Source organism: Prunus persica, chromosome G4 (assembly GCF_000346465.2).
Source record: "Prunus persica cultivar Lovell chromosome G4, Prunus_persica_NCBIv2, whole genome shotgun sequence".
NCBI lineage: Eukaryota > Viridiplantae > Streptophyta > Magnoliopsida > Rosales > Rosaceae > Prunus > Prunus persica.
Window position 1 is genome coordinate 19,489,910 of NC_034012.1, and position 63,006 is coordinate 19,552,915.

The following is a 63,006-nucleotide window of genomic DNA, read 5'->3' on the forward strand; positions in this document are numbered from 1 at the left end:
TGTGCCCTTATGGGTTTGTGTGTTGTGTTGTAGTGTTCATGTCATTCCCGTCTTCGTGCATCAGCCGAATTTGTGCCTCTACTGTGTTTCGCTGTGTGTACTCTGCCGTGATCTGTTGAGTTTCCGCTGCAATCATGGGTGATAACTCCATTGTTGATGATGTTACTGTTGCTTCTGCAAATTTGTGTGTTTCTGACTCTATTCTAGGTATTGTCTCCAATACTTGGATAATTGACACTGGTGCTACTGATCATATGACTTAAGATGCTAAATTTTTTTGATGAGTTATCTAGTAACACCTGTGACCTATACATAACTAGTTCTAATGACTTGCCCTCTCCAACTACCTGGCGAGGGCACAACCTCTCTCATTCGTGCTATGTCCTTGTCTTGTGCATTACTTGTTCCCAATATCCATTGTAACTTGTTATCTGTTGGTCGATTTCTTAATACACTTAATGCTTCTGCTACTTTCTATCCTACACATTGCTCTTTTCAGGATCTTAAGACTCACGAGACAATTGGGTATGGTAAACGGATATGAGGGTTATATCATTTGACATTGCCTGCCGGACTAGTTCGTGATCGTGTCATTAACATTGTTCAAAGTTGTAGTGTCAAAGACAAACAAAAAATTTGGTTATGGCATCGTTGCTTGGGACACCTGTTGTTTGGCTACCCTAAGTGTCTGTTTCCATCTTTATTCCGCTATTGTGATGAGTCCAATTTTAAGTGTAAGACATATATTTTGGCCAAGAGCCATCGCACTATGTTTCCTTTAAGTGACAGTAAAGCTGCCAAGCCTTTTGATTTAGTGCATTCTGATGTGTGGGGTCTAGTTCGCGCTACTTTGAATGGTTTTTGTTGGTTCGTTACATTTATTGATAATTGTACTCGACTCATTTGGGTTTTCTTGCTAAAAATAAACATGATGTTGCTTCCATCTTTCCAAAGTTTTGTACTGTGGTGTCTACTCAGTTTCAGGCTCGGGTCAAAGTATTTCGGATCGATAATGGAGGAGAATATGTGAATAATACTTTGGTGTGCTTCTTTCGTGCTCAAGGTATTATTCACCAAACGACAACCTATTTTGCCTCTCAGCAAAATGGTGTGTCTGAAAGGAAGAACCGACAATTGCTTGAAGTTGCACGCTCACTCATATTGAGTATGTCTATTCTTCATCATCTTTGGGGGCATGCTGTTCTGTCTGTTGCCTATTTGATTAATCATACTCCTAATCTGGTTCTTGATTTCAAGATACGTATGATGTGTTTGGTGACCATGTTTCCCCTGTCTCCGTCTCCAAGTTGCCTCCTAAAGTTTTTGGGTGTGTTGCCTATGTTCATGTCTACTTTTATCAACGGAGTAAACTTGATTCTTGTGCTCTGCGTTGTGTCTTTATTGGCTACTCTTCTACTCAAAAGGGCTATAAGTGTTTGGGCCAAAACTCTGCATGCTAGCCCATTTTTGTTGAGAGGCCCACAAACAAAACATTTGGGCTTTTATCTACAAGAATCAGAAGCAAAAAACCAAGATACTAAAAAGCCTAGACCTTTTTAGCAGATTACAAATATAGCCATGATCTAAAGAAATAAAATACCATTATTAACAATTAAAAAACTGATACACAGTTTTGGATAAAAGCCCAACTTCTGAGAAATTCTCACCACTTGGTCTCTATCCCAAAAAGGCAAAACAACATATCTTTTTCTCAAGAAAGCCCCCACGTGATTTAACTTTGGAAAAATCAAAATTTTGAAATGTCACAGAAGAGTTGATAAGGAGTTAATGAAAGCATGTCTTACAAGATGACTTCTCCATTTTTGCAGCTAAAGAAAGAAGATCAAATCTCCTTTTTATATACAGAGAAACTCTGCACCAAAGCAGGTGGCATTTCCAAGAGATAAGCAGACTATGTTTTCAAGAGATAGGAAGCAAGGGAGTTGTTCATCAGGAAAAGTAAACTAACCATCATGGCCGATTGTGTTTTTTCTCTTTACAAGGAACAAACAGAGAACAAAGAGAGTTAGTTTTCTTTTAGAAAAAGCAAGAAAAAGACCTCTATGAAAGCTGATTGTTGATGGTTCTTCTTTGCCAAAATAATAACTTCCTTTTTTGTGGGATTTAAAAAGAAAGATCTTTTGAATGATCTGCCGCCCATTATTAAAAGATTAAAAAATCTCACTCTAGCATTTCCTATAAATGCAAGAGGAGGTGAACAGATCAAGAGACAGCCAAAAAATCAATCAAGACAAAAACTCTCAAAGTCACAACTGACAAACTCAAAAAGATCAATTGATCTAAAAAGCTATCAGACCCTAGAGCAACCAAAGCTCTTTGATCCATAAGAAACAAATCAGCTAGAGTTCAAATCTCTGGTTTCAGTTCTATTCAGGGAAACAGTTTTACAAAGCGAGATTTCTCTCCTTACAAATTTGGTTCAGCTTGAAGCCATGTCAAGCAGAGTCCGGGTTTTTACAAATATGAAAACCTCAACAAATTTACAGAAAGCCTTGGTCAAGCAAAATAGGCACCATAGCGCAGCTCCAGCTCAGAGACCATCAATCTAACCACTTTTGTCCTTTTTAGACTAAAGAGGCCTTAATTCTGCCCATTCAACAAGCCTTCCATGGCTCGAAATAAATTAAAGGTCTGCCAAACTCAAACGTCGATATCGATTTCCAGTTGAAACTCATCAGTTGAAGGTGTTGATGATCTAATCCAACATAGACACATCCAATACAGCCTAGTTTAGAGGTAGCTACTCAGACAGAAATCGAAGTCCAACGTTATGTTGTCTTTTTCGGAGTTGCCATTTCGCTTTTTTGAGTCCTGTAATAGGCAGTTCTGCCTAAAACAGTTTGTCTTCTTTTTATCTATTCTGGTTAGAACTACCAATTTTGTACTGTGAAAAATTGTGAAGTCCTCACCAGTCTGAGGCAAGAAAAGAACTTACTTGGGAGATATTCGTCATCCAAATTCACAATTGCTTGTTTAAGAATCAGTAACTTGGGGCGCAAGTTATCTATTTTTTAGAAGTTTCCTAGGGTTTCAAACTGCTAGCAGTGGCACGCTCACCCACAAAAGAAAGTTGACTTATTGACCACCAATGGTTGTCAAGCCAATGGGGAACTTTACCCTACCATCACAGGATTAAAATCAAAACGGGTGAATAATTTGGCACGCCCGCTGGGACTTCTCAGTATACGTATGTAGACAAAGAAATTTTGGCGAATTAAATTCCACTAAATAAGAAAATAATTAGGGTTTGGTGGATTAAATTGTGGGCCCCATAATTCGCCCATGTGGCGTGTGACTCATCAAAGTCGGATTAGTTGTCAAAAAATGACATGTGGCGACATCCGACGGAGTGCATCAAACAGTTCAAGATGAAGACAAAATGAAGGGAAAAAATCTTTTGTGATTGACTTTGATTTAAATCAAATATTAATCAGGTCAATCAATTGAAGATAATCTGGTTAAATTGCCAGATTATGGGAATTGATTTAAATCAAATCAAAATCCCACAAAACAAGGTTTTAAATAGGAAAAGTTATTTAGGTCAAGCATCCTACAAAAGCCTATAAATAGGAGGCCTCAAGACGAAAGAAGGGCGCAGAAAAAAACCTAGCACTCAGAAGAAACAGAAAACTCTCTGCATTCTTCACCCTACTTTGGAAGAGCCACCAAGCACAAGAAATACGTGCCGGTTCCTTCACCATAGAAAAATCCCAAACACCAAACAAGCTTCGTGCTATCCGTTTGATCAAGATCAAGTCTCTACGACCCTTGTATCAAACACAAATTTTCTTTAAACACTTTGGAGATCAAATTAGAGGATTCAATACAAAGATTGTAACCCTAAATTTCATTAATACAATATTATTTTGTACACGTGTTCTTGTCTCATTTGTCGCAGGAAATTCGTGTTTACAACGTACTCCTAGAAGACATCTCTTGGTGTTTGAATATTGGAAGCACTAGCCAGAATCCAAGCTTTGCTATGGAAAGAAATCAAGCACCTCTCCAGCAAGGACATGAATCAGAGGAAAGTGACGCTAGGCATTCAGCCCATGGCAGCACCAGGAGTAGACGTTCCAGATTTGGTTCTAGAAGAATGAACAAGATACAGGATGCTGTACTCCGACAAGAGGCTGCAGCACAAAGGAGCAATGATACTCTAAATAACATGACAGCCATGATGCAGTGGCAAGTCAACAGGCAATTCAGAAAGGATCGTGAGGCTGCTATTGCAAGAATTCCAAACCCAGATATTGTGGTCCAGCAGCTAGGAAAGATCCTCACCGATAAACAGAACAAAAGTGTATATATATATATAATATGACTACTACCAAACTTGTACCGGGGAAACAATCCAATCGGGGAATTCTTTGACTAGACCACATGGAAGAATCCTCAATTGACCATGTGGCTAGGGAACGAGCCGTCCAACAGGGGGACTAGCTCACCAGCATATACAATAGAATCCTCAATACTCGTACGTCTGTGACAAGTCCTACGCGTGCAGACTAACCCCGCTAAGGGTCTACAAAACACCCTGTCAAGGGTGCCCCGGTTCCGACATATCCAAGTGTCCCAAAAGTTTCCAAGTATCCAATCCATGTATTCCAAAACAAGGGAGGTACAAAGGGTAGTGCTAATAGCACTTCAAACTGACATAAACCACAACCCAACTCACATTCCATAATCCCTTTCCCACAACCCAACTCCCAGCAGGAAATTCGTGTTTACAAATTTGGCATGCCCAGTGGGACCATCTCTGCCTCTCATCTCTTTTTTCAGTTCCAAAATCAACCAACACGCCAAAAACGATGGCCTCTAAGAAGATTCAAACCATTCCTGCAACGAAAGGGAAAAGCGTGAGTGCCTCTTTCTCAAGCGGAGATTCTGCTGAGGTCATCACCCGGAGCAAGGCCAAGGTGATATCCGCAACTCAACATGTTACTTCCATACTGACTCAAGCTAAGGCGAAAGATGTTCACCGAAGGTGCGAACCGGTTATCAATTTGGCCTCATTGGGGCAAAAGAAGAATACCTCTCGAGCTGATGAGAGAAACTCTTGGAGTGAAGGAAGGAGTTTTTCAGGTTCGAAGAATTCAAGAGAACACTCACTCTCGCCTGTTTCAGACCTCGACTCGAGCACAAGCTCATACCATGGATCCCCGCCTGACGACCAACAGAAGAAGATTACCTCGGCGTCTGTAGGTGAGTCTTATTCTATGGCTATGCAGGTCATGGTGACGGGAGCTATGTCTATTGAAGAACAGCTAGCCCATATGAGCTAAGCGGTCACAAAACTGACTAAGATGGTCGAAGAGAAAGATGCGCAGATTGCTTCTCTCATTAACAAGTGGGAAGCGCATCAGGATAAGGAGCCTGGTCAAGACGCACACAAGAAAGGACCACATCATGAGGCTGAATCCAGCGAGAAAGGATTGGGTCATGAAACAGAGTCAGGTGAGAAGTCGCACGGAAAAGTTGACGCCGCCTCGGTGGGTTCTTTGTCAATCCAACAACTTCAGGACATGATCGCGAACACCATCAGGGTTCAATACAGAGCGCCTTCCCGAGACACACTCATGTATTCTAAGCCATACACCAGGAGGATAGACAACTTGCGAATGCCAACAGGATATCAACCTCCCAAATTCCAACAATTCGATGGAAAGGGCAACCCAAAACAACATGTTGCATACTTCGTCGAAACATGCAACAATGCCGGGATAGAGGGTGACCATCTGGTGAAACAATTTGTTCGTTCCTTGAAAGGAAATGCATTTGATTGATATATAGACTTGGAGTCCGAATCCCTTGACAGTTGGGATATGATGGAGCGAGAATTCTTGAATAGATTATATAGCACTCGTCACACTGTGAGTATGATGAACTCACAAATACCAAGCAATGGAAAGATGAACCTGTCGTCGATTACATCAATCAGTGGCGCTCGTTAAGCTTGGATTGCAAAGATAGGCTTTTGGAGTTATCGGCGGTTGAGATATGCATTCAAGGGATGCATTGGGGGTTACTTTACATTCTAAAAGGAATTAAACCCCGCATGTTTGAGGAGCTAGCCACTCGTGCCCATGATATGGAGTTGAGCATAGCTAGTTACGGAGGAAAGCATGAGCCCGCCATGGAGCAAAGAAAGGAGAAGCCTACCAAGGAAGCAATGACAATAAATACTGTCCCCGTCAAAATCTCCACCCGAGATAAGAAGAAAGAAGTCAAAAGGATGGAGCCATCTCGAGAGGTGGATAGACGTCGACGCACTTTGAAGGAGTTAGAGGAAAAAACGTACCCCTTCCCTGACTCCAATGTCGCAGGTATGCTCGAGGACTTGCTTGAAAAGAAGGTGATCGAATTGCCAGAATGTAAGCGGCCTGAGGAGATGAACCGAGTCAACGACCCTAAGTTTTGTAGATACCACTGAATTGTCAGCCATCCGGTAGAGAAGTGTTTCATGCTGAAGGAGCTAATTATGAACTTAGCCCGGCATGGAATGATTGAGTTAGATGTTGAAGAAATCGCAGATGCGAATGTCGCCACAATTGTGTTTGGATCCTTCGACCCAGTGCCGTTGCTCGCATTGCCAAAAAGATCGAAGTTTCAAGCAACAAGAGACAAACACTAGGTGACTAATCTGTGTACAAAAGAGGTGGTGAGCGAACCAAAAAATCGAGGAGCTGATGGCTTTGTTGGTGACTCATCTTTCAATGACAATGAAGGATGGACCCTCGTTACTCGGCGGAAGTCTCGTACAAAGCATGTTCCTCAACGATAAAATACTCAATCAAAGAGGGAACGACGAAAGAGGAGTTCGCACAAACGCTCTAAAAGTAAAACCAGAATAATGATGAGGAGAGATTCTGACCAAGAAGGTGGACCACTAACCCAAGAACCACGAATTCCAATTACACTAGGAGAATACTTTCCCAAAGTGTTCTTCGTAAGAGGACCAACGGAGACTGTTCATATGACAACTTGCTATCAAGTAGATGACGGAGATGTCTCGGAAGGAAGATCTGAAACTCATGAAGAGCAAAAGGTCTTGACACAAATAGAGGATTCACTATCGCACTTCAATATTGAGGAAGCGGTGGAACTTCCTGAAGCAATACGCGTAACATTGGTAAAAGCACTGATGGATCTTGATATTCATCCAACTAAAATAAGAGAGGCCGAAAAATTAAAACTTGAGTCTCAAGACCGTGCCATTTGTTGCGCGACATGTGCTTCCATCACATTCACCGATGAAGATCTTTTGTTAGGGTCCAAACCACACAACCGTCCGCTTTTCGTGTCCGGGTATGTGCGAGAATAGAAACTTAGTCTCATGCTCGTGGATGGAGGTTCAGCAGTAAACATAATGCTTAAGTCCACAATGATAAAGTTAGGCATCACCATAGACGAATTGTCTCGAAGTCGTCTCATGATTCAAGGCTTCAATCAAGGGGGGCAAAGAGCCATGGGCTTGATCAGAATGGAGCTCGTGATAGGTGACTTAAAGTCAAACACCCTATTTCACATGATTGATGCTAAGACTTCCTACAATCTTCTCTTAGGAAGGTCGTGGGTACATGAAAATGGGATAGTGCCTTCAACTTTACATCAATGTTTCAAATTTTACAGAGGTGGAGTGAAGAAAATCCTGGGTGATGTCAAACCATTTACCAAAGCCCGAAGCCGAATCCTATTTCGCCGACGCCAAGTTCTACATCGATGAAGACGTGGCATCTGAAGTTATTCCGGTTGAGGTTCATTCAACTGGCAAGGCCATACCAAGAAAAGATGAGCAGTCAAAGTGTCTTTCCACTGAAGAAAATGGCGATAACAAGTCAAAAAGCACTGCCTTCGGACAAATGGGATCACCACCGATAGATTCACAGAAGGTATCTATTCCTGTTCTTCGTTATGTCTCATCATCCCGAAGGAAGGAAGGCCAATCCCCATTTGGAGAAGAAGTGAAACCGAGGAAGTTAGGGGAAAGTGACATGAAGTTCTTGAAAGAGTCAACAACCATGCCTTTACCCAAGTTGAGCAATTCAGATGTGTCGAAATCTTCAGTACTAGGGTTTGTCCAACCATTACAAGATGTAACAAGACGTGAATATCTTTCGGTCAAAAGAACTAAAGAAGGTTTTGATCATAATGCTTATAAGCTCATGTCAAAGGCATGTTATGCCTTTGGCTTGTCTTCCTCGCTGGGGGAGCTCAATCTAGATGTCACAGGAGAAAGGACACATGGCCTTAGCGAAACCCAAAAGAAGTTGAAGGAGCAGGGTTACAGAATCGACTCAGCTAGAGCAGGCCTAGGTTTTACTCCTGTCGCACCTGTCAAGATCTCTGCTAGAAGAAAAGAAAATAAGGCAGAAGCTCAACACATTAGTGTCGAAGTGGTTGAGGAGGAAGAAGAACCAAAGGCTATTAAGAGAGCCTCAGTGTTCGACCGTTTAGCCAAGCCTACCCAGCGGACCTCAGTTTTTAGCCGCATCAAAGAATCGACATCACAACCTTCTGTGTTCAAAAGGATATCTAGACATAAGAATCAAAGGGGAATTCAATCAGCTTCGCGCAGATTGGCGCTAGAAAGACTCGGAGTTCCAAGCCAATCGTCTAAAGAGAAAAGCCAGTGAGAGTTGGAAAGTGGAGTTCATGTTGATTCGATGGAAGATAACGAATCCGAAGCTTTATCCCATCACGTATGAAACATCACTCAACACTAGACGTAACTTCAGGTAACCAACTCAAAGTGAAACGACGAACAATCATACAAACTCGGAAAATTTTGAGTCAACAAAATGAAAGTGACGATGAAGAAGTAGAGATTCTAGCTGTTCATCACGTTACGATTAAAGAACTCGATGAAGAGGAACCTTTCGAGGATGAGGTTCATGATGCTCCTGCTGCATTAGAAGATGGGGGCCAAGCGACTGTTGATGAATTAAAAGAGCTCAACTTGGGCACAAATGAAGACCCAAGACCTATCTTCGTTAGTGTACTTTTGAATCCTAGCGAAGAGGAATCATATCATCAGCTGTTACTTGAGTATAAAGATGTCTTTGCTTGGACGTATAAGGAGATGCCAGGCCTTGATCCAAAAGTTGCGGTCCATCACCTTGCAATCAAACTTGGAACGTGTCCAATCAAACAAACTCAACGTTGCTTCCGTCCGGAGCTCCTAAGTCAAATCGAAGCCGAAGTTGACAAGTTGATCGCCGCCGGATTTATTAGGGAGGTAAAATACCTGACGTGGATAGCGAACATTGTTCCGGTGAAGAAGAAAATCACTGGACAAATTCGTATTTGTGTTGACTTCCGAGACTTAAACGAGGCTTGCCTAAAGGATGACTTTCCATTGCCCATAATTGAGCTCATGGTCGTTGCAACCATAGGGCACGAAATCTTATCTTTCATGGATGGTTCATTTGGATACAATCAAATAAGAATGTCGCCAAAGGATGAAGAACTCACAGCCTTCCGTACTCCAAAAGGAATTTACTGTTACAAGGTGATGCCATTTGGCCTCAAGAATGCAGGTGCGTGCTATCAACGTGCAATGCAAAAGATCTTTAGTGACATGCTTCACAAGAATGTCGAGTGCTACGTTGATGACCTGGTGATCAAGTCAAAAAGAAGAGAAGATCACTTGAAAGACTTGAGAACGGTGTTTAACAGATTGAGGAAGTACCAACTCAAGATGAACCCTTTGAAGTGTGCTTTCGGCGCCACGTCAGGTAAATTCCTTGCTTTCATCGTTAAACATCGAGGCATCGAAGTAGATCAGACTAAGATTAAAGCCATCCGAGATATGCCCGAGCCAAAAAATTTACGTGAGTTGAAAAGTTTACAAGGATGCCTCGCGTTTATTCGGCGATTCATCTCAAACTTAGCAGGGAGGTGTCAGCCATTTAGTCGCCTTATGAAAAAGGATGTTCCATTTGTTTGGGATGAAGCTTGTCACAATGCCTTTGAAAGCATAAAGAAGTACCTATCGAGTTCACCATTGTTAGGAGCTCCTATTCCAGGCAAACCACTCATATTGTACATTGCGGCTCAAGAAAGATCAATTGGAGCCCTTTTAGCGCAAGAGAATGAGTCACACAAAGAGAAAGCACTCTACTATCTAAGCCGAACGCTTACTGGTCCCGAACTAAACACATGCCTATAGAAAAGACATGTCTTGCACTTATTTTTGCTATCCAAAAGTTAAGGCACTACATGCAAGCGTTCACGGTTCATCTAATTGCACGAGTTGACCTGGTGAGGTACGTTATGTCAAAACCAGTCTTGACAGGGCGTTTGGCCAAATGGGCATTACTTCTCAATCAATACGAAATCATCTACACTCCAGCAAAGGCAATTAAGGGGCAAGCTGTTGCAGATTTCCTAGCCGATCATCCAATTCCAACAGATTGGGAAATTTCATATGACTTACCCGATGAACAAGTCTTCTTCGCTGACATTTCTCCTGCTTGGATGATGTTCTTTGATGGATTGGCTCGTAAAGATGGGGCGGGGGCTGGCGTAGTCTTCGTATCACCTGAGAGACACGTATTGCCCTATTCATTCTCTCTAAGTGAAATCTGCTTGAACAACGTTGCAGAATACCAAGCTTTGATCATGGGCTTACAAATGGCCGTGGAGATAAAGATATCGAGTTTAGAAGTATATGGTGACTCCATGTTAGTGATCACTATGAAGTTAGGAAGGATGATCTAATTCCATACCACCAAATGGCCACGCAATTACTAGAAAGGTTTGACTTCGTGACGCTGGAGCATGTGCCAAGAAAAGACAACCAAATGGCAGATGCCTTAGCCAATCTTGCCGCTACTTGGCATTGACAAAAGATGAAGTGGTGAATCTTCTGGTTTGCCAATGTTGGGTCGTTCCATTAACACTTGGGGCATCGCAAGAAGGAGTCACAATTATCTCGGTATTATCCATTGACGTTGACGACTAGAGGCAGGCAGCCTTTAATTGATTATCTTGAGCATGGGAAACTGCCAGATGATTCGAGACATCGATCAGAGGTACGGCGTTGGGCACCTCAATTCATTTATTACAAAGAGATTCTATACCGTCGTTCATTCGAAGGCCTATTTCTAAGATGCTTGGGCGAAGAAGATGCATCCAAAGCAATGGAGGAGGCTCACTTGGGTATTTGCGGAGCTCATCAATCAGGGCCAAAGCTACATTTCCAAATAAAGAGGATGGGCTACTATTGGCCGACTATGGTCAAGGATTGCATGGATTATGTGAAGAAATGCCAAGCATGTCAATTCCATGCCAACTTTATACATCAGCAGCCGGAGTTGCTACATCCTACAATTACTTCATGGCCATTTGATGCGTGAGGTCTTGATGTGGTGAGAGCAATAGCACCCAAATCTTCTGATGGTCATTCTTACATCCTGGCAGCCACCGACTACTTTTCAAAATGGGCAGAGGCTGTACCCCTAAAAGAAGTAAAGAAAGAAAATGTAGTGAGCTTTATCAAAGTGAACATTATTAATCAGTATGGTGTGCCACGTTACATCATCACAGATAATCGGTATGGTGTGCCACGTTACATTATTAACCGGTTGGTGGATAAATTGTGTGAAGACTTTGGTTTCAAACAACGCAACTCTTCAATGTACAATGCCCCAGCCAACGGCCTTGCGGACGCATTCAACAAAACTCTTTGCAACCTGTTGAAGAAAGTTGTTGGAAGAACCAAGAAAGATTGGCATGAAAGGATAAATGAAGCATTGTGGGCTTATAGGACGACATACCGGACACCTACTCAGGCTACACCATACTCACTCGTGTATGGCGTGGAAGCAGTCTTGCCTCTAGAAAGTCAAATTCCATCATTGAGGATGGCCGTACAAGAGGGATTGACTGATGAAGAGAATGCAAAGCTACGTCTCCAAGAGTTAGAAGCACTAGACGAAAAGAGACTCGAAGCGCAACAACGCTTAGAGTGTTATCAAGCTCGGTTTTCGAATGCTCTTAACAAGAAAGTTCGCCCCAGATCTTTTCAGGTGGGAGATCTCGTCCTCGCATTATGTAGACCTATCATCACAACACACAAAATCGGAAGTAAGTTTACTTCGAAATGGGATGGGCCCTATGTAGTACAAGAAGTATACACAAGTGGCGTTTACAAGATTGTAGCGGAGGACGGTTTAAGAATTGGCCCTATCAACAGAAAGTTCTTGAAACGATACTATGCATGAAGTGACTACCAGTTCCTGGCCCGCATGAGCTTAAACTGCGTACGGCACCAAAAAAAAAGAAAAAAAAAGAAAAAGGCTCGTTGGATTGAAAACCCGAAAGGGCGGTTCAAGCAAAAGTTAGAGCACAAGAAAGTCCGTGGAACTAAAAACCCGAAAGGGCGGTTCAAGCAAAAATTAGGACAAAAAAAAAATTCCCTTGAACTACGTGATGACTTGATCCCTTCTCACCGAGGGTACGTAGGCAGCTTGGACAAATAATTCAAGTTTAGTCACATCAAAATAAAAACAAAGGGTTTCCCCCATCAATCCGAACCACTCGAAAAAAAAAATTAATGAAATAAGAAAATGCTTTTATATCATTATGAAAGTTAACAAGTAAACATCAACACTTTGACAAGTTCAAAGAGAAATATAAATAAAGCAAAGAAAGTTTACAACAATAGAATTTGCTATTCCCAAGACAAATCCTTGAAGCCGTTACGCAGTCTCCAAAAGGAAACTCGTAATGTATCTAAAGTCTCGGCATCTGCAGCTGATAGTACAAGAGCTCCTTCAACCACAATCTTATCCTCTCTCAAGCGGGTGACCTCACCATGATGATAAGAAAGTTGTGCATCACTCTCTAAAAGTGATTCGTTTAGTTGACGCAATCTTAACTCTAATTGTTCTTGTTCCCTCTTCAACTCCTCCATAAGCGTATTGGCAGATTGAATAGACTCAAGTATAGAAGACTGATGAACTTCTTCAGCTTGTTGCAGAGCCAAGGCAATAGAAAGTGAAGAGTCAACTGCGGCTAAACGATCGCTCTGAGCCTCAGGAGACAGCTTTTGGGAGTAAGTAGAGTGTGCAGAATGATAGTCAACTGCAGTCACCATAAGTGCATCTATCATAGCTCGTAAAGATGAGACGTTCGCCCCTACATTGTCAAGAGTAGTCATCAACTTGCCAAGCTCATCTTTGAAAGAGGGAAGCCTTTCTAATGAAGCCTTCAAGATTATGCTTTTTACTTGGTTTCCTAAAACGGAGATTACTTTGCGAAGGGTTTTGTCTGCAACACCTAATTTGGGCTCCCCACATGACATTTCAGAAGTTGATGCATAATTAGCCGGCTTTAATAAATGTTGCTGTGCAAGTGAACCTACATTGACCGACGAGTAATGGTTAAGCAAGTAGAATCAAAGATTTCTAAATACGGAGCGTGATAAAGATTGGCATTGTACCTCTTAGGCTAACACCTGAACCACTTATCGGGCGCAAAGCATCATTTTCCTCTTCGATAGGCAAATGATTAAATGGTACAAGCTTGGACACAGTAGGGACTTGATGCACTACTTCTCCCTAAAATATAATTAATTAATTAATTAATTAATATATCTATGTATAAAAAAGGGAGGCTCAAGGCGAAATAAAATACATACCTCATTCATTAGAACCGGTTGTGAAACAGCGGGCACATCACAAAAAAAGTATCATCAAGTGGGTATGCTGCGTCGAAATCGCAATAGAGAGGTCCGACACTTGTCTTCTTATGCCTAAAGTTGACTTCACTATCTTCATTGCTACTTATATGCCCTCGCTTCAAATTGCGAATTCATCGACCGAGGGGAATGAAATCTTCTTGAGAATCTGCTACGCTTTCTGTTTCTCCTTTATCATTAGGGACTCGAGTTGGAGGAACATCAACTGGAGGTGGGTGTTGAACTCGAGGTGCGGGAGTAGTAGAACTACCTTCAACTTCTAGATGAACTTGGAGCGCTCTACCACGAGTGAGTTTATCATGAACTAAAACTTCGTTGCCTTGAGACTTAAGAGATTTTGGCTGAGAAAGCGATGACGACTTGCCTACAGTTGAGATTGTCTTTGATTTCGTCGATTCAAAGCGATACACCTTCAACCACCAAATAACATAATCGGATGTGATCTCAAACTCCCGGATATTGTCCTTAGTGGGTAGGGTTATTGTAGATGCATTGCCAATCTTCAAGCATGATTTCCAATGTGAATACACTGATAGCACAGTCCCATTCCGGAAGTCATCTTTAAGTTCTCCTAGCACATGCTGTACATAACAAAATTGTGTACTGAACCAGTGCGGGCTATAAGGTTGGATGACTCGGTAGTTTTCCTGCCGTAGAGAAACGAATCCCGAACGAAGGCATATCAAATATGTAAAGTCTTCTTTAGAAATATAATCTTCATCAGTCAGTTGTTTGCATTCTGAAAATACTCTTGCCAGACGACTCATTTTCAGTTTACCACAAGTCCGAAACAAAGCTCGAGCTGTTGAATCTTCAAAAAATTTTGCCGAAAGTCTTCCCGAGAACCTTGCCATGATAGGAATGGACTTCTCGGAAGATGATGTAAAGTGTGTGTCTAAGTATTCTCCCAACCATCCATACACATAATGGAAAGGTAGAACAGTTGTGCAATTTTCTGGATCATCTGCACTAGAAATATTGTTCAGCCTCGTGTAAATGCTGGCCAATACCGGAACTGCTAGGCCAAATGATACACCGTACGCCATTTGACTGGCAACTTTGAAAACGCCTGGTCTGATCAAAGTGACGTCATCTTTGGGAAATACAAATTTGCACAACCAGCAAGCAAGGAATGCAGCCAAGTAGGATATTTCCATGCTTTCATTAGTTATACCCAAATCTTCAAAAACCCCTTTCTCTTCCTCAGTACGTTTCAGTGCCATCGGAATGATACCAGATGGATCAGAGTCCTCCTTTGGCTTTTGTGACTTGTTCCATATGGTCTTCCTTGAAGGCTTTTTATACTTGAATGGCCCTCGATACCAGTACTTTATCCAAGCAGTCATTCTCACTCTAGATTTTCCTTTAGAATCCCGTAAAATCTTGTGATACACCAAGAATAAGTAGCGACAAATATGTGGGATATAAGACACGCCTTTATGATCCTTCCTGTTGAGACTCTCAGTAGTTGCAATAACTTCATCATAAAATCAACCTGTAATAGGGAGACCGCCAATTTCATGAAGATCCCAAAGGGAAATAGACATCTCTCCTTGCGACATATGAAGAGTATTTGTTGACATATGAAGAGTATTTGTTGCAGGACACCAGTACTCGCAAAAGGCTCGAATGACTGGAGCATGTTGATCATAGCTAAATAATGAGGCAAACACTGCATTATATAGGCCGGTGCTTTTAAGAACCTGAGTATTTCTACTTAGCACATCTTCAAGCCACTCCCAATAATACTCGGTAAATGTAGATTCACCAGCCGTCGAGAGAGCAGAACTCCAATTCACTGTTCCATTATGGATTCGATCGCTAAGAAGTTCGAACGCCTTTGATGAACCGGTATCCGTATGATGCGAGGACTTTAACTGTAAAACAATGGAGTGAAGGTCCCTATCTGTAGACTTGGATTTTTTGAAGCTGCTCAGTTGAGAAAACACCTCTTGAGACCAAGACGGAATATGAAGAGAATTGTCCACCTCGGATACTTCCGAAGTTAGGAGAGGCGCAACTATAAGCAATGTGGTACCTTCGTCTATGTTATCACTTTCATCCTCAAGAATAGTGATGGTGCCTTTTTTGAAACACTTGAAGAATGTCATCTTTATAAGACGAACGACATGAAACAATATTCAATATCAGAATGGTGACTTCATACTTAAAATTAAAAAATTAAAAATTAAAAAATTAAAAAAATTAAAAAAAAGAAAGAAAGAGGCTTACTTGTACGAGTTTGAAGAGCCAGATAAAGGTGGAATGTCTCGAGAAACAATCTTCACTTGTCTTCCACCTACGTAAAGCCTCAGCACTTGAGCAGGTTATCACCAAGTCAGAGAGATGGATCAAACCCAAGCAGTATAGGACGTCTACATTCTTCACTCGTCCTCCATTTATGTAAAGCCTAAGCGCTTGAGCGGGTTATCACCAAGTCGGAGAGATGGATCAAACCCAAGCAGTATAGGACGTCTACGTTCTTCACTCGTCCTCCATTTACGTAAAGCCTAAGCGCTTGAGCGGGCTATCACCAAGTCGGAGAGATGGATCAAATCGAAGTAGTCTAGGACGTCTACGTTCTTCACTCGTCCTACACTTACGTAAAGCCTAAGCGCTTGAGCGGGTTATCACCAAGTCGGAGAGGTGGATCAAACCCAATCGGTATAGGACGTCTACGTTCTTCACTTGTCCTCCATTTACGTAAAGCCTAAGCGCTTGAGTGGGTTATCACCAAGTCGGAGAGATGGATCAAACCCAAGCGGTATAGGACGTCTACGTTCTTCACTCATCCTCCACGTACGTAAAGCCTAAGCGCTTGAGCGGGTTATCACCAAGTCTGAGAGATGGATCAAACCCAAGGGGTATAAGACGTCCACATTCTTCACTTTCTTTCAAAGTACTTGTTACAAAATATATATATATATATATGTATGTATGAATAGTAAATATTTATATATATAACTTTTTTTAAATAATTAAAAAAATAAAAAAAAATAAAAAAGGAACTGCTTGGACCAGCCCAGTCAGCCCACTTCTCCAAGCCCAAACCTGCAAGCTCCGGCCCTGCTAGCACAGCACACAGCCCAGCTCGCGTCTCAACCTGCTCTAAGCCCAGGCATTTGCCACGTCACGCCAAGACCCAGCCCTTCCTCTCCTAGCGCAAGCCTGCTTCACACACAAGGCCCAGCGCCTTCCAACCACAGCTCAGGCCCACCTCGCGCACCAAGCCTAACGCCTCCATGTTTCACTTTGACCCCAGCGCCTCCCTGCCTCAACTTCAAGCTCAACACACGCAGGCTTGAACCTGCCAACCCTTCCACCTTCCAATCTTGCTTCCACAACAACCAAAAAAAAAAAAAAAAAAAGCTGATGCAAGAGCATGATGAAACAAAGAGTGGTTTCAATCTTACCAACTAGTTTCTTCATAGACCAAGAGGCAAATTCTTGTGGCTGTGAAATTAAAAAAAACACAAAACAAAAAGAAAAGAAATGTCAATTTTCTTCTTTTCGTCCAACGGCCGCAAGCAAGCACATACATATATGAGAGATGAATAAAAAATGCCAAGTCTCCCCACGTTGGTTACTGAAAATTCAAAATGGTGCGAGCCTCAGATTCGTGGACCTTCTTGCCGACAAGAGAAGTTCTTGTTGATCTATTTAGTTAATCTAAATACCCATAAGTACAACGCAATTTAAAGAGGCCAAAAGCCATCAAAGCTCCTAGTGGTGCTAGGGTTTCTTGTTCCTCGTTTAGGAAAATATTGGATTTTGTATCTTGCTTCACAAGATCTTACCAATATTGGATATTATTAAGCTTAATAATATCAACCAAAAAAAAAAAAAAAAAGGAAACCAACGTGGGAAATAAAAAGTCAACGTTGGAAATAGGGTTCATTGGATATTATTAAGTTTAATAATATCACCAAAACAAAAAAAACAAAAAAAACAAAAAAAAAGGAAGAGAAAGGAACACTTCAAGCTGCACCTCCTACATGTGACAAAGCACATATCTACAGTGCATCATAAAGTGAGGGCAATTTGTAGACAAATAAATTTTGGCTAAATTCCACTAAATAAAAAAATAATTAGGGTTTAGTGGATTAAATTGTGGGCCTCATAATTCGCCCATGTGGCGTGTGACTCATCAAAGTCGGATTAGTTGTCAAAAAATGACACGTGGCGACATCCGACGAAGTGCATCAAACGGTTCAAGATGAAGACAAAATTAAGGGAAAGAATCTTTTGTGATTGACTTTGATTTAAATCAAATATTAATCAGGACAATCAATTGAAGATAATCTGGTTAAAGTGCCAGATTATGGGAATTGATTTAAATCAAATCAAAATCCCACAAAACAAGGTTTTAAATAAGGAAAGTTATTTAGGTCAAGCATCCTACAAAAGCCTATAAATAGGAGGCCTCAAGACGAAAGAAGGGCGCAGAAAAAAACCTAGCACTCAGAAGAAACAGAAAACTCTCTGCATTCTTCACCCTACTTTGGAAGAGCCACCAAGCACAACAAATACGTGCCGGTTCCTTCACCACAGAAAAATCCCAAACACCAAACAAGCTTCGTGCTATCCGTTTGATCAAGATCAAGTCTCTACGACCCTTGTATCAAACAAAAATTTTCTTTAAACACTTTGGAGATCAAATTAGAGGATTCAGTACAAAGATTGTAACCCTAAATTTCATTAATACAATATTATTTTGTACATGTGTTCTTGTCTCATTTGTCGCAGGAAATTCGTGTTTACAACGTACTCCTAGAAGCCATCTCTTGGTGTTTGAATATTGGAAGCACTAGCCAGAATCCAAGCTTTGCTATGGAAAGAAATTAAGCACCTCTCCAGCAAGGACATGAATCAGAGGAAAGTGACGCTAGGCATTCAGCCCATGGCAGCACCAGGAGTAGACGTTCCAGATTTGGTTCTAGAAGAATGAACAAGATACAGGATGCTGTACTCTGACAAGAGGCTGCAGCACAAAGGAGCAAGGATACTCTAAATAACATGACAGCCATGATGCAGTGGCAAGTCAACAGGCAATTCAGAAAGGATCGTGAGGCTGCTATTGCAAGAATTCCAAACCCAGATATTGTGGTCCAGTAGCTAGGAAGGATCCTCACCGATAAACAGAACAAAAGTGTATATATATATATATATATAATATGACTACTACCAAACTTGTACCGGGGAAACAATCCAATCGGGGAATTCTTTGACTAGACCACATGGAAGAATCCTCAATTGACCATGTGGCTAGGGAACGAGCCGTCCAACAGGGGGACTAGCTCACCAGCATATACAACAGAATCCTCAATACTCGTACGTCTGTGACAAGTCCTACGCGTGCAGACTAACCCCGCTAAGGGTCTACAAAACACCCTGTCAAGGGTGCCCCGGTTCCGACATATCCAAGTATCCCAAAAGTTTCCAAGTATCCAATCCATGTATTCCAAAACAAGGGAGGTACAAAGGGTAGTGCTAATAGCACTTCAAACTGACATAAACCACAACCCAACTCACATTCCATAATCCCTTTCCCACAAACCCATGTACCTCACACATATCCAAGCGCAGATAGAAATTCTCGAAAATAGCATATATCAACTCAAGATAATCAAAATATACCAATATCCAAATATATTTCAAATACTTTCATAAACATATCACGTTTCAACAATTAATTATATAATAAGCTCAATAATCAAATAAATCATTATGCATAGCTTCCTATCATGAAAATAATGTTTATTATTTAAAAATAAAGTCCACTCACAGATAATCCAATGCTGCTTGACCCTGAGAGGGTCCCGCCCGTTGGGTATGCTGGGCCGGAATACCTATTTAAGAATACAAGGCTAAATTAAAATAGAATACTTCGAAAGAGACTTTAAAATAAAACCCTAGTTTTCCCGAGATTCCAAGTGTGTGAACGACGAATGAGAAGTTCCTAAGGTCCAACTACGTGTTTCGAATGGTGGAATAACCTTGGAAGACGCTCGGTCAACCGAGTGGTCAAACTTTCCAAACTTGGTCAACCAGGCCCGCGGGGCCCACGACCTTCGATTTCGGATCCAAAAGTTCTTACGGGTTCGACAAGGTTTACTAAACATGTCTTGCAAGTTTGGTCCAAATCGAGCAATTGGATCGCTCGCGATCACATGATCGGACGGTCACCGTTTTACACAAACTTTAAGTCATTGAATCAAAGCATCCGGGACTTCGATTCATGATCCGCAAATTCCTACACGATCCTAGAGGTACCTAGATCAACATATTTGGAACGGAGTCGATCCAACAGTCTGAACATATCGAACCTGGATAACGCCTAATATGTGTAAATACGATCGATAGTCAAACGATAACCAAATCCAAATCCAAGCATATCATCATGCTCAAGACGACATGGGAAACATTCTAGCTTATAAAACCAACCTTGACATCCCATCGACGCTCTGCCACCGTCGGAGGTTGTCTAGAGAAATTTTTCGGTGATCGAAAAACTCTAAACTGCCAACCAATAATCATACTAACAGATCAAGCACATCAAGGGAAGTAAGTTTATCCCTCTACTCGAAGATCAATTTAGCCATCAAAGCCCTCGAATGAAATGTTTTCTCGTCGAAAAACCTAGAAATTTCTAGGTTTGGATTCGATGGTTTCGGGTTGAAATCACGTCGGGTCTTTGAGGGAAATTACAAAGGTGAGGTAGGGGAGTGTTTTGGAACCCACTTGGTGGTCGGTGGTGGTTGTGGTTGGCCGAAAAAACCATCGAAAGTCATAGCTTTGACAGTGCTACTTTTGAGCTTGGTTTTCGTTCAAAATTTTGGTTTAACCCCTTGGAATCAAAGCTGAAAATTGGTATGGATGTGAAGAGGAGAGAGAGTTGAAAAAAAGGGACCAATTTCTTGGCCGGAGACAGCCGGATGTGGCCGAAATCGCCTTCAGAAGTCGTCGAGGTCGTCAGGGTCTTGGCGACTAAACAGAGGAGAGAGAGAAAGTGAGAGAGAGAGAGAGAGAGAGAGAGAGATCTGAGTTTTAAAAATCCAATTTCAAAATATTTACAGTTGTGCCATTGGACTTCCGTTGATCGTAACTTCTTCGTTACAACTCCGATTCAAGCCCACTATGTGTCTACGAACTCGTATCGACGCGATCTACGTCATGGTGCCATTCAATTCCCCAAAATCTATTGAATTAAAAAGTGACCAAAATAACCTTGTCTTTGATGGCAAAATTGTAATTTCATAATTAAATAAATTATATAGATTAAATAAATGGTTAAAAGTTAGGTCGGGATGTTACATGTATGGATGAGTTTGATGCAATACACCCCTCTGCCCTGCCAGTGCCCCAATCTACTTGTGATAGTGAATCAAGTGAGGTAATTTCTAATGATCTATCAGTGTTAACTTATCAGTTACACCCACAAACCACTCATGGGAAAATTAAAGTACAATATTCTCTTGATATACATGCCATGTCTAAATATCTCATTAGCCATTATGTGTCAACTCATTGTTTATCTAAGTCATATGCATCATATTTGTGTCAGTTATCTAGTGCATGTGTGCACACTAAGTTGCATGATGCTCTTTCTGACCCCAAATGAGTGGATGCCATGAATGTTGAAATGGAAGCTTTGAATAAGAATGAAACTAGGGATTTAGTCCCTTTACCAAGAGGGAAGAAAGATGTTGGGTGCAGATGAGTGTTTACTTTGAAGCATAAGACAGATGGTTCTATTGACTGTTATAAGGCTAGATTGGTAGCAAAGGATTATACTCAGACCTATGGAGTGGATTACTTGAAGACCTTTGCTCCAGTAGTAAAGTTCAATATGATTGTGACTGGAGATGATTAGGCAGAAATGCAAAATCTTTAGAAGTATTTAGCTTCCGAGTTTGAGATGAAGTCATTGGGTGACTTGAAGTACTTTCTTAGGATTGAAGTTGCCAGATCTAAGCATGATATCTTTTTGTCCCAAAGGAAGTATGTTTTGGATTTACTTGCAGAGACTGGAATGTTGGATTGTAAACCAATTGATCCTCCCAATGAACAAAATCATAAGTTAGGGTTATATCCTGATCAAGTCCCTACTGACAAGGAGCGTTATTAACGGCTTGTGGGGAAATTGATTTATTTAGCTCATGCATGTAATGATATAGCATATGCAGTGAGTGTAGTGAATCAGTTTATGCATTCTCCTAGTGAAGATCATATGGGTGCTGTGATGCGTATTTTGAGGTATCTGAAAGTAACTCCTGGAACAAAGTTAATATTCTCCAAGTATGGTCATATGGATGTGGAAGGGTATACAAATGCCGATTGGGCTGGTTTAGTCACTAATAGACATTCTACGTCTGAGTATTTCACATTTTTTAGTTACCATCTTGTTACTTCGAGGAGTAAAAAGTAAATAGTGGTGTCTCGATCTAGTGCCGAAGCCGAGTATCGTGGGATGGCTCAAGGTGTGTGCGAGTTACTATGGTTGAGGAGATTGTTGGGAGATCTTGGGTTTGAGCCCCAGAAACCCATGGATTTGTATTGTGACAATAAAGATGAAATTGTAATTGCTCATAACCCTGTACAACATGATCGTACAAAGCATTTGGAGGTTGATTGATATTTTATTAAAGAGATGTTGGATGCTGAGATTATTTCTTTTCCATTCTTATCATCCGAGTATCAGCTAGCAGATGTTCTTATGAAAGTTGTGTCTACTACTGTCTTTCTCAACTCGCTTGACAAGTTGGGCGTGCATGACATCTTTGTTCCAACTTGAGGGGGAGCGTTGGCAAGATCCTAGTTTGATTAGGAGATTTATTTCTAGAATAGAATTTTATTTCTTTCTCTTTTGTACAAATCTTGTGCAATTAGGAGTTTATTTGTTTTCTTGTATAACCCTACTAGGGTTTACACACTTGTATTATAAATACATCCTTTTGGAGAATGAAAATATATCAGAAAATATTTAACCCCATATTGTTTGACTAAAACATGTGTAAAGATTTTTAAAGCCCACGAAATCCAGGGCTAAGCATGTGTTTAAAGTCCATGAATTGCAGTCCGGTTTCCTCCTCTCTTTTTTTAATTTTTTTTTTGCTTGGCCCAAAATGACGTCGTTTTGGCTAGGCGTGCGCTACACAGCACAACAAACAGACTTTGGCTGAGTTATTTTGCCAGTCCATTGATGTTGGAGGCCCTATACAAAGAGAAATATTAAGACCCTATTTTTTTAAATGAATGAAACAAAAATTCACAATTCACAATTCAAAAATAGAATTGAAAATTTTCCATACTTAAGAGTTAGAACCCAATCAATTATATGCCTTTTGAAAAACTGAAAAATAATAATCATAATAATCATAATAATAAGACTTTTAAAAAAAATATTGTACTGCACACAAAATCCACGTTCAATTTAAAATAGCAAAACCCAATAACATGAGTAATGAGGTGACATGAGAGGTAGGGATGCGCCACAATCTGAAACTTTTTTTAAAATTGTTTTTATTTAGTTGCAATTGAATAGGATTAGAATATGTCAAAAAGTAGCAAAACACCCCGTTTCAATTTTAAATCAAACTAAGTCATAAACGAGGCCTTTTAATATGAGAGAGAAACCTAAAAGAAACTTCAGCACGCTGTTGTCTTCTTCCTCGCGCAGTTACGAGTTTGCAACTCTAAAAGTTTCAAGATTTTCCCTGCCGTGTCTTCTTCCTTTGGAGGCCCCTGATTTTTGGGGGCCCTGTGCAGTTGCACAATCTGCATAGGCTATGGACCGGTTGGAGTTCACCATCACCAACTGAGCAGAAGGACAATTTGAAGCACCTACACCTCCTTGCGCCTTAATAGGTCCGCCACTGAGTACAAACTATTACTTTGATATAATCATATATTAGAGGTAGTAAAAAACCCGTATAAACCCACGATTATCAAATGGATTATAAAGCAGTGGGTGGCTTTCATCCACTAGTTCTTTTGGTACATGTAGGACACAATTGTTGTATTTAAACAGCCCAAGTGAGTATCTTATCTTGTCCCCATAATGCTTTACTCGATGGAAGCATGCTTTCACTATATCATTGCTCCATGCCTAATAAACACAAGTCAAACAAGTTATCATTAAATTAACTTAAGATAACAACTTATTTGCCAGTATTTCATTTGTTTCAGCACTACTAACAAAAATCAATGAGCATTGGATGGTGTCCACTAAAGGGATTTTTATTGACAATGGTGTCCACAAAAAGAGTTTATACTGATTGTGGGTGCAAATATTTTCGTCTCCAATTACAGCACGCCACCTGGAAAAAAAAGAAAAGAATATCCCTTAAATTAGTTAATTGAATCAATTTATTTGGCCAATTAATTAATAGGGATAATATCTTATGTAACAACTTGATCCTAAATCAATTTTATTTATTAATTTATTCAAGTAAAAGACAATTTTACCCCCGTATGAATTTGGGAATTTCAATTGTACCGTTGCTTAGAGCACGTCGAGATGAGTCCGTAGACACGTAGTTGGCTCAAATCCGAGTTGTATTGAGAAAGATACGATTAAAACAGTAATTTTGCCAAACTGGATTTTTAAAATCCAGATTTCTCTCTCTCTCTCTCTCTCTCTCTCTCTCTCTCTCTCTCTCTCTCCATTGTGAAAACCCTCACTCCCCGACTATTTTGTAGAGCCGTGCAGTCTGGAGGTCACCATCGCCACCACCGACCGTCATCTGGGATGGCACCGGTCCCAAAAGGACCGCCACATCCTCCTCCTTCCGTTCCACCCCACCTCTGACGCTGGCGCATGGGCAAGGTTGTGAGGCCACATTTTGCCCTGATGTGATCCTCGTGTTGCCACGAGTGCGTAGTTATGCTCGGATATGAATTTGGATATCGTTTGATCATCGATCGAATATTGCATATTAGGTGTTATTCGTGTTCGATATGTTCGGGACGTTGGATCGACTCCAATTTAGTATATGTTGATCTAGGCATTCTTAGGATTGTGTAGGAATTCGCGGATCGTGAATCGGAGCCCTAGATGTTCCGATTCAATAATGTAAAGTTTGCATTAAACGATAAATGTTCGATCACGCGATCGCGAGTGATCCGGCCGCTCGACCGAAACTAAATTTGTAGGGCATGTTCAGTAAATTTGGTTGAACATGTAGGAAATTTCAGATTGGAAAAATGGAGTCGTGGGCCCCGCGGCCCGGTTGACCCAATGTAGGAAGTTTGACCCTCGGTTGATCGTGAGTCTTCTGAGATAGTATCGTCCTTCGAGTAGTGCTAGGACGACTGTGTAAACAAGGTTTAACTATTTGTGAATTGCTCTGATTATGTTTGGATTACATGTTTATGTTATAGTGTTTAATGATATTTTGGGTGTTGTTCTGATATTCGAAGTTTAGTATGTTAACTATTTATTTATTCTTATTATCAGTATTAATAAAGTGAATGATTGGGTGATATTGGATTATTCAAATGTTTGTGGGTTATTGAATAACCGCTTTTATTTTCTAAGGATGTTGGTGTGGATGAGAAATTAATTAAATGTTTATTATATGTTTAAATTTAATATATATTCAATGGATTGAAGATGATGAGTTTCAGAATATGGTTTCCAAAGACGACGGTTTTACAAAACCGGCGTAATGTATCATCTTATACAACCCTAAAATGGGTTGATTTTAAAACATGGCGCTGGTCAATTAACCAGCATCGTCTTTTAAAACACGCTAAACAAAAGGAGCTGCTTAAGTGAATTCTCCCTCGACCTAAAATTCAGATTTCCCCGTCTGTGTGAAAACCTAATCTCTCCCTCCTTGAAACCTCATGAGCTCTTCTCTCTCTTTCCGTGAAACCCTCTCTGAAACACTCCCTTTCTCACCTTTCTACTCCTCAGCCATCGACGCCATGGACGCAGCGACGCCGTCAACGACATCATCTTCTTCGCATCAGTCATCACCAGCCACCATCGAGGCCATCTTCATCCCAAACTTTGTTGACACTCGCAAACTGACGTCGTGAGGTGGACAACACCACCAAGAAGACATACAACCTCTTCGATAGAAAAGAAATCAGAGAGACAGAGGTGAAGAGGTGATGGTCATCGTCTATCTCTCGATGGCTCTCTCTTGCTGGAGCTCTCTTTCTTGTTGTCTCTCTCTCTCTCTAGCTCGCTCGATCTCTCTTGCTGGCTGGCTCCATGAGAGCCTCCCTTCCTCCATTCCACAGGTAACAACTCTCCTTCTCTTATGATTATTTTCTATAATTTTTGAAGAATCAATTTCTATATCCCTAATATGATTTAAGGTTAAAATATTTGGGTGTTTAATTGTAAATTATCTTGGCAAATTGTTATATTTTTGTAAATATTTTCGATTTATATAGAAATTAAGGCAACTTTTCTGAATTTTTGTTTTTTTGTTTTTTGTTTTTGTTTTAGGGATTTATATGTATGAATCAGAAAGGTGAGAATCTACAAAAATATAACTTCTATTGTGATGCCCTTCTATGGTTATCGTTATGCTCTTCAAAATTTTGCTTGGCTTATATATGTCCCATGATCTTAGTCCATTATTTATGAATTTGGTATCCATAAAAGGCCTTATCTCTTCAAAGCTGAAAGACTTTAACCATGGCACCCTCCCTTTTCTCTCTGCCCCTCCTCTGCCCCTGCATTGGTATTCTCCAAATTCCACAGTTCTGTAAATGCAAGTTTTTATGAACTTCAATACTGTTCAGTTTCATTTGTACTTAATTGCTGTGTGACGTCGTTGAAATGGGTTTATCCACCATTGTCTCTACATAAAGTTTTTAAGTTTGTGTAGATTATTAAGAATTTAGATCTTTTTTGTTATATTCTTTAGCTTGCTGGATTGACATCTGTTATATTGATAGTTTGCACTGATCTGGTTCGTGGTGCAAAGGACAAGAGGCTCCGGGTTAAGGGACCCGTGAGAATGCCAACCAAGATTCTGCACATTACCACCAGAAAGTCCCCTTGTGGTGAAGGTATGTTTCACTGTGAAATGTTCTTGCTGTTAACTTATGGCTTCATGCTTTATGGGCAAGGCAAGGCTTATGGCTATGGCCATTTACTCAGAGTTGGGAGTTCTCTTGTTTGTGCCAAGTTACATAAGTAAAATTTGTTGCTTACTGTGGCCTATTCATGACTGACCAGTTATTGAAGTACAGTTGCTCTGTATTTGCATTTTAAAGGGTTATGTATCTTTAAAATTTTGTTTGTGATTTACAGGTACCAACACATAGGACAGATTTGAGTTGCGTGTCCACAAGAGGGTGATTGACCTCTTCAGCTCTCCTGATGTCGTCAAGCAAATTACTTCCGTTACAATTGAGCCTAGTGTGGAAGTGGAGGTTACAATCTCAGACTCTTAAGCTGGACATGTTTTCAGTGTAGCTGTCCTACTTAAATATGTGCTTGTTTGTTGTGTTCTAATCTTTTGTTTTGTGCTGTCATGAGAAATAGGCCATGTGTGTTTACTTGATTAGTGGCTTAGAGACAATAGAGTGACTTCTATAATTATCTTGATTGTATATCTCACTATTACATTATTTTGGCTTGTTAAGCAGTTTCCTACACCATGGAAGTGGTTCTAATGAAGCTACTGCTAGCGTGGGGGAAGTAGTGTTGGTTCAACCTGCTGTTAAATGCAGGGGAAAAGTGGTGATGATGAAGGTATAGCTTTGTATACATATGGAGAACTTGACTTGAAGGATAATTAGGTATAGGAATTTTGGTATATTATTATAATTAGGCTTGCAGCTTGCAGCTATCGGCCCTAGAGTACTTTCATTTTTTAGATTTTAATTTGTTCTATTGTACTCTTGATATTCTATTTATGAAAGAAACAATTTTTGAGTATATATGTGCGGCGTGGGTAATAGCATATTTGAGTATGTTTCTGATACCATTGGAAACAAGAAAAAAAGAAGAAGCTAAAATGTAAAATTACAACGTCAATTTTACAGTAAATAGACGATGGTTTTGTTGAAAAAACCGTTGTCTTAGAGTTAATAGACGACAATATTTCAAGAAACCGCAGTCTTCACAATTAATAGACGACGGTTTTTTAACAAACCCGACGTCTTTGGATACGATAAGCGACAGTTCTTTCAAAAAAACCGTCATCTTTATATCTAATAGACAACAGTTCTTTCAAAAAAAGGTCGTATTTACATTTAATAGACGACAGTTCTTTCAAAAAAAATGGTTGTCTTTACATCCAATAGATGACGGTTTTGAGTAGAAGTGTCGTCTTTACAAATAATAGACGACGGGGATTTACAGTCATGGTTTTATGCATCAAAAGATGTCGATCGATCTCATGATGGTTGAAAAACCGGATACACGACGGTAGATTACCGTCGTTTATTGCGATTTTTGTAGTAGTGATATGCGTTCTCGGGCCGACTACATGTCCCTCGAGTTCTGCGAGGAATGCGGCTTAGGTTGACTAATGGTCCCCTGAGGCCTGCGAGGAATGCGGCTCGGGTTAACTTTGTGTTTCCGAGGCCTACGAGGAATGTGGCTAGGTTAACTTTGTGTTTCTGAGGCCTGCGAGGATGGAATTGACGGAATAATATTGGAATTGACGGATTATTATTGGAATTGATGGAATGTTATCGAAATTGATGGAATATTAAAGAAATTGACGGAATATGGATGGGGGTACGTCCAGGTGGAGAGTTTTCTAAGTTTTAAGGATTTTATACATATCACAATTAATTTCTTAAGCGATGAGTTTGTTTTATAAGTAAAAGAGGAAAATATATGTTTAAGTTAAGTTGTTGTTATTGACATGAATATTTTACGAAGTCAATGTAATTTTAATAATTTTCTCATTTTCTTACTTATCTGTAATAAGTTAATTATAAATCCTTATATGTATATAATTATAATTGGGTTTTATGTGAGTTTCGAAGGAAAGGTTAAAAGTGTCTTCGGCGGTTGTTTGTTTTATTTTTATTTTCATCTTTATTTTTATTTTATATATATATTAATCTAAACCAATAATACATAAATTGATTTATGAATTAGAGGAAGTCCAGTGAGTGGACTTTGGTTTTATAAATTATTTTATGCAATTAAAGTTTTATTATTTGATCTTGAATGAATGATTATGAATTTTACTTTTCAAGCATGATTGTTTGATTTCGATTATTTTTATTATATTATGTTTATATTTAAGTTGAGCATGGCTTGGAAAGTAAGAAGGATAATGGCAACAGGATTTAAGGATGGAAGAGAAATAGTTTTATAATTTTTTAGGAAATGTTTTTAAACCACCATAGATACCCATGTTGCCTTCGGTTATAATGTTGCCTTCGGTTATAATGTTGCCTCGATTATTATGTTGCCTTCGGATTATTGTTGCCTCCGGTTATGTCAACGCGTTCGACAGTTGCCCCACGAGTCCTAGGGATACTCGGATGGTGCGGAGCAAGGAAATGCGGATTAGGTTGACTAAATGTCCCCTGAGTCCTGCGATGATTGCGGCTCGGGTCGACTTTGTGTTACCAAGACCTGCGAGACAAATTGTGACACGAGGAATTGACAGTATACTGTGGGAATTGATGAAAATTAAGGAATTGACGGTTATATAATGGGTACACCTAAGTGGAAGTGAAATATTGATTTTTCAATGCTTTAACTGATTTAATGATATATGTAAATGTGAATGTTATTGAGCATATCGCTAACATGAGAACTTGGATTGATTTGCAATCACAATGGACAAGATACATAAGTGCAGTATAAAAAGAGAAAGAACTACGTGTGGCTTGATCCCTTGTTAAGGGTACGTAGGCAACCTAGAGCTTCTAGGTGCAGGCGCGAGACCAAAGGATTGGAAAAGCTGTTTAGTTAAATTATTTTGAAATCTATTACTGTATTCATGTTGATTCAGAAGTCTGGAATAGTTTCTGTTGGCAAAACATTTATTTGAATCAAAGAGGCCTAAGGCCATTTAGTTCTAATGTTGGATTGATGGAATTTTATGTTGATGTATGCTGAACGGTTGGGATATGTGTATATATATTGTTTTTTGTACAGGTAGAATATTTTGGGAAATGAGCAAGTTACAGGGGAGACTCTGCCGAATTTTCTGCAGAAGTCAAGCCAGAAGAAAATATTAGGTTTCTAGTTAGAAGGGGAGTTCAGTCATTTGTGCTCGTCACCCGCCAGGTGTCAGACACGCACAGGGTTCGGCGCAGGTTCCAAAGTGGAATTTGGGTCGGGTCCTGTCAACTTAGTATCATAGCATTAGGTTAAATTCCTGCAGACTCATTATCTCGTGTGCATCCTTGTTATGGGAATTGTTGATGCTTCTTGTTGACTCGCTTCTCCCAACTTCTGAACAAAATTGAAAGTTGAATCAACTTGACAGGATCGAGTGGGCTCGGGTAGGGCCTTGTCCCTTGACTTCTCTCGACTCTAATTCGTGGGGTTGCGTAGGCGTGCCACTATTGGATATGAGACCAGTCCAATAGACCTGGTGTGGGGGAGTGTTGTGAGTTGATTTGGTGATGTTCGCGTTCTTTCTTTGGGCTTCTGCTCAAGCCATTGTGCTCCAAGGGGGTACTAGCCTGGATTATTTCTTTCTAGCCTCAACTAAGAGGACTTCAATATTCTTTCATTCATGTGTGTCAACTTGATAAGTATGAGCGATACCTGATCAAGCAAGGGGAGAAACCAAGATCGTGGTTAGTAGTACCATGTTTGGGCTTAACAACCTAATTTGAAATTCATGTAACCCTTGGACTGGGCCAACAGTCAATTCGGGTCCGACTCGACTTCCTATCTCTTGTACCAATACAGCCTTATTCGGGCCCGAATCCCTCCTTTGGGTCTGAATGATGAATTTAAAAGTGCAAAAGCAGGAAATTAAATTTATCTACTGAATCAATTTATAATATATGTACGTAAGCGATTAAATGACAAGTGCTTAATGAAACAGTTAAAATGGATTCTGCAATCCCTTCATCTAATCTTAAGTTAATGACAAGAGGAAGACAGAGGTTCTTTTTAACTAATCCATTTGACTAATCCAAAACATAAATTACAAAACAAAGAAGGACTGGAGATTTCTCTATCTAGTTAGATGATTACATGAATTCAAATTGATCATTTTAAAAGAAAATCATACCATGAAGATGGCATAGCAACAAAAGATGAATGCAGGAGTTGTTAACTGGCTATCTGGAAATTAAGCAGGCTGGTTTGAAAAGATCTTGAATTTTTCAAGTATTTTCGAGACATTGCATCTAGTTTGGAGAGAGAGTCCCCTTCTTCTATGGCGGAAGCTCTTTATTTATAGGCAAGGAGAGAGCTTGCAATGATAGAGGCTGAGAAAGGATATTTGGCTGCTGTCCAAAGTTAGCTGTCGATTCGCTGATCTGAAATGGTTGATAGGAGGGATGATGGAACGTTTCTGATAAGAACTGCTGGTCCTTTGTGATAATCCTCTGACTTGAACCCTTTGTACTCGAAGATCTGGTTGGCAGCTTGGTCCTTCTTTGGTTCTAGTGGCTTTCATACAGCTTGTTTCCTTTCTGGGCGAGAAGAGAGTCAAGTCGTCATTAATGGTGATAACCTCTGTCAGACCCTCACGTGGGTCTATGTATAACGGTTACCAATCTTTTTAACTTTAGTGTGACTCAAAATCTGGGCTTCCTGTTCTTGGGCCTTGGACTAACTTTTTTTATACTGACGGACCTCTAAGTAAAGGGGTTCCTTTGGTTTTGAGGAAAAAAGACAAAGGCTGTTGGGCCTGGGCCTTGTAAAATATTCTTTTGAAAAGTAAACCATATTTGGTCCATTCACCAAAACTGGATACAAACAGGAGGTCTGTTAGCATCTTTGAGATTCCTTCTTCTTACCTTCTACTCCTGTGGATACAAAGCCCTTTAATACTAGAAGCAGAACATCCTAGAATACGAAGTAAATCCAGAACTACCAAATTTCTCAGGAAACTCAACATTTATAACCTCAGCATACTTTTCTAGAGGCTCGAAAACAATCGCCTTAAAATTCTAATTTTCAATTCTCACAATGTATATATTTGACAGCAAACACATAAGCTACAGTTTATTTGTGGGTGATGGAAAAGAATCAATTTGAGCCAGCTATGGAAAAATATGGAAGTTACAAAAAAAATTCTTTTTTTTAAAAAAAAAAAAATTTGAAAAGAAAAAAGAAACTTTGGGATTGCTAACACTTAGGGGTCATTTGGCATGGCAGACTGTCATGGACTGGACTAAATCCTGAGACTGTATCGGATTAGCATGAATTGGAGTAAGCTGGATTAAGTACTGACCTACGTTTGGTGCTGCGTCGGACTAAGAAGCTGGATTGTAAAAATAGTGAAAACCTATGTTTCCTGCTGTGTCGGACTAAAAAATAATTATTATAATATTTAAATTTAATTTGGATTTTTGACCTAAAAGATAAATAAATGCTACAAAGAAACCCAATTCAAAGATTTATAACAATATCTGGCAAAAAACAAAAAGATTTAAATAATAATAAAAAGAAAACAAAAATTTTTTTTTTTTTTTTTTTGAAGAATAAAATTATGATATTTATTTTTTGGCTTCCCAAGATTAATCTTAGTTGGTCAAAACATTGTTAAAGGAGATAAGCTCACTCTATATAATTCTAGGTTTTTCAGGGCCCAAGTAAAATAATATTTTTAAATTTTTTTTATATATATGTAAAATTTTTGTATATTTGACTTTCGACTTCAAACTGAAAAATATAATTTGACAAGGTAAAAATTACTTGCGATAAATAAACCATCACATCATGAATTATTAAACTTGTTTCAATATCAAAAAAATATCAAACATTTGTAAATTACTATAGTTTGATTTTCCAAATGCAATATCAAAATAATTATTGTTATATTTAAATTTAATTAAGGATTTTTATCTATAAAAAATAAATGCTGCAAAAAAACATTTAAAGATCTAAGACAATAATTAAAAGAAAACAAATAAAATTATGATATTTTTTAAAGAGTGGCGTCGGACTCACGTGTTTTATTTAGCGAACCACTTTTTAAGCTCATTGTATTAGATGAGCAAGTGGGGTGTTTTTTTCACTATTGGACTATACAGTCTCATTTAAGTTAGTTCCTTATCTTACCAAACAAGGATTTTGAGTGCTATTTAACCCAGTCCAGTCCAGTGAGGCGTACCAAACATGGCCTTGGCCTTAGAGTACAATGGTTTTGTCGAGAATTCAGGTTACTTGAGGAGCAAGTTTCCTTTTATTTATATTTCAATTAGGTTCTTTGTAGTACTAATAGTGGCACGTGTTTGTACACATTATATCCTGGGAGAATATTCGGGATAGATCCTCTTCACACTCAATCCTCTTCTTCCTCGATCCTTGCAAAATAGATTTTGTCAACGGAGCACACCCGAGGGGTGTTGGCTAAAGACCCTTCGATGCCTAAGTCAGTTAAATGGTCTTAATAAGAATTCAAAACAACACAAATTCAGATTTAGGGGACATATAAAATAAGAATTCAAGACAACACATATTCAGGGTGCAGACAATAGTGACAAGTTGATCAAGTGTGGAAATTGAATGATAAATAATTCTTCTTATTTCGGTATTAATTAGAATCGAATGACAAGACTATAAACCAAAGTCAAGAGAATGCAGCAACCATTGCTAAAATATGAATATGGTTTGAATACTTTGGGTTTTTCTTTATTCTTCTCCATAAGGAGGTATATATAGGAGTTTACATATGAAGGTTTTACAAGGAATTAGATATAGTAAAGAATTAGGAAAGTATCTCCTAATTGTACAATGATTTATCACTTATATAAAACATAGGAAAGTAAATCCCTTAATTAATCAAGGAAGTAAACCTCCTTGATTAATTAGGAGACTTATGTCATCACGAATGCCCAACTTGGTAAGTGAGTCATGATATACTCTTCCACACTCACAGCATATGCAATATCTAATCTTGGAGGACGTATGAAGAGTAGAACCTTTGGTGGTGATAGAAGAAGGAGTCTAGGTTGACCGCATGCTTCTGTGAGTTTGCAATAAGATGGAGAATCGTATGGGTTCTTGACATCGCAGCGGAAGTAAGATGTGATATGAGAAGGTGAGGAAGGTGATGTGAGAAATTTGATGTAGGAATTGGATTTAAGAGGTATGTGTTTAGGGATTTGGATAAGAGGATTTGAGGACTTTAGATTTGAGGGATTTGGATTTGGGGAAAAAAAAAAATTGAGGAATTTGATTTAGGGTTTTGGATTTGAATATGAGAAATTTGAAGAAATTTGAAGAAATTTGAGAAACTTGAGATAAGGGTGGATTTGAATATGAGAAATTTGAAGAAATTTGAGATAAGGGTTTAGAGACAAAACAAATTCTCTTCACTCCCCTTCTACCCTTGAAGAGAAGGGGTCGTCAGAGTCAAGAAATAAGCAACATCTTCTAGGGATACGTCAATAAACATAGCCCTTTCACTCTTTTTTCTTTTTTTGGGTAGAGTTTGCCCCTCCTAGTACCACAACCAATCATCTTGCTGCTGAGGATGTCCTGTTGTGGCTATAAAGGCAGAGGCAGGAGTTGGTGCCGTTGGAACTGTAGGACTAACAGAAGCTGAGTCAGAAGATGTGTCGAGTGATTTGCCCCTATTCTTGCGCGGAGCTTTGGAGTGGTCCCACCAATCCGGGTAACCAATCAATTCGTAACAGCCATCACGAGTATGTTTGCTTTCCCACAGTGAGTGCATTTGCATTCCGGACGATAGCTTGTGACTTGAGTCTGAGAAGCACCAGTGGTAGAAGTCGGAGGACCCTGTGGACGTTGGGTGGCTAGGACAGTAGTGTCTGGAGTACTGGTCATGGTCAGTCGTTGTTGAGCTTCGCTACGGACATATGCAAAGGTTTGGTCAAGGTCTAATTTAGGTTCTTTGCACAAGATCCATGGCAGCGGAAGAATTTTAGGGGTAAAAAAAAAAAAATGTGTTTCGGAATTTGAAGATATGAGGGATGTGGATGGAGATCTGAATTTGGTAAAGAGAAATATGAGTTTGGAGAAATATGAGGAATTTGAGGAATATGATTTTAGGGTTTGTGTTTGAAGAAGTTTGATATGAGGATTTAGGGTTTGTGTTGGAAGAAATTTGATATGAGGATTTAGAGACAACCGAGGATCGATTGCTCTGATTAATTAGGAGACTCACGTCAACAACCATAAGTTGAAGAAAGTTCAAAGCATCGTATGACTATCAGGAGCATATTTTGTTACAAGCATATCAATCTCATGACGTAGTTGTATGAAAGATCAAAGGTAATTGTGTCGTCAACACCGATGTCTAGCTTCGATGTCTTTGTATTAAGGTTCTTCATTACTGTGAATGTAGTCGTGGATTGAACCATATCTAGCTTCATCTGGGTTAGGCCTACTTGGCCTTCTCTTCCCATAAACAATGGCCATCATTTGATTTTAGGCATTTTATGAAGTTCTATCCATTACGGTGTCTCTCAAAAATCAAAACCATGAATAAATTGCATATACCTTTTTTTTTTTTTTTTTTTTGTGCCCCTTTAATTTTTTGCGCTTGGATGTGATTAGAGCAAACTCTAATAGTAATAAGTAATATCACGAGACATGACAATGTATCTAGAAGGCAAGAAAAGTAAGAAATATTCTCGATACCTAAAGACACATTTATTATAAGGCCATGGTTTTGCCCCATGAACTATTTGCATATCGTCAATTTAGCCCCTTAACAATTTTTTCAGTAAATTAAGGACTCCAATTGTTTAAAAATTGTCAATTGAGGACTTACCGTCAAAATTTTCAAATTTCATCCAAATTCCAGTCCAAATTAAGGGTAAATTTATAATTTTTATATAAAAATTTACAGAAAAAGAGAATAAAAACATCACTTTGTGGATAAAAAACATCACCACGCGCCCAGCCACCCCCTTCCCCGCCCCACCTCTCCCACGGTGCCCCCAACTCATTCCCACGGTGCCCCTAAAACCACCTTTCTCTCTCTGATCTTCACCAAACTAATTCCCACTGGCTTTAAGGATCTGGCTCCCAACCTAACCTTAACCAGAGTTGCAGAGGTTGAAAAAATTGGCATCTTAAAATTGACCAATGACACTAGTAGGCTAATGGGTCATGATTTGTACGCTCCCCCCTCCCCTCTACCCAGAAAACTCCCAAGCCCAACGCCGCCATACTTGTTAGAAGTATGCCCTAAAGCCAATCATGAGATGTAAACTCTAAGGATATTTTACCTAATTAATTAAGGGCATTATGTTATTTTGAGTAATAATCTTAGTCATTTAATTCAAAAGTAATTAGAGTTTAAATTGATATATTTATTCTTCTCATGAGGAGGGATATATATACTACATACAGAGTAGGTACAAATAGGAAATATATACAAAATCTCCTAATTCTAATCAAATTAGATCATTACAATAAAATACAAATTATATTCCTAATAGGAACAGTTGACTTTGACTCACACCAATAATTTAATTAACCATCAAGTCCATGGATCGTGAGACATAGAAAGTGACTTAAGGAAGTTAAGTTAGGAGATCGTTCCGTACCATGTCAACATCCTAAATGATTCGTGGTCATAGGATAATCAAATGGGCATTGATAATCTTTAAAAAATATAATGCACGGTATCTGTTCAATTATGAGGATGATTGGTCTCGAGTCAGTCATGTGGAGACACTAAGATAAGTGTATGGGTGTTCAGTAGAGAATGAATTCACTGAATGTGATCAATAGAGAGAACTTGAATGAAAGTTTTACTTACATGTCAATCAGGATCTCTCAAGTTGGAATAGTGCAAATTAGTCCTAGACCTGAGACACAACGAGTTGTCTCATGGAAACGTCGTGGATGGGAAGGAAGTGCTGAGGTTTCATACCAAAAAAAGAAACAAAAAGGGTTGCAGGCTAAGGAGAACGGGAGGGAAGAGGTAAAGAGAAGTAAAAAGAAGAAAGAAAAAGAAAGGAGGAGGAGGAGGATTGTAGGCCAGAGAGAACAAGAGGGAAGAGATAAAGAAAAGTAAAAAAAAAAGAAGGAGAATTGTAGACCAGGGAGCAAAACAAAAAATGAAGGAGGTGCATGCTAGCGAGAGCGAAAGGGAAGAGGAAAAGCAAATAAAAAATAACTTACAGCTGTCAGCATTTAAATGGTTTGGGATGCTGAGCTAGACTGCTGACCTGACACCCTCGTCAAGGCCGTCTCTGAGATTTTGAGGGCCCTGTGCTAAACTTAAATTGGGGCCTCACATAATCTAATACAAAAATACTTATAACTAAAGGCTCATTTGGTACACCGTATTAGACTCAAGATAGAAGTAAATAGTCCATGTCAGTTGTTTGGTGTCAACTTGTATTATTTAATTACCTGACTATTTTAAACGGATTGGGCTTTTAATACTCTCCTTACCTGACTAACTAATTCAACCCACACATCCCGGTTTGGATAATACACGCTTAATTATACGGTTAGGGAAAAAGAATACACATGTTCACGTGAAAAGTTCTATTTCATCTTCTTCTCCCTAGGATTCTTCTCTACTATCTTTTCTACAGGTTATTCACTCTTCTATTTACCTTCATCAAAACTTTTTAAATTATTTTTAAAACGAAAACTTCATCAAAACTTTGGGGTTCACAAGAATTTTCTAAGTAGATTTTGGGTTTATTTGTATATGTAAATATATCTGTTTTTGGGTATTTTGCTTTGTAAACTTCGGCATCCGAAAGCATGTGTCGTTCAAAATTTATGCCATCTTCCACAGTGCAATTGTTTTTTCAGTGTTGCTTCTTAATAGCAGTTGTTGCTAGATTTCTTGGTTTATTTATTTTTTCTTTTGTAATAAGGTCTCTCTCTCTCTCTCTCTCTCTCCCTCTCTCTCTCTCTCTCTCTCCAATATGCTTCTTCTCTCTTATCATGTCTTCATCTTCTCTTTCTTTATATATTTCCTCTTTTATTAAATTTTGTGGAAATTAGGTTATGAGTTTTTATTTTTGTGGAAATTAGGTTAGGAACGTAATTGCATCATGGAATTATTTATTTGTCTATGTTTTGTATTGAATTAAGACTCGATGTTTCAGAGAGCAACCAAAAAGCTTGGGTTTGGTTACTGGGGAGTGGATGAGTTTGGTTCATAATTCAGTTTTCCAAAATTCAAACTTTAGTTTGTTGAATGAGTGGATTGTTCGATTTAATTTGGTGAATGCTGGAAATTAAATTTCGGTTAACTAAAGTAATTGAAACGTATTTAGCAAATTCATGATGATGCATGGATATATGTGATTAATGACAAGAAGCAGCAATTAAATTAAAAGCCCTTTTAACTTCCCAATAAATTACTCCCTTTCCGTATGAATTTAAATTTTCATTAAATTATCAAAGAATGAAAAAAAAAAAACAAGTCTGAACTGATGCTATCCGGAGTAACACCAAACGCAGTATAACTTAGTCAAACTATTTATCTGGAATAACACCAAGCGCCTTATAATATTATGGATAAATAGTCAGTACTCTCCGAAACATATTAATATTATCCGACAGAAATTAGTCAGTACATTCCAATATACCAAACGAGCCCTAAAAGTCATCATCAATAAACATGTAATGAAAAAAACATACCTTACTATCTAAAAATCATTCACATTGTATTTGAAATCTTTATTTGAAGAATTAAAACTAGTACAAGAGTTTTTTCCCCAAAAGGAAAAAAAAAAAAAAAACTAGTACAATACTTAATGTTTGAAAATTGATCTTGACTTTTTAGAAGAGAAATCATCAATCAAATGTTCATAATCAAGTTTTTCTAGAAGTTCACTTCCAATTGAAATCAGAGCTAGTCTATTTAATCTTTCTTGTGACAAAAATTGTCAAAGGATTGAAAACAATGAACCAAAGAGAGATTAAATTAAGCCCTTTTAACTTCCCACTAAATTACTCTCTTTCCGTATGAATTTAAATTTTCATTAAATTATCAAAGAATTTTAAAAAAAAAAGTCTGATTTGATGTTATCCGAAACAACACCAAACACAGTATAACTTAGTCAGACTATTTATCCGGAACAACACCAAACGCCTTATAATAAACAGTTTGTACTCTCCAAAACATATTAATATTATCCGATAGAAATTAGTCAGTATAGTCCGACGTACCAAACGAGCCCTAAAAGTCATCATCAATAAACATGTAATGACAAAAACATACCTTACTATCCAAAAATCATTCACATTGTATTTATAATCTTTATTTGAAGAATTAAAACTATTACAAGAGGTTTTTCTCGAAAAGAAAAAAAAAACTACTATAATACTTAATGTTTGAAAATTGATCTTGACTTTTTAGGAGAAATCATCAATCAAATGTTCATAATCAAGTTTTTCTAGAAGTTCACTTCCAATTGAAATCATAGCTAGTCTATTTAATCTTTCTTGTGACAAAAATTGTCAAAGGATTGAAAAAATGAACCTAAGAGAAATTAAATTAAAAGCTCTTTTTACTTCCCACTAAATTACTCCCTTTCCGTCTGAATTTAAATTTTCATTAAATTATCAAAGAATTAAAAAAAGAGTATGATCTGATGTAATCCGGAACAACACCAAACACAGTATAACTTAGTTAGACTATTTATCCGGCACAATACCAAACGCCTTATAATATTATGGATAAACAGTCAGTACTCTCCGAAACATATTAATATTATCCGATAGAAATTAGTCAGTACAATCCGACGTACCAAACGAGCCCTAAAGTCATCATCAATAAACATGTAATGACAAAAACATACCTTACTATCCAAAAATCATTCACATTGTATTTGTAATCTTTATTTGAAGAATTGAAACTATTACAAGAGTTTTTTCCTGAAAATAAAAAAACAACAACTAGTACAATACTTAGTGTTTGAAAATTGATCTTGACTTTTTAGAAGAGAAATCATCAATCAAATGTTCATAATCAAGTTTTTCTAGAAGTTCACTTCCAATTGAAATCAGAGCTACTCTGTTTAATCTTTCTTGGGACAAAAATTGTCAAAGTATTGAAAAAATGAACCAAAGAGAGATTGATGAATGATGATGATTACTTACCAGAAAATCAGAGTTTAAGAGAAAGAAGAAGTCATGAAGTTTTTTTTTTTTTGGAAGAAAGTACTTTTTTGGAGGAGAAAACGTTCTTTTCTCTTTCTGAAGAACAATAGGGAGGAAAGTAAGGTATGTTTTTGTCACACATACTTTTGTGATAATATGCAGCACGCTAAATTATATATACCATTCCTATAATTTTAATATATATAATATAAAGAAATTTTTTTTTCAAGGGGCCTGTACATTGGCGCCACTTGCACCCCCCAAAGCTACCCCTCCGTGTCAGATAAGTTTTTCTCCTAAACTAGGCACCAAAACTGTCAATACAAATTGCTTTTGTAGACACCAATGTCCATGCCCATTGATTTTTTTTTAATACTGCAGCATGAACCACACAAAATTTTATTCATAGAATATCCGAGGCCAGCATCCCTTGATTCATATTTAACTAATAGTTTAGCCTAGTAGGTCTTAATTACGGAATTAGAAATATCCGATGCAGAATAAGATATTTAATTGACAGATAGGTAGCCGAACTGGGAATTTGTTGATGGTTAGAATATATTCCTTAGTTTGTAATACATCCTAGAAAATAAGAAAAAGAAGAAAGTAAGAACCCAACGCTGCACTGAAGAATCATATGAAAAAGTCAAGAGAAGCATGCTCGATCAGCTTCAATACTTTGAAAGAAGTTCAAAGTAAATTCTTTTGTGACAGTGAGCCAACCAACCACCTATGTCGTTTAGTGGTCTAGAGGCCAAGTTGGGTCTGTGAGCGGAAGAACAGAATATGGAGAATTTTTTGGGGATTTTTTTCCGCAAAATATTGGGTTATACATAAATTTTAAGGAGGTCTACAATCTTTGAGATTCTTTCTTCTTACCTTCTATTGCTGCTGATACAAAGCCAGGGCCATCCCTGAGATTTTGAGGGCCCTGTGCGAACTTAAATTGGGGCTTCACATAATCTAATACGAAATACTATAAATAAAAATTGGGCATAACTTAATGTCATAAACAATTTTTTTTATAACTAAAAGTCATGAATAAATATGTAATGACAATCAGAAATCAAATTCATAAAAATTTAAATGTTTCTATTTGATAAAATTAAATGTTTGGTACAAAAATAAGCTCATTGTGCCCCTACAAGGTCCTTTGCTACCTCCAATAAGCAATTTGTGTTTAATAGGAAAAAAAATTAGCAATCACAAATTAAAGAGTAGTTGCACACAAATTCCTGAAATTTGAATTTGACTATTTGATTTTGAGTGTTCTTTATGAATATAGGAATTAGGGTTTTCTCTTTTTGGTGTTGAAATTCCTGAAATTGAAAGAATAACTAAAATTGTCAAAGGATTGAAAAAAGAACCAAAGAGAGATTGATGAATGATGATGATTACTTACCAGAAAATCAGAGTTTAAAAGAAAAGAAGAAGCCATGAAGTTTTTTTTGTTTTTGTTTTGAATGAAAAAAGTACTTTTCTTAGATGAGAAATTTTTTTTTTTTAAATTTTTTAAAAGAATGATCGGAGTAGAAAGTGTTTGGGGGATATATATATATATTCCTCCTGTGGTTAGCTTCGATGTTTCCTTTTATTTCAAGGGTTTTTGGTTTTTTATTTATTTATTTATTTATTAATTATGTAAAGTTTTTAGTTATAATGCAAAAATAATATAAAAACAGCATAGAGACCGACTTTAGCAAGAATCAAACTCTGGCGCTACATTAAATGGAGAAGCGCTGGAGCCAACTCCACCAGACACGCCCTTGTGCAAATGTCTAGCACGCTATACTATATATACAATTCCTATAATATTAATATATATACTATAAAGAAATTTTTTTTCGGGGGCCCGTAAGAATCGGGGGCCCTGTGCGGTGGCACCACTTGCGCCACCCCAGCGCCGCCCCTGTACAAAGCCCTTTAATACTAGAAACAGAACATCCTAGAATATGAAGCGAATGCAGAACTACCAAGTTCTGTCCTAAGAATTTATAATCTCAGCAGACTTTTCTAAAGACTCTGAAACAACCGCCTTAAAATTCTAATTTGTGGGCCATAGAAAAGATCAATTTGAGCCAGCTATGAAAAAATATGAAAGTTCAAAAAAATTATCTTGTTTTTTTATTTCCAAAAAAAAACTTTGGGATTGCAAACACTAGTGGTTTGTCTGGAATTCAGGTTACTTGAGCCGCAAGTTTCCTTTTATTTATATTTCGATTAGGTTCCTTGCAGTACTAATAGTGGCACGCTCACACAACACTCTCTTAGCCTATTGCTAGGGCTAAGACAATTTTGGGGTAAACACTATATATAAATCAAAGAGAGCCAAAAAAAAAAGGGTAAATTCCCTTAAAGAGAAAGCAAAACCATGATTATTAATATGTCATACAAATGAGGGCGCCTCCCAGCAAAGTTAAGTATAAAGCAAGCTGCATGCTGATTAATTAACTCTGCTCGCTCAACATGCACCTCTTTGTCATCATTTTAGGCAAGTGGGAAAGCAATAGTAATTCCAAGCAATGTTGCTTCAGAAAAATAACAAATGTAGTACTGAGAGGTTAAACTCTCTGCTGGTTATTTGTGCTCCTTGCGTTTCGGTCATAGACCTGGATCTCTCGAAGGTTAAGTGGTTGTACTGGCCCTGCATTCATCTCTGCGTACTGCAATCAATTTAATAACCAAAGATTAGAGACAATATGTTTGAAAATACTTTTGTTTTTTTTTTCTTGTGTTGGGAGACGAAAGAAAAGAGTAGAGATGTAGTTGAATCACTTACATCATGCACAGCGAATCGAAATAGCTTTACTTGATCCGTTGAGACTGTTCTTATCTGCATATGGGCAATTTAAAGTTTGGCAAAGGGTGACATATTTTTATTGATGGTCCAAATTAAAATGAAAAGATATGTACATATGGTCCAAAAGTCGAGACCCTTAAGGAGGAGCAATTAATTACCTTTCTATCGATGGTCCAAATAACGACTTCAGTGCAAGGAGGAACAGTGAGTGAGCCCATGTATCTGTAATAGTTTTTCCCACCAATTTTAATCTTTCTAGGATCAATCATCCCCATGTTTCTCTTTGCCTTTTGATCAGTCATGGATTTTACATCCCTTGTCAACTGAGAGATTAATTCACAATCTTGCAGTATGTTAGTCTATTCGATCAATAACATTATAGTAGTATTTTTCATAAGAGATGTATCTTATACGTAGTTATGAGTTCGGTCAAATATTTTGCTATTGGCTATGAATCTGAACTATTGATCAGGTTGATTTTTATGTGACAATATAAGTATGGCAACAAAACATTGTTGAGTTAATAATTTGACTCCGCTTGAGTACCTTAGAAAGGAAAGAATTGGCATGACCGATCCTGTAGAGGACACCAACGACAGCGATCTTGTTTGTGACGTTGGGATTGAGACTGAGATGAACCATGTGGAGCTCCATGGCATGCCTCCTGCCGTTTATGGAATGCTCTGAAGGTGAGTGGCAGTGCATTGTTTGAGCAAATACTCAGTCCCATTTATCTGAATTGATCCAGCGTTGCCCATCCACTCCATCTGCGCGCACACACACACTTACACACCAAAAATAATAATTAAGACACATTAATATTACGTGATGAAATAAAAAAATTATTGTAAAATTACCGAAATATCATGGCCTCTATTCTTGACAGTGGCATTACAAGGCTTGTAAGTGGTGTTGAGTTTGCCCAAGTTTGGGATTAGCTTGACTCTCTGACTTGATAAATCAATAGGAGATTGCATGACTCCATTTTTACACGCAGCCCATTCCTTCTTCATCTCTCCCCACTGCTTCGGCCCCTTTCTGCTTCCCTGAAGATAGTCGAACTCTCTTTCATCCTCTGCAATATGCACAATATATACATGCATATGATTGATTAAATTTTTTTCCTTTTCCACAAAAAAGAAAAGAAGAAAAAAAGAATATGTATGTATGTAATTAATCTCATTGTACTTGCCAACTTCCTGAGCTTCGACTGCTGTACTGTAATGTGAGAATAGAAGTAAAAAGAAGAGTAAAGAAGAAATGCAGATGGGTTTGATTTGATGCGGCTTCATGTTTCACAGTGGCATGCAGCTGCAGGTGAGAGCTATAGATAAATATATAGACATCACAGCAACACAAACTTAAAGCGTACACAATGACGAAACGGTGAAGTTTCGTACCAGTTTCTGTGAAGGAGTTTCTTCTGCGGGTGTGAACGTGAGACTCGACCCTCAATAAAGAATGACCACAGACAGATTGTATCATGTTATTTGCTACTAACCTTTTTCTTCTTCTCCACGCAAACATTAATTACAATTTTGAAGCTTTTGTTCGTTATAATAATTAACTGGATACCAACCACATTTTAATATTGGGTTGGCACAAGGTGGACATGAACCCTTTTCTTCTTGTATGTTCTTTTTCTGGGATTTAATGTTATTTTTGTTGTTTTGGTATTCAACTTGTACTCCGAAAGATTTCTCAAAGTTAAGAAAAACTAATAAAGTAAGCTCGGTCGTTCGAGGTTGGCATCGTTATCTAACCCTAAAATATAGTTCATGTTGGATTTGATTATTAAGAGTATTCTGATATTTTTAATTTAAATATTATGGGTGTGAGAATAAGTGGATTGGTTAGTTGGATTTTCGGGACAAATGGACAGGAACAAAATTGTAAAGAATAAAAGAGATGGAATAATCGTTATGTTATTGATATGTTACTATCCTTTATATACTAGGTTTACAATCTCCTATTCTAGCATAATATTCCTAATTAAGGCTACAATCTGAGTTTGACCCATAAACCTTGGGGCCTAATATAGGAAAGACAATTACAATATTTACAATCCTTCAATTACAAGATTTGATTTCCAACACTTCCTCTCAAGCTGGATAGTGAATGTTGTGAAGTCCAACTTGCGACTTAAGTAATTGAAGGCATCTCCTCCCAAGGCCTTCGTAAATATATCTGCCAGCTCATCTTGTGAAGAAATATTGGAAGGAGAAATTACACCAACTTGCAGTTTCTCTCTCACAATGTGACAATCAATTTCAATGTGCTTCGTTCTTTCGTGGAAAATTGGATTTGCAGCTATATGTAGTGCAGCTTGATTGTCACAATGCAAAAGTGCAGGACCCTTCTGTGTAACTCTTAAGTCTCGCAATATATAGCGCAACCACGTAATCTCAAGACATGTGATTGCATGGCCGTATACTCTGCTTCTGCAAATGACCGCGCAACAGTTGACTGTTTCTTTGATTTCCATGAGACAAGAGAATTTCCTAGAAAAACACAATAACCTGTTGTTGATCTCCTTGTTGTTGGACAACCTGCATGATCTGAATTGCAATAAGCTCTCAACTGAAGGTTGTTCATAGCCGGTAAAAACAGACCTTGACCAGGCGTGCCTTTAATGAATCTTAAAACACAAAGTGCAGCCTCCATATGTGGTTTTTGGTTGGTGCATGAACTGACTCAAAATCTGAACATAATAAACAATGTCTGGCCTTGTGACAGTAAGATAAATTAATCTTCCTACCAACCTCCTATATCTCATCGGATCGTGAAGATCACCATATGTGGGTTTCAATTTCACATTTTGCTCAATTGGGAATTTTTCTGGTTGTGCACCTGTCAATCCTGCATCTTGTAAAATGTCTAAGGAATATTTCCTTTGTGACATAAAATGACCTTTCTTAGATTGGGAAAATTCAATGCCCAAAAAATACTTCAAGTCACAAGGTCCTTGATGCGAAACTATTTGAGAATGAAAGATTTAAGATGGTTCATTTCTTGATGATTATTGCCTATAATGAGAATATCATCAACATATATGAGCACACCTGTAAAAGAATCTCCATTAACCCTGGTAAAAAGAGAATAGTTAGCCATATATTATTGAAAGCCCGCTTTCTTAATAGCATGGGAAAATTTGGAGAACCAATTATGAGATGCCTGTTTAAGCCCATAAAGAGACTTATTTAACCGACACACCAGATTCTCCCCCTGTCGGCAAAGACCGGGAGGAGAGACCATATAGACCTCCTCCTGTAAGTCACCATAGAGAAAGGCATTCTGAACATCAAGTTGGTGAATAAACCAATTACGAGCAGTAGCAACAGATAAAAGGTAGCGGAGAGTAGTAATCTTGGCAGTAGGGGAGAAAGTCTCACTGTAATCAATGCCCTCAATTTGGGTGTAGCCTTTGGAGACGTGGCGAGCCTTGTAGCGCTCGATGGAGCCATTTGAATTGTATTTAATTTTATAAACCCATTTGCAGCCAATGGGTTTGTGACTAGGCGGTAAAGGAACAAGCGTCCAAGTACGATTGAGTTGCAATGCATCCAACTCGGCTTTCATGGCAAGTTGCCAATGGGGATTAGAAGCAGCTTGAGCATAATTGGTAGGCTCATAGGTTCCTAAAACGTTGGCAAGAAAAGCACGATGCGAAGGAGAAAGACAATGATAGGAAATAAAATTAGATAAAGGATGACGAGTCAGGGGAGGTAGAAGAGAAGCCCATAAAATAATCATTTTGCCAACGCGGTGGGTGCGTCGAACGAGTGGTGTGTTCTGGGCATCAAGCAGATAAGGAGGAATTGGTTTAGCAATAAACGGGGGGATTGCATATGTGGACACAGTAGGGTTGGGAGGAGAAGGAGGCCCAGCACGGGCTGGGGACGAGGGGTATAGGGGCTAAACAAGGGCCCAATATCCAAAGAAGGGAGACTAAATGTTGGAATGGGTGAACCAGGTGGTGGAGTGGGTCCGGGAAGGTGGGTTTGTAGCAGTGGAGTAGGATCGGGTAGATGGCTTTGTGTAGGTGTAGTGGAATCAGGTAGATGGATTTGTGCAGGTGTAGGTGATGGAGTGGGACTAGGTGGGGAAAAAATGTATCATCCAGATATGGTACAAGTAAAACCAATTTGGTGAGAGAGCTGGGTGGGGTGTTTTGGTGGGATTGAAAAGGAAAAATATTTTCAAAAAATTTAACGTCCCAACTCACAAAAAAATGTTTGGTGTCAAGATCATAAAGTTTGTAACCCTTTTGCCCTATAGGGTAACCCAGAAAAATACAATGCCGTGCGTGAGGGTCAAATTTGTGAGTGGGATGGACGTTGGTGGCATAACACAAGCAGCCAAAAACACGAAGGTGATCAATATGTGGTAATTTGTGATAAAGCAATTCAAAAGGGGATTTATCAGATAATAAGGGTGTGGGTAAACGATTGATTACATACACAGCAGTCAAAACACGGTCACCCCAAAAAGACAAGGGATTATGCAATTGAAAGCTCAAAGTGCGGGAAATGTTAAGGATGTGCCTGTGTTTACGTTCAACTACACCATTTTGTTGAGGTGTATAAACACAGGAGCGTTGAAATTCAACCCCGGGGGAGACAAAAAAATCCTTCAAAGAAGGAAATTCAGAACCATTATCTGTACGAAGGGTTTTGATAGTGACATTAAACTGATTTTTGACCAGGGGAAAAAAGGATTTAAGCAATGTCTGTATTTCAGATTTAAGTGACATAAAAAACACCCAAGTGCATTGGGTAAAATCATCCACAATAGTAAGAAAATAATGTGCATCAGTATGTGAGTGAACACAGTGTGGACCCCAAATATCACAATGTAACAATTCAAACAGTGAAGAAGTTGATGTTCTACTTAAGGAAAAGGGAATCCGAGTTTGTTTGGCCATAGGACAAACAGTGCAAGAATGATCAAATGAAGAAGATATAAAGGAAAAGATTTAGATAAAAACTGAAGGCGAGCAGAGGAAGGATGTCCAAGACGATGATGCCATATGATGGATGTGTGCGTGACATGACAAGAGACAGGTCCTTTGGTCAATGGTGACATATAATATAGGCCTCCATTTTGCTTACCCCAACCAATCATCTTCCTCGTAGCCAAGTCCTGAATAGCACAAAAATCAGGAAAGAGAATTATACAACAATGAAGAGATTTGGTGAGTTTGCTAGCAGACATTAAATTTAAACGAAAAGTAGGGATGTCTTTATTAAAAAGAATTGTGCCTGTGGAATCAATAGGAACAGATGAACCTATGGGTAAATTGACGAAAGGTATAGAAGAGGAATTGCTATGAATAAAAAAGGGAAGAGTTGGATGTGATGTGATCTGTAGCTCCACTGTCAAGAATCCAAGAGTTAGAAAAAATAGAATTAACAGACGGAGTGTGGGAAGTGTGAAATCGACTTGCTGCATTATAAAAAGAATATGGGTTTTCAGAGGGAAGTTGGGACAAATTTACCATGGCTGCAGCGAGTTGTTTGCATTGTTCCTCTTAGAGGCTAGCAAGGACGTTGAGGATGAGCCCCAAATGAGAGGAAGGGACTGTCTGAGAAAGGGTTGCTGGAAGACATGTGTTGACCTGATGTGCTGAAAAATTGGAGCATGTATTGTTATTGCTATCACGTGGCTGCTGTGAATGATTCCCAGCAAGGACATTGGGATTGCCCATGGTGAAGACAAGGGAGTGAAACCCTCAAAAGTTTCAAAAGAAAATAAAGATGTAAATCACGAGCCACCGGATCGGTGCTCTGATACCATGTAAAAAATAAAAGAGATGGAATAATCGTTATGTTATTGATATACTGTTGTACATAATACTATCCTTTATATACTAGGTTTACAATCTCCTATTCTAGCATAATTCCTAATTAAGGCTACAATTTGGGTTTGACCCATAAACATTGGGTTCTAATATAGGAAACACAATTACTATTTACACCATAAATAACCGAGCATATCTAGCATCAAAATGACTAGCACCAAGGCAGACACACCTTCTCCCCTGCTGAAACACCCCAAAGGGACACACAAACAAATCCTTAAAAAGTGACTGACCTCATCACCTTCCGACATGTCAAAGAAAGACACTCTTCCGAAGCGTTAGCCACCTGCTGAAGCTCCCGACTGCTGAACCTAATCTCCAGGGACACGTGTCACCACCACAACAACTTGCACAAAGTTCCACATCGAAACTTTGTGCAAAACTCCTACTTTCACTTTCCTATAAATGGGGAACATTACCCGAATAAAAATAGTAACTACTTTCTCACATTTACTGTTACTCTGCCAAAATTACCACATATAGTTGACTTAAGATCGGAGATCCTTCAACAGGCACCATATCGGTGCGCAAAGCTTAATAACTGCTTCTTCCTCCTTGTCTTCTGCAAGTTCTTCCAACTCCAAAGGTCCTCACCTTCTTCCTTGCTGAAGATCCTACAATTTTCTAAGTTGACCTTCCTAAAAAATGCATCAACAGTTTGGAGCCGTCTGTGGGAAACGACTTCTAAATCCCATTTCCCTCTACTAGCCCCGTTGGCTCCCTCCCCCATCAAGCCCCGTCGCCTCTTCTACTCGAGGCCAGCCTCAATACCCAGCGCCACACCCCCCATGGGGATTCCTCTCAAAAGAAACCTTCGGCGGAAGGGAATCTCCGATGTTGCCTTGGCCCAATTATATTTTGGCATTGTGCATACATCTTGGCAATGTGAAACTATGCTCGAAGAAATAGTGCTGCCAGTATTGCAAAACAACAATGTAATACAAAAATGCAGGCACACAAGGCATACAAAATCTTCACATTCTTGTTGGGCATTGCATGTAACTAACTTGCACATTGCAGATTCAATATCTTGCCTACTAAGTCGTTCAATGTTTTCAAAGTTCCCTTGAACAAAATCTGTATTATCTTTCGAACTTCGTTTATTAATATTTATCTCACAACCAATATTAGGTAAACCAAGCAGTTCCTCAACATCAAAACCAATGAATTTTTCATGCCTACCACAAAGTGTGAAGTCTCTAGTCGTAGCATCGAAATACTGAATGATTCTGATTATATCTATATATGATTTCTTGCATGTGTTTTTGTTGACCAAGATTTCATCAAAAGCTCTAAAATGACCCTAAAAGGGTGTCACCCTCATAATCTCACGGTGTTCTTTTTGAATACTTAATCTCAAACCATTAAAAACATTAAAAAATGACCCAAAATGAAATTTGTATTGCATTTCCCAAACTCTCTTTTCAAATCCATTTTGCCTACAAAACAAAACACCTATTGTCATACCCATATGTGCCAAAAACATAGTTCATATCAGAATTCTCTACAATTCAACAACAATCGTGAACAGTCCAAAAAATTATAGCAAAAACCCAAAAATGAATGGTTTTCTAAAACATTTTTACCTTTATTGATAGGTTTGTAGTCTGCTCTTCCTAATTTAGTGTCCAAAAAAAAAAAAAATATTCTAAATATGCACAGCAAGTAAAAAAATTTCTTTAATATGCATTATTTACACCATAATCAACCGAGCATATACAGCATCAAAATGACTAGCACCAAGGCAGACACGCCTTGCCCCTTGCTGAAATACCCCAAAAGGACACACAGACAAATCCCTAGACAGTGACTGACGTCATCACCTTCCGACATGCCGAAGGAAGCCACTCTTCTGAAGCGGCAGACAGCTGCAGAAGCTCCCGACTGCTGAACCTAATCTCCAAGGACACGTGTCACCACCACAGCAACTTGCACAAAGTTCCACATCGAAACTTTGTGCAAACTCCCATTTTCACTTCCCTATAAATAGGGAACAGTGCCCAAGTAAAAAAGATAACTATTTTATCACATTTATTGTTACTCTGCCAAAATTAACACATATAGCTGACTTAAGCATTGGAGAGCCTTCGGCAAGCACCACACCGGTGTTCGAAGCTTGACGACTACTTTTTCCTCCTTGTCTTCTGCAGGTTCTTCCCACTACGAAGGTCGTCACCTTCTTCCCTGCTGAAGATCCTACACTTCTCTAAGTTGACCCTTCCCAAAAAGAGGATCAACAGTTTGGCGCCATCAGTGGGAATTGATCCCACTTCCCTCTACCATCCTCGCTAGCTCCCTCCCCCATCAAACCCCCTTGCCTCTTCTACTCCCTTGATACTCAGCGCCACACCCCCTTGGGGATTCCTCCCGAAAGAAACCTTCTGCAAAAGGGAATCTCCAGGAGGAGGTAGAGCGCCTCTGCGCTAGCATGGCCAAGATGACGGAGAACTATGAACACCTTCGTACCAAGAATGTCGAGCTGGAGCATGACTATCGCGCCCTAAAGCATAACTGGGAGAAGACTCACCCTCAGGGCGCCCAGCAGGACCTTACCCAGGATGTTGAACACACCCAGCCGAACCAACTTGTGATCTCCCGTCATAGCTCCCCGATCCAGTCTAGGCTTGGCAAAGGCAAAGGCAAAGGCCACCTTCATCCAGGGACGACCAAATCGCTACTTCTCCACATTTCCCCACCGAAGGATCGACCTTATGACCCAACCAAGATCTACAAAGATTGCAGGCACCGTATCTCCGAGCTTTGGCCAGAGCCTATCCCTATCCTTGTTAACCTCGACGACCCACGGGTGGCACACCTAGACCCCTCACCGAAGCCCACCCACTTATCCGCCGGAGAAGGTGAGGGGGACTCGGATAACTGGGAACCTTATCGTCCTGAAGACTGAGAGTCTTACCATACCGAATCGTTCGAGGAGTGGGAAGCTTACCGAACCCTTACCCACCCACACCCCAAGCCTTTAGCACTCGGTGTTCTCCCTTATGCTGACCAAGTCATGAGCCTTCTTTTTTAGAAGGTCCGACGCCTTGAGAGTGAACAGCGCCTCGACCATCAGCCCCTCTGGGCGAAGTCACGCCCTGGCCCCTTTAGTAAACGTATCCTCAACTATCATCAAGAGAAGGACATTCAGCCGCTCCACATTGCCTTCTACACAGGCAAGGAGGATCCCCTCACCCATATCCACTCTTTTCAATTCACCCTCGGATGCAAGGGCCTGAGTGACAAAGGCATGTGCCTTCTTTTCCCTTCTACCCTCAGTGGCGCCGAGCTGAACTGGTTCTATCGGCTGAACCCCTACACTATCAACTCCTTCGACAGATTGAAGCAAACCTTCCTGGACCATTTTATGATCCAGACTGATCGCTTGTACTCTGCAAATGATTTGTATATGCTTCGGCAGGGTGATGACGAACCCCTTCAGGAGTATGCCGCCTAGTTGATGAATGTCCACACACCTATCGCTCTAGTTGTTTCTAGTACAGGGGATGCCTAGATTGATTGGTTCTTCTGAGTGCATAGGTTGTAACGTAGCTTTGTTCTAGATTTGCAGGGGTATGAGTCGTGCGTTTGAATGTGCTTGGTTTTATTAGTCTGCATTCATAAGCTTTGTAGCTAAGTTATATCTAAGTCTCATATTGGTTAGGAATCCTTGTTGTTTGTCTCCCGTGTGTCTGTTTCTATTCATTTAGGGTTTTAGTTTACCCTCTTCACCTAAGTACCAATATTACAAATGGGTACTTTGAGGATTACTTGAATATGTTACTAACACGAACCTTATCCGAAGAAATTCCAAAATTAGGATATTGAGGTGAAGTTATAGGTGGCGCATTTGAATCTGTCACTACTACAAAAAAGCAAAAAGACGACGGTAAATCACCGTCGTGTATTTGGTTTTTCAATGGTCGTGGAATCCACCGTCATCTTTTCCCTCATAAACCACGACGCTAAATCACCGTCGTTGTTAAAATATACAACGTCATCAAAAAATACAAAACGACGTCTTTGTACTGCAAAAAGATCTAAAAAAAGCAATCGAGGATGATAATAGACGACCAATTCTCTAAAACGACCGTCGTTAAAAAGGGAAAATATGACACATATTAAGAGAACAAGGCCGCAAGATAGACATACAACGACGACAATAAAAATACGCCGACGTTAAATATAATTTTCACGACGATAAACAATATGACGTCTTTAAATACATTAGAAGACGACGTTATTGATACCTACTACGTCGCACATATAAACACAACCGTCGTACAATTAATTTTCCACTTCGATTTTTCGATAAAAGATGACGTGGAAATAGTTGTCAGTGTCATTATTTACGACGTATGTGTTTCTATAGTAGACGTTGAAAAACTAAATAACGTCAGTTACAAATATATGAGAGTCGTATTAAAAAATTTATACGTCCTATTTTCAGAAACAAACAACGACGATAAATATTAGACGTTGTTAAATACAACAACGTCGGAAAACAATAAAAACAGACGTGTTTAGTCTGCTAAAGTTCTAGAAAATAGTCGAGGATGAGAATAGACGACCAACTCAAAAAAATCACCGTCGTTAAAAAAGAAAAATATGACACATATTAAAAGAACAAGGCCGCAAGATATACATACAACGACGACAACTAAAATACTACGCCGTTAAATACAATTTACACGACAAGAAAAAATATGACGTCTTTAAATACATGAGAAGACGACGTTATTGAAATCTACAACGTCTCTTATTTACAAAACACCGTCGTGAAATAAATTTTCCACTTCGATTTTTCTAAAAAAGATGACGTGGAAATAGTTGTCAGTGTCATTATTTACGACGTATACATTTATATAGTCGACGTTGTATTTATATGTATTCATTACTCACGACGCACTTAATAATATAGACGACGTTGAACTTCTAAACAACGTCGGTTCCAAATAAATGAGAGCCGTATTACAGAACATATAGACGGCGTAGATTATGATGGGAGCCGTATTACAAATAACGTCGTTTAATTGTTATTAGACGGCGGTTATAATGAATTTCCGTCGGAATTAATTTCGTTCCTCTTCGTTTATAAAAGAACTTGCGACGTGGAAAATGTATGATGACGTCGTATTTTTTAACGTTCAGATTACATATCTCGTTTTTTAGACGTCGGTATTATGGGATTGGAGTCGTGTTATTTTGAATTACATGGCGGTTCTTTATCCTTCACCGACGTGATATCCTGAATAATTGCTTCACAATAGCGTCGTGGTTCTTCATTGTTACGTTGCTTTAAGACGTCGGTAAATATGCTGAATAACTGATTCACAATAACGTCGTGTTTTATTTGAACGTAGAAAGTGAAGAAATCACATTACAATATATTACAAAATTAATGTCATACACTGCCAATTACATAAGCATCATTCAATCCATATATCTTCACACCCATCTCGAATATTTTGACCGCCTAACTCACCTACCAGTTCATCAAATGTGTCAACATTTGGCATCCCTCTAGTAAATGGCTCACACTCAATTATCACATCACCTAATACTTCATCACCAATAACATCATTATATTCTCTACTAGGCATTGATAACACTACCGACCAACCACGATGCATCGGGTCGTCAACAAAAAATATTTGTTTGACTTGAGAAGCCAAAACAAATTGGTCATTCCTATGTCCAATTTTACTCAAATCTACAAGGGTAAATCCAAGTTCGTCGACTACAAGACCAGAACTATCTATCCAATCACACCTAAAGACTGGGATTGTAAACTTTTGGTAGTCAAGGTCCCAAATTTCTTGAATGACACCATAGAAACCCATATTTGAGAGAATTGGGTTTTTATCCTTGGCACTAGCAACTTGCATGGTATGTGCAAGTAAATAAACTCCACTATTTTGAGTTGTCCGCACATCATCTTGTGCCTTGATATTGAATTTAATACCTTTAATAAGATAGCTCCTATATAATGGCACTGACATGTTTGGACCAGCTGCTAGCCACCTTAAATTTTCTGATACGCCATGATTGTCTTCCTCAAGTTCACTTTGAACCTGCAAATTAATCATATCTTAATTCATCCTAACATATAAATAAGAAGAAAATTAAAAGAGAAATACGTTATTCAACAACATATACCTTGAAGCGTAGCCATTGAATGAAAGTGCTATTGTGCTTATCCTGCAGCCACTTTGTTCTCTTTCTAAATTTTGGATAAGCAGTCTTGATGTGGATCATATGTTGCCTACATGACACGAAAAATTCAAGCATTACGGTCCCAAATATATAAGATAAACATAAGAAATAATTTTAAATGGAAACTTAAAGAATAAAACTCATACGTACTCGATATAAGGTAGGACTTCCTCCGTATTCTCCAAGACATATAGATGTGCTTGATTCAACAGGTCCTGATCAACTACGCTCACTGTGCAACCTGATAATGGCTTTGAAACTCCCATCTTTTGGCTTGAAGGCACTCCAACTGTACTAACATCAGATAAATGCTGAGTACAAAACTCTACCGCTTCTTCAGCTATATACCGCTCAGCAATGCAACCTTCGGGACGAGTACGATTCTGAACATACCCCTTCAGCACTTTCATATATCTTTCAAACGGATACATCCACCTAAAATATACTGGCCCACATAGACGAACTTCTCTGACAAGATGTACTACTAGATGAACCATGATATCAAAGAATGAAGGGGGAAAGTACTTCTCAAGCAAACACAGAGTAACTACTACATCTTCTTCCAACTTATCTAGCTTGGAAACATCAACAGTCTTTGCACATATAGCATTGAAGAAGAAGCACAAACGAGTTATTGCATACCTTGCAGGCTTCTCCAAAACAGAACGAATTGCCACAGGGAGCAATTGTTGCATTAAGGTATGACAATCATGTGATTTAAGGCCAAGAAGTCTTGAATCTTGTACAGATACAAGATTTTTAATATTTGAAGAATAACCTTCAGGGACCTTCATACCATAGAAAGAATTGCAAACCTCTCTCTTCTCTGCTCTTGACAAATTCCAAGGCCCAGGAGGCAAACGAGTACGTCTTTCTCCATACTCGGGTTGCAAATCAGTTTTGACCCCCATGTTCAATAAATCTAATCGAGCAGCAATCCCATCTTTATTTTTTCCAGGGATCTCCAGCAATGTACCAATGATACTATCGCAAACATTCTTCTCAATGTGCATAACATCTAGGGCATGCCTCACAGGAAGGTATTTCCAATACTCGAGATCAAAGAATATTGATTTCTTCTTCCAACAAACTCTGTCACCATTTTCAACCATATGCAGCACTTCTTCTCCGGTTAATGGCTCTGGAGGTATGCCATATTCAGGTTTCCCATTAAAAGCTGCACGTTGCCTCCTATATGGATGATTGATTGGTAACCATTTTCTATGCCCAATGTAACAAATTTTGTGGCCATTTTTCAACCTGTGACTAGGTGTATCATCGCCGCATATTGGACAAGCTTTATATCCTTTAACAACACAACCAGATAAGTTTCCATAGGCGGGGAAATCATTAATTGTCCACATTAATGCAGCTCTGAGTGTAAAGTATTCTCCATTATGTGCATCATACACTCCTCTAATCCCAACCCACAAGGATTTTAAATCATCAATCAAAGGCTCCAAGTAGACGTCTATATCATTTCCGGGTTGTTTAGGACCGGAAATCAATAAGGTTAACATCATGAACTTTCGTTTCATGCACAGCCATGGAGGGAGATTATATGTAACTAAGATAACCGGCCAACAACTATATCTGCTACTTAGAGAACTGTGGGGATTGAATCCATCAGATGAAAGAGCCAATCTCAAGTTTCTCGGCTCATTACCAAACTCAGGCCATTTATCATCAAGAAGTTTCCAAGACGGGGAATCCGCCGGATGAGACATCTGATCGTCAATTGATTTTCTAGCAACATGCCACCAAGTCAAACTCTTAGCTGTCTCATGTGATTGAAACATCCTTTTAAACCTTGGAATTGGGGGAAAATACCACACCACCTTCGCTGGCACACCCTCTTTCAAGATTGCATCTTTGCCTTCCTTCCACCTTGAGATACCACAAGTAGGACAATTAGTTGAATCCTCATACTCCTTCCTATACAAGATGCAATCATTGGGGCATGCGTGCATTTTCTCATAACTCAGCCCCAATGCACATAAAGTCTTTTTAGCCTCATACATGGAGGTTGGTATTGTATTTCCTTCTGGAAGCAAATCGCCTTGAAGTATCAATAATTCTGTAAAACAGACATCACTCATCCCATGTTTTGCCTTCAAATTATACAACTTCACTAATGCCGATAACTTCGTGTACTTTCTACAACCAGGGTACACTGGTTGATCTCCATCCCCAATCACATTGGCAAACTCATACGGATCCGAACCAAAATCACCAAAATCATTATCATCCATATCAATTTCTTCAGACACAAAACTGTACCTACTATGGCCATCATCTTCTTCAACATTTCTGCTAGCATTAGTAGTTGCTTCCCAAGGTTCTCCGTGAAATGTCCAATTCTTATAGCTTTGGTCAATTCCATTAAAGTATAAGTGATCCCTTATAATTCCAACCCCAAACAACTTCAAATTAACACATTTAACACATGGACAACGGATATGTGTTGTAGTTAGAAGATTTTCTACAGCAAAGTTCAAAAATGCTTCCACCCCAAACTCATATGCCTTCGATCTTCTATCCGAGTGCATCCATGACTTATCCATCTCCGACACTATAACCTATTATCTATAATAAAGTGAAAATACAGGCAATGACCATCACTATAGCAGATTATACAATGATCTAATCGCAAGTAATAAACAACAGAGACGACGGGTTTTAATCAAAAACAGACGTATTTGGCATATATAGACGACGGATTTTCAACAGACGTCGTCTATTATAAGTAATACAAACGACGGTTTATGAAAAAACCGTCGTGTATAAGTAATACAACGACGGTTTTTTAAAAACCGTCGTGTAATCGTCGTCGTACGCCTTAAAATTCGTCGTGTCTCAGTTTATTTTCAAGAACACAAAACCCATTAAGAACACAACATATATATGAAACCAAGCAAGAAACCAACATATACATGAAACCAAGCATGAAAACAATAAATCCATTCCCAATTCAACATAACATAGGGTGATTAAAAGATACGACAAAATTAAATCCATTCCCAATTCAACATAACAGATAATGTAATCCATGAACCCATTAAACAGAAAATCCATGAACCCATACCTATAAGCATTGGTGCACTTTGCACCTTCTCCAGAGCGGAAAATGACAAGATCAAATAAAGGTGTCCTTTTGCTGGAAATCATTTGGAAGTTGGTGATCTGTGTCTTTTTGTGTTGATTTCCAGCAAAAGTACACCTTTATTTGATCTTGTCATGAACCCATTAAACAGAAAATCCATGAACCCATACCTATAAGCACATTATTAACAGATCGCAAAGCATATACCTAAAACCCTTTAACAAAACAACCTAATATCATTCAATGAATTTACAAGGGGAAGATAGGGTTTGTACTTACAGGTTGGACGAGCTCACAGATTCGACGAGCCTGGAGAGTGCAACTTTTAATTAGAGCAGAAGTGAGAGAGCGAAATGTTATGTCGCGTGAAATCTGAAATTTTAGGTTTCAGGGATCGAAGTATAAGACTAAGAGCCAAATCTAAAAAAATTTAGGTCGCGCGAAAATTTTTAGAGCGCGCGCGTTATAAAACGTCGAAAGAAAAACCAAGGCGAAAGTTCTACAAGTACCGACGTAATTTTAATATTCCACGACGGAAACTTCATTTTTCGGATTAAGAACGTAAGGCCGTTCATTTTTCGGATTAATTTTAAATTTATTTTGAATTTTTTATATAACGACGACTGAAAAACCACGTCGGTGTTAAGAAATTAAAGACGTTGTAAATTATATAAACCGACTTACATATTAAAATAACGTCGTTTAAAGCGTAAACCATGTCGTATGTTTTACTGTACGACGTAAAATATGTATTCCACGACCCAACCACCGTCGTTAAAAATTAATACACTAAACCCATAAAATTAAATTATACAATTTAAAAAATTAAGTTTATAAAAGGTTTTATGGTTTTAAAGCCTAACATATAACCTAGACTACCCAAAAATTATACTTTAAAAATAAACCCCAATAAATAACAACACTAATCTCTAAACCCTAGACTCTAAACCCTAAACCATAAAACTAGAAGTGATTTTATGACTCATCAAAACAATTTTGTTTTGGATGGTCATTTTAAATTTTTGTTATTCAAAATGAATTTTTTCAAGGTTTATGTGGAAGAAAATATATCAATGACTTCATAGGAGTTGACTTTTCAATTTTCTGATTTATTTTATATTTATTTTGAATATTTTGATATAAAAATAATAAAATATTCTTACCATACAACAAACCACGTCGGTGTTAAATAAATTGTAGACGTTGTAAATTGTAATAGACTACTAAGTCGTTAAAATGACGTCGTTAAAATGAGAAACCACGTCGGTGTTAAGAAATTAAAAACGTTGTAAATTATATAAACCGACTTACATATTAAAATGACGTCGTTTAAAGCGTAAACCATGTCGTATGTTTTACTGTACGACGTAAAATATGTATTCCACGACCCAAACACCGTCGTTAAAAATTAATACCCTAAACCCATAAAACTAAATTATACAATTTAAAAAATTAAGTTTATAAAAGGTTTTAAGGTTTTAAAGCCTAACATATACCCTAGACTACCCAAAAATTATACTTTAAAAATAAACCCCAATAAATAACAACCCTAATCTCTAAACCCTAGATTCTAAACCCTAAACCATAAAACTAGAAGTGATTTTATGACTCATCAAAACAATTTTGTTTTGGATGGTCATTTTAAATTTTTATTATTCAAAATGAATTTTTTCAAGGTTTATGTGGAAGAAAATATATCAATGACTTCATAGGAGTTGACTTTTCAATTTTCTGATTTATTTTATATTTATTTTGAATATTTTGATATAAAAATAATAAAATATTCTTACCACAACAACAAACCACGTCGGTGTTAATAAATTGTAGACGTTGTAAATTGTAATAGACTACTAAGTCGTTAAAAATGACGTCGTTAAATGAGAAACCATGGCGGCTATTTAACTATACGACGTAAAATATATATATCAACGACTTAACCGCTGTCGTTACATAAACGTCGTCGATGATACCCTGAACCCTTAAGAAATCGAAGATGTTGTAAACCATAAACGACTCAATTGTTCAAAGAACGTCGTCTAACTATTTTTTTACGTCGTATTTGTTTAAAACACGCAAAAACAAAATACGACGGTTATTGACTTTATTAGGTCGTTGGAAAAGTATTACACGTCGGTTAAGCAATTTGTATGTTTGTTTTTTTTTTAATTTAAGAAAACCTCAACAAATTTTTACATTACATATTATAGAGAAAATTGGTACATTATACATAAATATCAAGTGTTCAATAATTGCCCTGTTTAATAATTTGGAAAACAAACTCTGCCCATTCATTCCGGACTTCATCAATGGCTTCTTGGGGGTATGAAGCTTCCTGGTTTCCCTTGGCATACTGCATAAACAATGACTATTAGGGTTTATAAATAAAAAGAAATTCAATCACAGACGACGATATTTTTCATAACCGACGTAGTATATCCATTCAACGACGTTAATTTTACACGACCGTCGTTGATAATACAAAAAACGACGTGAAATGTATGAAGGTAATTTCTTCTTACCTTATTCTCAAACCCCAAGGAAGGATCCATGATGATGTCCCTCATGAAGCGCATTACATAATACCCGCATTCGACATTGCTGGGTTGCTTTGGTGTGCCTGAGAGAGTTTTCCAAATAACATTTTTACGTCCTGCTCGGGCTATGTGGGTATTATATATTTTTAAAGCACTGTTCACGATGTTTAAATACCGACGTGGTTAGTAGTTTCAAACGACTAAATAAAATAAAACACCGACGTGGTTATAAAAACGAAATCCTAAGGAGACTAACCCTTAGGATATAAAATCATTTAATATAAAAACGACGGTTATTTACAAAAACGACGTATTATAGTATTTCACACGACGAAATAAAGTAGATAACGACGACATTATATATTTATCACGACGATAAATAAATACCGACGTGGTTAGTAGTTTCAAACGACTAAATAAAATAAAACACCGACGTGGTTAGTTTATAAGCTGTCATTTATTGAAAATCATAAAAACAAAATCCTAAGGAGACTAACCCTGGATTGTAAGGCATCATGAAAATCTGTTCACCGTCTGTCTTCTGAAGTCGAGCTGCTACCAGTCGTGATCTTTCAGTTATTGTGCCAGAGTTGGCACTAACTGTAGCAGGGTCGATAAAGCCAACCATACTGCACATATTGGCTTTTTTCAAAACATCGTGTAAGTACCTAAACAAATAAAATAATATAAACAAGTCAGCACACAAAACACGACGGTTATGTATAAAAAAACGACGTATTATAATATTTCACACGACGTACTGAAATAGATGAGGACGTTATAATATATTTATCACGACGGTTGTTAGTTAAGACGACGTGGTTAGTTAGTTAAGACGACGCAATATATAAACCAACGAGTTATTATTTTAGAAGTACAAACCTCATATATACAGCCAATACAGTAGCTCCAATTTCTTCCATGCCTGCAAATTGTGTAATATCTTCAGGCAGGAGGAAGGTATCGCGCTCACCACCAAACACCTCCTTATCAATTGTAAATTGGACTGTCTTATCCTCAGGCAGGAGTGTCGTTTCCACAAAACGACAAAGGGTTTTTAAAGAAGATGGCGCCTCCATTTTTGAATAAGCACCAACTTCAATAACCTGTTTAAAGAAATAAAAAAAATGACGTGGTAATTCAATAAAGACGACGGTTTAAGGAATAAAACGTCGTTTTAAAAGTATTTAAACGACGGTGAAAAAATTGTCGTGGTAATTTAATAAAGACGACGGTTTTATGAATAAAGAGTCGTCTGAAACCATTTAAACGACGGTGAAAAAACCGTCGTTTAAATATTTTATTACGTCTTAAAAAAATTCCGCCGTCTAAGTTGTAAACAAACGACGGATTAAATAAAAATATCGACGTCTGAAATTTTGAAAAACAAATAAAAAAGGCAAAGTTATGTTAACATACCTTGTCGTCATGCTTTTCTTCATCTTCTTTCTCCTTTTCTTCTTCCTTCTCTTCATCTCTTTTTTCTTCTTCCTTCTCTTCATATCTTTTTTCTTCTTCCTTCTCTTCATCTCTCTTTTCTTCTTCCTTCTCTTCATCTGGCTGATGTTTCCCCATTTTGGCAGTATCATCCTCCAAATGTAGGGATCTCACATCACCTCCAGAGCAGCTAGCTTTGTCAGACATTGGATTTTTGGGGCTTTGGCTAATTCTTGGTTTAAGCATGCTTGGATCAAAATTGGGAATTAATTGGGAAAGCTGACTCAGGAAATGCTCCCTCTCAGCCTCTACCAATTGTTTTGTCCTAGCCTCCATCCTTAAGGCCTCTTCCCTTGCCTTAGCCTCCATCTTTTTAGTCTCTTCTTGAAGGAGAACTCTTAAACTCTCCTTCAAACGGTCGTCAAAGCTCACCCTCTGTGGTTTGGGCAAATTGAAATATTGCCTTGGGGAAACACCAGCACCAACTCCCCTCACCCTGCCTGGATGCTCGGGGCCCAAAGCCATGGTCAGCACATCATTGCTGCCATCTACTCTGACTTTGCCTTCCGAGACTTGTTTCTGCAATTCATCCTAAAACAAAGATAAACAAAAAAACACACGACGGTTATTTATGTACAAACGACGTATTATATAATTTCACACGACGCAATAACGTATAAACCGACGTTATTATAACTTATCACGACGGTAGTTATACCGACGTGGTTATTTATTTAAAACGACGAAATGAATAAACAACCGACGTCTTATGCTATAATTAAAGATAACAGAGTAGTGATTCCTATTTAGACCGTTAACGACGTTTTTAAAAAATTTTCGACGTGGTAATATCATTCACACGACGCGAAAATGAACCACCGACGTCTTATGCTGTAATTACAGAAAACATAGTAGTGCCTATTTAGACCTTTAACGACGTTTTTAAAAACTTTTAGACGTGGTAATATCATTCACACGACGAAAAATATAACATACGACGTAATAAGAATAATTCACAGTTTAATAAAAATTTAAAACAGAGTGATAGTAGGCTTACAATTAATTTTGCTTTCTCTGCCACCTTTGGATCAGGGATGTTACCATGTTTGTCCTATATGGCTCTCTTCCATAAGGTAGATCGATCAATTCTACCC

The 63,006-nt window shown here is 38.5% G+C and overlaps 1 pseudogene; it reads right to left on the minus strand.

Moving 5' to 3' along the window:
• LOC18779496 lies at positions 42,444-43,997 on the minus strand (annotated as a pseudogene).